Source organism: Sarcophilus harrisii, chromosome 1, assembly GCF_902635505.1.
Source record: "Sarcophilus harrisii chromosome 1, mSarHar1.11, whole genome shotgun sequence".
NCBI lineage: Eukaryota > Metazoa > Chordata > Mammalia > Dasyuromorphia > Dasyuridae > Sarcophilus > Sarcophilus harrisii.
In genome coordinates this window covers 713,251,924-713,322,802 of record NC_045426.1, presented here as the reverse complement: position 1 = coordinate 713,322,802, position 70,879 = coordinate 713,251,924, and the positions used below count along the sequence as shown (strand labels likewise).

Below are 70,879 nucleotides of genomic sequence, written 5' to 3'. Positions count from 1 at the left end.
TTTTTCTTTTTTTTTTCTTTGCCCTGAGAAGAGATTCTGCTACAAATATTTTTTATACATATATGGGATTTTCCTTTAAAAAAAAAAAAACTTTTGGTATTCATACCTAGGGTATTGTTAGGTCAAAGAATATGCATGAATTTACAATCCTTTGGGCATGGATCAAATATTTTGATCATTTACTAATTGGGGCTTATTTTTTGTAAATTTGACTCCGTTCCCTCTGTGTTTGAGAAATAAGACCTTATCAGAGAAATCTGCTTCAAAATTCTTTTTACAATTATTGTTGCTAACTGTATTTTCCCCCAATTATGCTACTCTCTCTCTCCTTTCCCCTGCCCATCCTCAAAAGTGTTTTGCCACTGACCAGTCTTCCCCTAATATGCCCTCTTTTTTTTTTTATCACCCTCCCTCCTTCCCATTCCCTTCCTATTTTTCTGCAGGGTAAGATAGATTTCTACACTCATATTGAGTGTGTGTTATTTACTAATGAGAATAAGGTTCACTCACTCTCCTCTAATCCCTTTCTTCCTCTCCACTATAAAAGCTTTTTTTGCCTCTTTTTATGGCAGATTATCTACACTATTCAAGTTCTCCTTTTCCCTTTCTCCCACAACATTCTTCTCCCGTCTCTTAATTTCATTATTGTTTTAGATATTACCCCTTCATATTCAACTCACATCCATGCCTCCTGTCTATATGTACTCCTTCAAACTGCCATAATAATGAAAAAGTTCTAATGAGTTACAAGTATTATCCTTCCAGGTAAGAATGTAAACAGATAAAAATCTTATGAAGTCCCTTATGATACCACTTTTCTGATTTGTTCTGTAGTACCCCGAATCCTGTGACCCCCCTGTGCTTCTGGGAGAAGGAGCACTTGAAACTTCTGGGGTCCCATGAAACTTACACCTGCAAACTGGAGCTCCTTTATCTCAAGGTTATGAAAGGCTGTCTCCTAAATAATTGGTAACTTGTAACAAATCAGTTCATTAGCCTTGAGGACACTGTGACATTTCCGCATGTCTCACCTCCATTAGCTAAAACTTGTGCTCACTGTGCCAGTCCTTTGTCTCCACTTAGTATTTAGAAATGGAACCTTCACTCTACTTCTTGCTTCTGTTAATCCTCTTGTGCCATATTCTCCTCTCCCCTTAGTGGTTTTAGCCTTTATAAACCCCCATCTCCTACCATGAGGGGCTGTCTGATTTGGTTATTATCCCCATCAGCTGCCAGTTTTCAATAAATTCTCCACTTCACTTATATTGGTCTCTACAGGCATCTGTATCTTGGGCATAACTACTTCCTTATGCTTCTCCTGAGTCCTAGATTTGAAAATGAAATTTTCCATTCAGTTCTGTTCTTTTCATCAGGAATGCTTTAAAATCCTCTATTTCATCGAATCTCCCCCTACACATACATATCCCTACATCTTCCCTCCCCTGTTAAAATAAAGAGGAAAAAAATAAAGCCTGAGAAAATCCCCTAGGGACAGGACCTTGGGACAGGGACCCACAGGAAGACTCCTGATTCAAGGAGTCTTCCCTTTAATTCACTTAAGAAGAGAGATGTTCCTCGAGTTTTGCTCCAATCCTGCCCTTTACTAGCTCATCCACCAGGTCCCTGGACAAAAAGGCTGAACCTCTTGGCTGCCTCATCTATTCTGAATCTAAATCTGTAAACCTAAATGCAGAAAATAAAAACACAATAACAGGAGGCAGAAAGTCATCCCGAAACAGATACACTTGTAACCAAATGCTTTGGAAAGTCTTTCCTTAACATTTAACTGACCATGATTCTGTCACTGACTGGCCCCCAATTTGGATGCCCTGAACTGTCAGAGGGACCCCTGCTAGGGATTTCTGAAACTTTCGTATATCCTGAACCCTTATTCAATCTGTGGCCTGAGCACCAGACCTATGATTAGTCTACTATGAGAAATATACCTCAGAAAGGGGTGAAGTTAAAAGTCGGTTTTATTACACATCTGCAGGAGTGGATGTGTCCCAATTCAGAATAAGCACACACCAGATAGAGGAGGCTCAAGCATTCTAGCCCTTTTCTGGGCCAACAAAACCCTTCCCTATTTGCTGGGTATTCCAGGAGTCACATATGCCTGTTACATACTTACACCTAGATATCTTCCCCTTCCCACCTTACATTGCCTGACCATTAAAATACACCCAAACTCCTCCTGGAAAAGAGGAGTTAATATTTTGGGGCTATTTGCACATGAGCACTTCAAGCAAAATTTAACCTTTACCAGACTTAAGTATCTCCTAACCTTGAACAGGACAGACAAGTTATATTCCATTTTATCTGGTCCTTCTGCTAAATGCTGCTCTGACTTTATGGAGACAAACTCTGTTATATCTCTGTTATTCAGCTAAACCATGTGGCCCTGGGGGTGGGACTCCTGCAAAATGATTTAAACCTTTTGAAGGGCATTCTGGGAGATTATCTATTAGCTCCCCCCCCCAAATAAGCCAACTCAAATGAGAAGAGGGGGGTGCCATTGTATGTTGTTCATTCTGAATCAAATAATGTAAAATTATCTTTTGTTATCCAGAATGCTATAGGGCTGTCGGATATGCAATTGGATAGAGTTTAAAACAAGTAATTTCTTACTTCAGTGCAGTCACATAAAATCTCATCATTTGTTAACTTCACAAATCAAGTTCGGAAGCTCTCACTTGGGCGTATAAAGGTGTGTCTGTGCAGAAAAGTGTGTTTGTGAAGATTTAGGAACAACTAGTATTTGATCATGATTTCTGCAAAGTAATAAAGTGTTGGCAATAACTGAGGTTGAACAGAAGCACAGAATAAAAGTTCCCCATAGCCATTGTGGTTTTCAATCATCCATTGGGAATTTTCTGTGTTTAAAAGTCTGTGGCGATTCATATGTGGCCACTTGGGAGAATGCACCCAAAATTGGTTCATTTGGAGTTTTGTCTTAAACTAAACTAAAACTAAAAAGTGTGATCTGAATTTAAAGGAGCTTTCTGATGGAGATAAAGTGCCTGGCTTGGATTCAGGGTGATCTGAGTGTAAATCCAGCCTCAGACCCTGACTAGCAAGTCACTTCACCCTGTTTGCCTCAGTCTCCTAATCTATAAAGTGAGTTGGAGAAGGAAAGGGCCAACCACTCCACAATGTTTGCCTAGAAAACCCCAAATGGGGTGGGGAAAAGTTAGACAGATAATCACCTAAATAACAACTGATACATTTGAGAAGTCTCGTTATAGAAGTTACACACTTGCAGTTGGAAACACTTTACACAGAGAATAAATTACATTGAAACATCCAGTTCTTGTTTTGGGGGATTTGTAATATGGACAATGTAGCAAAATCACATTAAAGCAGTGAAGCTGTATTAGGGCTCTTTAGCCACACCCTCTAAAAAGAGAATAAAAATTAACAAAGTATTTTAGCAATTCTTGCCCGAGCACCCCCACTTGAAGGGCAGTGTCCTAAAATGGAAGCATCTTCAGAGGGGCCACCAGTTTTACAACTAGAAGTCTAGGCCAGTGCCAGGCCAATAATTTTGCTCAGCATTTGGGGGCAGGGGCTGTGCCCATGGTCTGGTAGGATTGCTCTTTGATTGGTCATGAGGTGAGTGGTTGGGGCCCAGCCATGCAGCTCTGCACTGGACACAAGGCAACAAGCACTGACTACTCGCTTCCTTATATCCCCTGCTCACTATCTACACAGGTGACACTTCCCAGCGCCTGCTCCCTGTGGCTCAGTCCTCACCGTTTCCCAAGTTCATCCTGCCTGGGGCTCGTCCTGAGGCTGCTCCAATCTCCCTTGGGGCAGAGAGGCCTTCCCTCTGACCAATGTCTTCTTTCCTCACAGCTTTGGGGGCCTCCTATATGCTAACTCAGCCACCTTCAGTTCCCAAGACCCTGCGAGAGGGGGTCTCCATCTCCTGGGCTACACAGCCGTATACTGGTACCAGAAGGAAACTGGCTAGCCCCCTAGGCTTATGGTGTAGGATACTAATGCCAGGCCCCTGTGCTGGTGATTTCTAAAGATAGTAAGAGGCACTCAGAGATCCCTGCTCGAAATTCTGGGTACAACTCAAAAACCACGGCCACCCTGAGCATCACGGGCCTTCAGGCTGAGGATGAGGCTCATTATTGCTGTCTGGGATGGGATTATGATGCTCTGGCCCTGTCACTATTATGGGGCATGTTCTTCCTGTCCCCAAGTTAGCTGGTACCTGAAGCCAATGTCTCTTCATCAGCTGCTTCTAGCCTCAAACTTATAGTCCTGTGCTCCAGGATTAAGCCAGAGAGTTCAGGGCAGTCTCTGTCCTTTATGAGTTCCTGAAGCAGCTGGACAGAGACAGGACATCCACTCCCCAGGGCCTAGAGCACCTTCCTTGGCTTAGTGGATATGGAGCTTCCCCTTTTCTCACCTCCTCTCCCAGTCTCCCTGTCTCTTTTCAGGATGACTCAGCTAAAGCTTGACCCCCTCAGGCCATAATCTGGGATGAGATAAAGAGAACAGGAGGATTCCCCAGCTCACTGTGTGCCCAGTTTCCCTGGAGAAGGTCAGAGGAGATCAGAGGCCAGTGTGCCAGAAGCAGGAACCTGATCTGGATATTTCTGTAGTCCAGACCTGGGCCAAGCTGAGGCCTGTCCCTGTGCCCACCTGGCATGGCTTTGGTAGCTCTGGATTGCTCCCTCTCCTAGTCTATGACTCCCCTGACCATTTTGGGATCTCTGCCCCAGCTTCCCTGGGCTGGTCCCAGAAGATTTTTCTCTTCTTCCACTTTTTTGTGCTTCTCTCCCAGAAGACTGGGCACCCCAGATCTCTTCTAGTTTTATCCTTCCCCTTCCTTAGAGCCTTTTAGTCCCTGCTGGGTAAGCCCTTGTCCACTCTTGCCTAGAATTATGCCCCCATGTCACTCACCTCCCATCTCAGGTCCAAAACTGGACCCATCTGCTCATCCCCACAGCTCCCCTTTCTGCGATGTCTTCCTCCATAAAATGCCAGCCCCTGGAGGACAGAAGAGTCTTGTGCACCTTTACGTTTCCACCAGGGAGCAAAGTACTTAAATACAAAGTGCTTAATAAATGCTGCTTCTCTGTACTAAAGATGGTCCCAGAGTAGATACTATGTGTGAACCAATAAGTACAGTACTTGGCACATAGAGGATGCTTAATAAATGCTTATTTCTTTCTCCCTTATCCTTCCCTCCTACCCTCCCATCTGTTCCTCTGGCTGTCTGGACCTAATCTATTTCACTGATCCACCTCTCTATTTCTTATTCATAGTTACTGCTTTATAATATAGTTTGAGATCTGATATTGCTAGGCTACGTTCCTTTCTATTTTTTTTTCATTAATTCTCTTGATATTCTTGACCTTTTGTCCTTCCAGATGAATTTTGTGGTTGTTTTTTTCTAGCTCTATCAGATAGTTTTTTGATAATTTGATTGTGCTGAATAAACAAATTATTTTAGGCAGAATTGTCATTTTTATTATATTGCTTCAGCTTACCCCAAGCAACTGATATTTTTCCATTTGTTTAGATCTGACTTTATTTGTGTGAAAAGTGTATAATTCTGTTGATATAATTCCTGGGTTAAGAGATCATAAAGAAGGGAAAGGGGCCTGTATGTGCACGAATGTTTGTGGCAGCCCTCTTTGTAGTGGCTAGAAACTGGAAACTGAGTGGATGCCCATCAGTTGGAGAATGGCTGAATAAATTGTGGTATATGAATATTATGGAATATTACTGTTCTGTAAGAAATGACCAACAAGATGATTTCAGAAAGGCCTGGAGAGACTTACACGAACTGATGCTGAGTGAAATGAGCAGGACCAGGAGATCATTATATACTTCAACAACAATACTATATGATAACCAGTTCTGATGGACCTGGCCATCCTCAGCAAGATCAACCAAAGCATTTCCAATGGAGTAGTAATGAACTGAACCAGCTACACCCAGAGAAAGAACTCTGGGTGATGACTAAAAACCATTACATTGAACTCCCAATCCCTATATTCATGCCCACCTGCATTTTTTATTTCCTTCACAAGCTAATTGTACAATATTTCAGAGTCTTTTTGTACAGCAAAATAACGGTTTGGTCATGTATACTTATTGTGTATCTAATTTATATTTTAATATATTTAACATCTACTGGTCATCCTGCTATCTGGGGGAGGGAGTGGGGGGTAAGAGGTGAAAAATTGGAACAAGAGGTTTGACAATTGTTAATGCTGTAAAGTTACCCATGCATATAACCTGTAAATAAAAGACTATTAAATAAATTTTAAAAAAAAGATATAATTCCTGGGTTTATATTGTCAGGTAGACTTCTAAGTATTTTATATCATTTGCAATTATTTTAAGTGGAATTTCTCTCTCTTGTGTCTCAGCTTTATTGATCATATAAAAAATTGGTGATGATTTATGTGAGTTTGTCTTATACCCTACAACTTCGCTAAAGCTGTTCATTATTTCAAGTAATTTTTTAGATGATTCTCTAAGGTTCCCTAAGTATACCATCTTATCATTTGCAAACAGTGATCATTTTATTTCCTCATCGTCTATTCTATTTCCTTTTGTTTCTTTTTCTTTTCTTAATAACACTAACATTTCTAGTTCTATATTGAATTATAGTGGTGATAATGGGTACTCTTGCTTCACTCCAATCTTATTGGGAAGCTTTTAGCTTATCTTCATTATAGTTAATGCTTGCTGATGGTTTTAGATAAATAGTGCTTATCATTTAAAGGAATGCTCTTTTTTTTTTCCTATGATCTCTAGTATTTTTTAATAGGAATGGGTATTGTATTTTGTCAAAAGCTTTTTCAGCATGTATTGAGATAATCAGATAATTTCTGTTAATTTTCATTCACATGAATGTGATCAATTATATTGGTGCTTTTCCTAATATTGAATCAATCCTGCATTCCTGGTATAAAGTCCTCCTGGTGATGGTCCATAATCCTTCAGATTTATTGCCATAATCACTTTGTTAATATTTGATTCAAAATTTTTGCATCAATATTTATTAGTGAAATTGGTCTATAATTTTCTTTCTCTGTTTTGGCTCTTCCCAGTTGAAGTATCAGCACCATATCTATGTAATAAAAGAAGTTTGGTATGGTTTCTTCCTTGTTTATTTTTCCAAATGGCTTATACAGTATTGTAATTAATTGTTCTTTAAATGTTTGGTAAAATTCACTCATGAATCCATCTGGCCCTGGGGATTTTTTCCTAGAGAGTTTCTTAACAACTTGTTCGATTTCTTTTTCTAAGATGGGGTCATTAAGGTTTTCTATTTCCTGATCTGTTAATCTAAGTAATTTACATTTTTGTAAATATTCCTAAGCATTATTATTAGAACAAGGAAATGTCATAGTCTTGGTTATACTTTCTGTGGTTTTATGACAACTGTGTGATATATAATAGAAAAGAACATATTTATAGTAAAGTATAAAAGTTGCAAAGTTGCAAAGTTGCAAAAAAATAAGTAAGTTCTATGCTTCAAACTTGAACTCATCTGGCCCCACTCAATTCACTTACTACTTCATCCTACAGTCTTGTCAGTTACTGGCAATTGGTACCTGAAAAGAAGGAGATGAAACAAGGCAAAGTAGTATCTTACAAAACTCTGAAACATAAATTACAAGGGTAAGAATTTTATTACCAGGATTATGGGGGAAAGAATTTTTTAAACAGGAGATTTCTGTGTTTGTCTGTGTGTGGATGTCCCTTTGTACTCTATGTCCTGCATTAAAAGTTAGCAAGCTGTAAAACTGTGCATACCTTTTGACCCAGCAGTACCACTATTGATTCTGTTGCCCAAGGAAATAATAAAAGAGGGGAAAGGACCCATGTATGCAAAAATGTTTTTAACAGTTGTTTTTGTGGTGGCAAAGAATTGGAAAATGAATAGATGCCCATCAACTGGGGAATGACTGAACAAATTGTGGTATATGAAGGTAATGGATTATTATTGTTCTATAAAAATGATGAACAAGCTGATTTTAGAAAGGCCTGGAAAAAGTTATATAAACTGATGTTGAGTGAAACACATAGAGCCAGGAATAAATTGTACACAACAATAGCAAGAATGTGCAAGGATCATCTCTGAAAGACTTGTTTCTTTTCAATGGTTCAGGGATCCAAAGGAATCCCAAAAGACTTTGGACGGAAAATGCCATCTGTATCCAGAAAAGAATTAAGGAAAGTGGATGTAAATTAACACATTCTGTGATCACTTCTTTTTTCTTTTTTTTTTTTCTCTCCCATGGTTTTTGTCTTTTGCTCTGATTTTTTCTCTTCCAACATGATTACAATGTGTATTAGAATACATTAATTAAAAAAAAAAACAAAATACACAACAAAGTTATCAAGTAAAAAAAAGTTATCAAGCTTGTGAAAAATAAAAATTCACCTACTATGTTGCTGGCTTGGAGATATATCAGGCTGAATTGTTGAAAGTCATTCAGAGTAGTAATTCTTTCAGAGTAGCTCAAGGTGACATCTTTAGAAGTTTCAAACCATCCTGTTGAGCACTCTAGTGTCAGGGCTTCTGATCCTTGACTCATGGCTCTAAATTGCTTCACTTCAGATGTGATGTGTGATAAAGGAAGTGTCTTTCTACCTTCCCTTGAAATAGGAGAGTATCCTAGGTTTGGGACATATAGGACAACAAGGAAATGTAGAATAGATTGGAATGTCACAGAACTTTGGGAACAGGAGCCTGTATTTTTAGAAAAAAAAAAAAAAAGAACTAGCAGGTTCAGTATCTCTCCTGTCTCATGGAAGGAGAGGAAATCTATCCCATGGAGACAGTCTGAAGTTGTGGTTCATTCAAAATGGAAAATCAATCTGACTGTAGAATGCGTGAACTGAAGTCACTTTGGATGAGTGAATATGTTGGTCTTTGTTCTTGGTAAGGTAATGTGGAAGCTAATTTTCAGCTCCTTAGAGATTAGGATAGTGCAAGGGAAAAGAATCTTTTTCTTTTCCTATGACTCTGGCCAACTTCAGTAGCTTTGCAGGAGAAGGGGAGAAATGGGGAAAATATATTCAGTATAGTGAAGATGGTAAAAGCAAGTAGAAGAGGGTAGGATGTAATGTTCTGGTTAGCTTTCTGGAGGTTTTGGGGACCAGCCTTCGTTTCAGCAGAGCAATCACCATGAGAATAGCCAGAGATAAAGTCCAAATTCTTCATTATCTCTTTCATAGTCTGATTCCTTGACTTAGGGCTCAGCTAGCTTTCTGGAGGGCCTTCAGATGGGACTTGGTTTCAGTGGAGAAATGAAGGAGGACAGGCCAGCCACCACAAATGTGGGAGATGGAATAAATGTCTCTCGTCCAGTCCTTGTTGGCTCTTATATACTCTATTATAATTACATCATCATAGATGTCAAACTTGTAGAATAGGTGTCAATCTTGTAGAACTATATTAAGTACTAAGTACATGTACTGGCCATGTTAAACGAGATAAGCATTGTCTTATCAGTTCCACTGAGTTAACACCTTCTTTCAAGTATACTTCTCCAGAGTTCTGGCTCTCTACAGTAGGAGGGGAAAAGATTATCTTTTTCATAATTATGATATAATTGTACAAATCACATTCAGAGCAATGACCACCTGAATTCCCATTATTTTTCAAAACATTTATAAAAGGCAATAGAATATATATATATATATATATGTAATATATATATGTGTGTGTGTGTGTGTGTGTGTGTGTGTGTGTGTATGTAAAAGCCTGGATAGCACCACCACAAGCTTTTCTTGTACCTAATTACAATGGTCATTATGAAAATATAAAGGAAATGAACTGCCTTAACCTTACATCAGGAGACACTGAATATCAATGAAATATTACCTGTGCACATTATATATTTACTCAGCATATTGATGGAACAGCTAAATATGTCTTAATTGTAGAGCAACCTTCCTTTGCAATAACCCCCACAATGTTTCCCAGCTCTGGTTTCAATCAGCAGGACAACATTCATTGCACATAATTGCTGAAACAGTAGACTGATCAAAAAGATTGATAGGCTTGTTGATAACTGAGATTATTGCCCTTACTTCTTTAATAATTTCAACCACTGTTTCTGCTGTAGATTACAGTCTGAAATCGATGATGAGCTGGCCAGGAACATTGCTCTGGCATTCCAGATGTAAAAAAAAAATAACAATAAAGATTTCTCTTCTTAGAAGATGAGCTGGAAGTATTGAAAACAAGACTATTAATGAGATGTGATTATTGCTATTCATTTCTATTATTCCTTTAATATGCAATACCCCTGACCCGAATATATTATGAGAAAAGATACATGCACAACTCTTAGGAGCTTGGCATGACACCAATGTTCCCTTGGATACCAATAATTTCCATGTAATCACTTCTGATGTTGAAAATTCTCTCTTGCCTGGAATTGATTCAGAAGAATTGGCATATTCTATAATTGATGCTTTTCATAGACTTAATCCTTTTAAAAATCCTTCTCACACTCCTTCATGTCATATATATGTATTGTTTTTATTTTAATTTGCTTTTGTCTTCCTTGTTTTCTTAGAATAATGATGATCCTATTGAAATCAATTATGACTGATCTGCATGAATTGCGATTAAAAAAGGTATTTTATGATTTTTTCAGTTTTACTCTTTAAGGAGTTGTTTTCTACAGTAGGTTTTTGTAGCTCTTTTTCATTTGGCCAATTCTGCGTTTTAAGCAGTTTTGTAAGCTGTTAACTCTTTTTCATAATGCCTTTGTATCGCTCTCATTTCTTTACCCAAATTTTCTTCTACCTCTCTTATATGATTTTAACTACCTTTTGAATCTTCTATTGAGTTCTATCTACTGCAGTGGGGCTTACTGCCAGCTCTCTGGGAGCTTCCTGTTTTGGGCTAAAAAACCCACCCTTACTAAAGTGAGAGGGACCTCTTCTGCCTAGCCTCCAACTTACCTAGATTAAGATTGTTTCCCCTGTCTCCTTGCTTGTTGCAGGATCTTTTCTGGGATGTCATTTTATGCTTCTCCAGAGGTGAACATGAAAGGGTTACAGCAATTCACTGCTTATTTGCCATCTTGGCTTCCAAAAGTGAGAACTGGCATATTATTTTTTAAGACTTTGTTTTTGGCGGACAGCTGGTGATCCAGTGGCTAGAGCACCAGCCCTGAAGTCAGGAAGACCTGAGTTCAAATCTGGTCTCAGTTACTTACCACTTCCTAGCTGTGTGGGATCCTGGGTTAGTCACTGAACCTCAATTGCTTCAGAAAAAAAAAAAGTTTTTCTTTTTTTTCAATGGATAGGGAAACAAAGAAAACAGACTCTTGTACATTTTTCAATAGAAAAATGGTGGGTTCCATATCTTCTCCAGGAACTCTTTCCTGATTGCCTCAGGGGTTAGGGCTACTTACCTTGGCAGTATACTTACTTTCCAGGAAAGCCTGCCTTGATAATGGCATTGACACATGCATTACCAGAGCTAACTCACACTTGCCATGTGTGAGTTCTACCCAAAAGAGTCTTTGAAGGCAAGTGTGGGAGAGGAGAGATATTAGGTTGATTACCAAACTGAAGGTCTACAGAGCCGTGGTGTTGCTCTCATTCTTGTATGCCTGTGAAGCCCGGACGATCTACCAAGCACCATACCAGGAAATGGAATCACTTCCATCTGAATTGCCTTAGGAAGATATTAAAGATCACCTGGGGGGAGATAAGATACCGGACATTGAGGTTCTTTCTTGACCTAATCATTCCAACTCTCCTCTAAGCACAACTACAGTGGGTTGGCCACATTATTTCTGGATACCAAGTATACACTTGCCAAAAAGACTATTGTGGGTAGAATTCAGACATGGTGAGAACTCACGAGGTGAGTATACTTATATAATATATATGCCATATATATTATATGCAGTATACAGAAAAAGTAATACAAGGACACTCTCAAGGACTCTCTGAAGAACTTTGGGATTGATTGCATGACATGGAAGACCCTGGTATAGGACTGGCCAGCATGGCCTGCCCTCATCAGACAAGGGGCTGTGCTCTATGAATTAGCTCAGAAGAAATATGAGACGTGCAGTTAGAGAAGCTACCCCAAATGTTCATAGGAACTGTAGCTGAGCTGTGGCAGATTATTAGTCTGATCAGCCACAGCTGGACACACTGTAGCTCAACTTTGAGTGCTGCCATGGGTCTCACAAAGGACAGCAACCAACCAGGGCCCCGCCCGACGTTCCTCTGTCTTCTAGGTAAGTATTCTGCATTTCCGCTTTGGGGCACATTGCTTTTCTTCTGGTAGGATGCCGCCTTTGGTGGTTTTCCTCTGAAGAGATGTCGTCTTTGGCATCTCCATCATGAGAAAGCCAAGAGTCCTTGTTCTGGACTCTGACCAGATGCATCAGGCCTGGACAGCAGCAGGAGGGGTCAGTGAGGACAGATCTCCCAGAGTCTGAGGGAGTTGGTCTATCCAAGACTTGGAGGGAAAAGTCTGTCTTTGAGCAATGAGAGAGTTTTTTTGTAAAAGGAGAAGGTGGAAGTGCACAGCACAGCCCCCTGAAGTTTCTGCCCTGGTTCAGCAAAGGAAAGGGAAATGAAGGACAGAGGCTGAAAGCCCAGGGGACTCACAAGGGTTTATGTCTCACTTCCTCAGCTCTCTCAGTCATTGTGGGTTTGTCATTCTCATCAAAGGACAGACAGTAGTAATCAGCCTCATCCTCAGCCTGGACTCCAGAGATGGTTAAAGAAGCCACTTTGTTGCTGCTGGAGCCGGAGAATCGGTCTGAGACCTCCTGTGGGCGCTCCTTGTCCTTGTAAATAATGAGCATGGGACTCTCTCCCCATTTCTGCTGGTACCAGTAAGCATACTTTTTATCAAGTAGATCCCCTTCACAGGTGAGGGTGGCTGGCTTCCCCAGCGTCTCAGATATGGAGGGAGGCTGCTTCAGCACATAGGAGGCCAGAGAACCTGGAAGGAGAGAGAGAAAAGACTTTGTCCTGGAACTCACACCCTGGCACAGGATGGAGGGCAGAGACCTCCCACTGTAGCAGCCCTAAGGGAGTTCAAGGTCAGGGCTGGGGCCCTGGAGGGGCTGAGTCCCAGGAAAGGCACCGGACACCCACCTGTGAAGAGGGTAAAGAAGGGGAGGAGAGGAATCCAGGCCATGGTGGACATACCCCAAGAACCCAGCCTCCTTAGATCCCACTGCTGGGGCAGCCAGCCAAGTCTGTTTTATATACTCCCTTGGCACCAGGGGGTGTGACTTTCATAGGAACCCCTCCCCATCCATCCATTAACCTCTCAATCACTTCCTTCTGCCTCTGGTCAGAACTAACCTCAGGATGGGTGGGGTTTCTGACTACACAACTCTTGGTCTTCCCCATATAAAGGGCTGGGAAGGAAGCACCTGCAGGAGTTCACACAGACCACAGAGACCTAGGCAGTTCCTCAAGGACTGGGGGACCTGTGACTCAGTGCCGGAGATGCTTAGTCTCCATCCTCAGACCAACAGCCCCCTCTAATGACCTAAGGCCCCATGGTGGAAGCCAGAAGACAGGCTGCTGAACCCCTGCCCCAACCCTGGGAGTCCTTCCTTGCTCTCCTGCCCAGAGCCTGGACTTCTCTCTCTTGGGCGGGGAGGCCCCTCCTCATCTCTCTTTAGGATCCATTCCTTTTACTCAGTGGTTTCCCTCATTCCTGATTACTGCCACCTCCAGAGTCGAATCTGACAAATCCCAATCTGCTCCATTCATGGTTGTCTCCTTGAAGATCAATCCATTGTAAACATTTAGAAGGTGACCCTAGGTGCCAAGCTCTGTGCTAGAAGGCTGGATTGGGTCCCTGGGCAAAGCAGGGTAACCAGTGAGGCTACTGGTTCCTCTCCTCAACCGTCCCTGGCCTGTACTTTACATGCCCTGTGGTATCCTGATAGAGGCACAAAGCCTGGACACTGCCATGGTCCCCCTTCAGGGGCTTCTGCCACAGCCAGATGTTCTGTGTGCCAGCCGCTGAGAAATGTGAAGATCTTCTGGTGCCCTTAATCAAATCTTATTTCCAGGCATCCTTTCCTTCTCCCCCAGGTAGGGATAAGGGAGTCCCCCTGCCAGTGGCTGCTGGAGGTCTAACTCAGACCTGTAGAATGGATCTCTTCCTGTGAGACGATGGTAATGATACAAAGAGACTGAGAGCCAGTTGCTTTCTCTGACCTCTCTCCTCTCCCCTCTGCCTCCAATTGATTTCATTCCCAATCCACAAGGAACATCTGTGAAGGCTGCTTTGTTACGCCTTCTAGTGTTATGATTCACAGCTGTGCAGATCCTCGGAGAGTTGACCTGCCCCTTCACTTAGGCATGGTCCTTAACACCCCACTCTGTGAATCAGTCATCCTGGGCTACTCATTATTCCCTACCCCATGACCACAGCTCCCTTCTCTGCACCTGTGTATGACCTCTCCACCCCCCCACCCCCACCCCAGGTACCTCTCCTTCCTCACTGAGGATCTCCAGCCTTGCTCAGACTGAGCCAGGAGACCACTTTGTCAGGAAGTCTTAGCTGGTCCTAGAAGCATCTGGAACCTTCTTTTCGTGACTACTCTCTTGTCTCCTTTGGCCCCCTGATTTCCTTGTTTCCAGGCCAAAGGGAGGCCTCCCTTTCTTCAGACCATTCAAACCAGTTCTTTGGAACCAAAAGGGAAGGAATTGACAAAAAAGGTAATTTTTGGGGAAGCAACCACTGGGGAAAGGGGAACTTTAAAGGTGAAATGGAAACATTTAAAAAGAAACTTGGGGTCTCTGTGTGAAAAACATTGGGATCAAGGGAAAAGGGCCGAAGCGGTCTTCGGGTACCCGAGTTCTGGCCAGCTGGAAAATAAAATCTCCTGGGCTCAAACCCAGTCCCCCAGGAGGGAAAGGAAACCCCGCAGTGGGCGGGGCAATTCGGAGTTCCTGGTGAGACCGTGGGAAATACAAAAGCAGGCAGCCCCCTTCTTCCCCGGCAAGACAATTCTAACCCAAAACCCTGGAGGGCAGCCTCAGGGGTTAAAATGGGATGGGTTAAAGCCCCTAGAGGAAGGTTTAAATGCCCCGAGATCTGGGACCTTCTCTGGGCTTCACTTTTCCCTTCTAGGCCTTTCATTGACCAACTTTGATGTCCCCTGGACCATACAAATAACTGTCTCCACCATCTCCATAAAGGCAGTCCAAGGAAGAGCTTTCTTGGCGCTGAATTGGGTCTGCTCCCCTCCAAGTATTAGGTCTACAAACACGGCGGGCACTTAATGACCTGTCACTGAGGGAGCTGCAAAAGGGGATTCTGAGAGGGGTTACTGGCCATGGCTCACACAGGAGGGGAATGGGGGCCTGGAAATCTCCTACAGATCCTTTATTCCCAGATGGGGTGACCATCCCTGAGGTCCAAAAGCCCTGGCCTTCAAGATAGACCAAGCAGCCTGATCCCTCACTTTTCCACGGACCCAAGTCTCTAACATGGGAGGGTGTGGGTGAAAGAGGAACTGAAGGAGGGGGAATGAGAACCCACTTTTAGCCATTTCACCTAAACCCTGAACAGGCTCATCCAAGGAATCAATATGCCCTGAGCCCAGACAGCAGGCCCCCAACCTGTGTAGGGGAAGGGGTGGGAAGAGAGCATTCCAGCCCTCATTATTCTCCCTTCACCCGAGATCATCACACCATGCTGGTCAACTCCTGGAAACTGATCCCAGAACTTTTACTACCAATTAGGTGATCCAGGCCTAGATCCAAAGGGACAACTTGGGACTATAGGAAAGGACCCTAAAAACCACCTGACACATGTTCGGGTACAGGGGGATTCTAATAAAGCCTGTCATGGCAACTCATGTCCACTCGGAAATAGGTTTTTAAGTCTGGTGTGAGGCAAAGTGTTGAGGGGAGTGGGGACACCTGCCCAGCCTGTGAGAGGGGACCCTGGGCCCTATGACCCAGGTGGAGGGCCAGTGTTCCTGTCCTTTCGACTGCACAGAGGGAAGGGGTAGACAATCACTCGAGTTTTGTTAGGCTGTTCACTGTGTTTATCTTCAGTGGAGACCCATGTTAGGTCACTGGTGGTGAATCTTTTCTCTCTCCCTTTCTGGGATACGGGGGTGTGGAAGATTTCCCTTGGTCTACCTGGTCAGAAATTGTCCTATCCTAGGTCCCATTGCAGAGCTCTTCCAAAGATCCCAGCTGCTGGCCCTGATCTCTTTTTGCCCCCTCCTTTCTCTGATCCCTTCCTCTTGGGGTTGTCTCAGGACTTGTCTAATGGTTGTGACTCTTCCACCTAGCTCTGTCTCCCTCCATCCTTTCTCAATAGAATTAGAAATTCAGAAATCTAAGATGAAGATGGGCTGCCTCAAGGGCACTTGGGCCGGCACAGGGAGTCTGGGAAGGATGGTCAGACTGGGCTCCCTAGGAACAGAGACGATTGGAAGGCCTGGGGAGCTGCTTCTCCAGAAAGGACCCCTCATCCTGGGAGCAGTGCCCTCGGGACAAATAGGGGATCTGGACCCGGTAGGGAACTTTTAGAGATCTGCCTCAAGACGGAAGGGAGAACATGGAGGAAGTGCAGGGGCATTTAAAGAAGACTAGAATGGGCTTATAGAAGAACTACATCTGGAACAAGGAGTGCCAGAGGTCCCCAAAGACCCTGCCCAGCAGAAGACAGCTCCACTGCCGGCTCCCTCAGACAGGCAGCTGACCCAGGACCCTCCACACAAGGGGAACCCCAAGCCTTTCCTCCCAGCCTCAGGCCATTCTTCAAGGCAAAGGATGGCTCGGACAGACAGGCAGGAGCCCCAGGAGGCAGGACATGGTCAGAAGAAGTGGGGGAGGGCGGGAGGCGCCGTGAGCCATGCACTGGACCTCAGCGCATTGACTGATCTGTGGAGGGTTTACAAACTGAGCAGACAGTCTCTGAACCATAAGAACCGTCTGCCTGGAAGCTGAAGGCAAGATCAGCACCCTGACTGACCAAGGTGAAGGTTTACAGGCCAACGGCGGGAGAAGACTGAGCTCAGTCGAAAAGGCCAGAGTCACTCTACAAAACCAGAGCACCAGAAAAGGAGCCTACTGGGGTCAGAGGACATGGCTCAAATCGGCCTAACTTCTTCCCTATTCGGGATTGTACTTTCCTTGCACTCAGTTTCCATCTGTAGGATGGGTGGACTAATAGGAGAAAAGGCCTTCAACCCAAACCTCTTTGACACACTGAGCCAGGCCTTGCTCCTTCCTGCCAAGACCAGGCAAAGTTTGGGGGACTGGGGACATTAGGGGGGGAAGGGGTCTTCTGGCCCTTGCTTCTTCTCCCTACCCTAACTTTCCCTCCTTTTCCCCACACCCTCCCAAGTCAGCCAAGGAAATCCCCATGGTCAACTGCCTTTGCCCCATCAAACCTAGAGCTAGACACGGACCCTCAGTTATTGTGATTAATGCTTCTGCCCAAGCACTCGGACGGGCTTACCAGGATAGCCCTGACCCAGGGGTGACCACCGCCCCAGTCCCAGGTGAAAAGTCTGGCCAGCAGTTACCTCTCCTTCTCCTGACCAATGGCTTTCTGCAGCACCACGTGGAAGGTCACCATGAAGGCCAGACTTCGAAGGGTGCATTTCACCCTCCTTAGAATGCCCACAGTCCCTCCTCAGTCCCACATGGCCCTCACCTCCTCCCCAACTTTCAATAGTCTTTTTCTTTTCATTCAATTGTCCATTTTTCTAGTGTGATCTCCCCCGTTGTTCTCCTGCATGGGCCTGAAATCCTTAGGGAAAAAGCCAAACAGGCAACCCAGCTGGGGGAAGTCAAAGGTCCCTTCCAGCCAACGTGCTGACTTCCTCCAAAGGCCTTCTTTCATCCTAGCCCCAGGACGAATCTGAACTGTTTTGTTCAAGGAGACTCCAGAAAGGAATGGGAAAGGTATGAGGGAAAGGGGTCATGCAGCCATGGCAGGTCGGAAACCCATTCCAAATCCACCTCTAAGAGTTCCAATTACCCACCCACTCCCTGGCCTTTCGCAAAGAGTTGGCTCCACACAGACTTGGGGAGGTGACAAGTGGGTCCACCTGGTAGGCCTCTTTCCAAACTTAAAATTTTGAAGGACTAGCATTTTCATGTGGGGTTTGCCTGCTATTAAACTCCCTCAGGTGCTTGAGTCTAAAAATTCTTGGTGACATGCTTTGCACCATCTTATGGCCTGAAAATTCTTGCTGGGGTTTAGGTGACCAAATGCTAACCAGACCAGGCCAAATTGGTGGTGATCCTGGGAACCAGAATGAGAACGGACAAATTGGGAGGGCTGAATGGACAGGGAGGAGTGACAGTGAGGAGGACGGAAGAGGGGATCATACTGTGGCCCTGGGTGGATGGGGATTTGGCCACTCACTTCAATGGACGGACATCACCATGGGACAACCTCCCTTTGCTTTTTTTTGACAAACCAAATACTCACCTACATGTTTCCCCTCCAACCTTCTGGCTTCTGGATTTCCTTACATTCCAGGGTAGACCAAGACCCCGCCCTCAAACTATTAATTTCTTCCCAATCCTCACCCCAAGACCCCAGGTCTGCGGCATGCACCTCCACAGGCTCGGAGATCGATTAAGGATATTTCCGTCTCTCTTGCACGAGGCTTTCGGTGGCCCCATCCTCCCAAGACACAATGAAGAGCAGTGTCCATTCTGCTGACCAGCTGGCTAAGGCTGCCAAGGCCAGGAAAGGCGGGTTCCAGTGCCTAACCACTCGCCTTCCGAAGCCTGCCAAAGACACAGGGAATGGCCATCCAGAACCATTGACTAAATAAGATTCAGGCCCACTTGCTTCCTTTTTTGATGCTCTTTTGAGGTGGTCCCCTGATACATTTATCTATGGAAAGAAGAACCAGGCCAAACACTTCTCGCCATCCACTTCCGTTGTTGTATGTATTCCTGCCAGTTCAGGGGCTAATCTGCTGCTTCCTTGTTAACTAGGTTCAACCTCAAGGAAAGAGGGTGTACATAAAGTTCCAGGGTGACATAAATCTATCCAATATGGGAGGCTTACACAATAGTACTAGCACATAGCAATCCCTTACCGGCTAGTGGTAATGAACAACAACCCATGAATTAAACAATGAGAATTTACATATTACATGTTATAGTTTGTGCAAATCCAATGATTCCTGTAACTTAGGGAAACAGTTTTCAATCAACATTATACATGTCCTTAAGTCTAAAATAGTCCAAGGGAACCCATTGAATGATTCTAAGATTTAAATTATTCTTACATCATTATCGCATACTTTTCAGGGTCAGATGTTTGAATGGGACCTCTCCTTTGGTTTGGAAGAACTGACACTCCTCCTTATTTAATCTGCCTGTTGAATAAAAATTTCCCCAACTGTAATCTAGTTTCCTTTTCCTTTGGTTGATGACATCAATCCTGAATTTCTTAAAGATTTCTGGGTTCAAAGGCCCTCCCACCGCTTTGAGATCTTAGGGACTGGGCCTTGCCTTTCACTTCTTGGTCAACTTAAGTAGGCCGTGAACCTTATTCATTTGGACATGGAGGGGTTTCCCCTTCTTCTCGTTCCTATCTTTGCAATGGCTCCAAAGTTACTTAATTTCCACACTAAAATCTAGGACTACTTAGAATTCTTTCTTAAAGGCCCTTGTCTTTCCATATTCCATCAAGTTTGGGTTAAAGCTTGTGACTGTCATCTTAGATCTCCTCTAAGGAGCATCTTTGCTAGTCCCATTAATTCTTTGCAACCTCATTGGCATTTTCCTGGGCAATGTCTATCATTATTTCTGTAGCACATAAATCTCCAATGGTTTGATCACAGCTTTGAACTTCTAAAATTACAGGTTCATTGCCTCTTTGCTTATTTTAAAGCATCCATCTTTCTGTCAGGAACCAAGTTTTATTCGCTTATGTCTGCTCATACACTGGTAAAGGATAATAAAATCTGGTTCTAATTTCTCTCATTGACCCACCAGCTGGTTGGTCAATGGTTTAATTTTCTGTTTGACCTTTGCGTTGGGCTTGATTAATGAATTTACTGAAACTAGTTAAGAACATAAGTCCTTGGTTTCTCTCTGGAGAAAGAATTAAGATTAATGAATGGGAATTGTAAGGAGAGGATTTCCATTCTGGCCAATTAATGGCTAACTCAATTTTAAGCATTTTTACATATAAACCTATACAACCCTGGTTTATGTTATGTATGTTAAATGAAAGAAAAATGTCCAACTTTAATCAGTTAATAACGGAAAAATTCAGATAAGAATGGAGTTAAAGTCTATGTGATATTCACAGAGGAGGTATCATTCTTCACTGGGAATGCTCCTTCAAGGAGAAGAAGGGAGAGAGAACAGAAACACAGGTCACTTTTCTCCGTGTCAGATATGACAAGATTAAGGAAAGTATTAATTAAGGCCCAAAAAGAAGATATTATCTGATTTTTAAATGCATTTATCTGTAGGAAGATTTGACTCTTCAGGTTTCAAAAGGAAAATACAATCCTTATAATTTGGAAAAATTAAAGATTTAAAAGGGTTTTACTCCTTTTTTGTGGGTACAATCCTTATGCTAAATTTTACCTAGATAATTTGTCCTTGAATCTTAACCCGAATGATTAAATCAAGCGAGAACATGCTTGAACAGGACAAACTTTTGGCTTTTAATACATGATTTCACCATTCATGTTATGAAAAATAGTACTTCAAACTTACAAATTAAATTCCGCACATGAACTATGGAGTTAAATTGTAATTCTCTGTAAAATGTTATTTTTCATTCTACTTAGCCTTGTTATAGCTATGTGTATGTAACAATTAAGCCTCTTTGAGGATGTACATGTTCATACCTGTTTAATTAGCTTAGAAACTCCCTATCTATTTCAAACGATTTTCTATTTCCTTGGGTATTTTCATCTCCCTTTGAAAATTCAAGGAAGCATGTCTTTTTGGGTTCTTCCTCCCTGAGGGTCAAGGAAGGTCATGACAACTTGTTCTAAATCAAGAAAAATGTTGGAACTTACAAACTGTTGCCTTGGGTTTGAGACATAATTATTAATTTCATGGTTCAATTGATTGTTTATCTTAGAGAATTTTTGGCCAGAACTTGAAACGGTATTTAAGTCAACTGATAGAAACTATGCCTTGTGTTCAACTTTAGAAACTATAAGTATTAAGTACACAATGGATTAAACGTTTGGGAGTTTCAGGGCTTAGTTGAGTCAGATTCAAACTTTAGGGCCAGAAGACTTGGTGAAATCCCCTTCCCAGGAAAGAGGTTAACCTTGGAGATCTTATATATACAAGGAAGCAGAGTGAAAGGTTACCATGGAACATTCCCAGATCAGAGAAGCATTACTCTGGAGGAAGCTGAAGCCCTATCTTGAGAAAATCATTGATCTTCTACATTGACTGCTGGGTCAAGAACAAACATTTGATTGGAACATTCAGAGGAGTCTTGAAAAGCGAGATAGGCCTGAGCTAACCAAGCTATATTGAAGGACACAATAAAAGATCTGAACTTTTATCACCTGGCTGTGTTTTGGAAAAAGAACACCACACATAAGGGAAGAAGGACGTTGACAAAGAGAAGGTAATTTTTAGGAGGAAGCAGGACTCAGCTGGGGGAGAAATGGGAGAATCGTTTAAAGGAGGTGAAGGAATTGGAGAATTATTTAAAAGAAACATGGGGTCTGCTGTGTGAAGAAGCTAAGATTGGGATCAAGGAAAGGGCCAAGAGAGCAGTCTTCGGGTACCTAAAGGTCTGGCTCAGAATGAAAGAACAAGGCTCATGCTGCCAGGCTCCAGAACCCAGAATCAGAAGCAGCAGGAAAGGAAATACACAGCAGTGGGAACAAGGGCGCACATTCGGAGCTGTCCATGGTGAAGGACCTTGTTGGGACATCAGCAAGCAGAGCTGAGCACCCCCTTGCTCAGGCAGGAAGGCAATTCTGAACCCAAACGCCTTTGGAGGACCAGCCTCTGAGGGCTTAAAAATGGGATGGAGTCTAAAAGCCTAGAGAAGGGATAAATGCCGAGATCTGGGAGCCTTCTCTGAGCTTCACTTTCACCTTCTAGGCCGTTGTTCAGTTATGACCAACTTTTGATGGTCCCCTGGACCATAACAAGCCAGACCTTCAGTCTCCACCATCTCCTCAAGGCAGTCCAAGGGAAGAGCTTTCTTGGCTAACAATTGGGTCATGCTCCACACTGCCAAGTATTAGGGAAATGCTTAGCAGCATGGCGGGCACTTAATAACCTGTCACTGAGGGGCTTCCAGCTTGCTTGAAAAGGGCTGATTCTGAGAGTGTGTTACTGGCCGTGGCTCACACACAGGAGGGGAATGAGGGCTGAAATCTCTAGACAATTCTTTATTCCCACATGGGGTGACCATCCCTGAGTCAAAAAGCCCTAGTTCTAGAAACCAAAAAAAAAAAAAAAAAACAAAAAAAAAACAGACCCAGGCTTCAAAAGATAACTTAAGCAGCCCTGATCCCTCACCTGCCTTCCCTACACTAATGACCAGAGTCTCTAACTTGGGGTGGGGGTGAAAGGGAACTGAATGGAGGTGGGAAATGAAGAGAAAGGCCCCTTTCAAGTCCCATTTCCCCCTAAAACCCTCAAAAAGCCAGGACCTGAATCAAGGAATCAACCCCACCAGCCCCTACAGCTCATGGCACAACATGGCCCCACACTGTGTAAGGGGAAGGGAATGTAGGGAAAAGGAGAGCATTCCAGAACCCTGGACATTATTCTCCTCAGCCCGGGATCATCCACCCCATGTCTGTCACCTCCCTGGAAACACGATTCCCAGAAGTTTGCACCAAGAATTAGGTGATTTATGTTAAGTGCTATGAGATCCTAAGGTGACAATCTGTGGGGACTATATTGGAAAAGACCCTAAAAATCCCAACCTGACGTGTGTTCCCTACAGTTCACGTTTGGAATTCCTGAATAAGGCCCTGTCATGGCAACTCCTGTCCACTCAGGAAATGGGTTTTTGCTCAAGTCTACGGTGTGGAGGCAAGTGTTGACTGAGTGGGGACTTGGGGGACACCTGGCCCAGCTCTGTGATGAGGGGGAGAGAGGCCTCTGGATCAGCTGGAGGGGCCAGTGTTCCTGCCTCACAGCTGCACAGAGGGGAAGGGGAGGGGGTGAGACAAATCACTGGGAGGTTTTTGTGCGGGGCTGTGTCACTGTGTTGGGTGTTTGGCAGAGGGACCAGGCTAACCGTCACTGGTGAGTCACTCTTTTTCTCTCTCCCTTTCTGGGATACTGGGGGCTCTGGGAAAATTTCCACTGCTTTGCTCTGCTCACTGTGCGTACTATCTAGGGTCCCATTTGCCAGCTCCTCCCAAAGATCCTGAGTCTGCTGTGGCCCCTGACCTCTGCCTTGTTGCCTCCTCTTCTCTGAGCTCCCTTCCACTCTGGGGGTTGTCTCAGGGACTTGGATGATCTATGGAAATATCCTTGACTCTCCCAGCCTAGCTCTGTCTCCTTGCATCCTTTGGGCTCAATGAGAAACCTTTAGAAATCCAGGCACCTAAGATCTGAGCTCTGGGCTGCACTCAAAGTACACGTGGAGCCGGGCACAGGGAAGTCTGGGAGAGGATGGTCAGACCTGGGCTCCCTCAGGGAACTGTTAGTTATCCAAGAGAGGGTTTGGAAGGACCGGGGAGCTGTACTTCTCAGAAGGACCCCCTTATCCTGGGGGGCCCAGGGCCCTCAGAGGACAAATAGAGGGAGACCCCGGGGGAGGAGCACACAAGAGATCTGCTCCCACAAAACAGCAGGGAGGGAGATCATGGACTGGGACAGAGTGGGGCATTTTGGCCAAAGACAGACTCCCTGGAAGACCTTCATGAAGACTGAACACCTCTGAAACAGAGTCTATCCAGGTCTCCCCACACCTGACCCCCTGCCCAGCAGAGACAGCTCAGCACAGACTTCCTCAGACCAGGCAGGCTGACCCCCCAGGGCCTGCTCCACAAAGAGGAAGCCCCAAAGACACACTGACTCCCAGCCCTCAGGGCCGGATTGCTCAAGGCAAAGGGATGGCTCCGGAGAGAAAGTCACAGCCCGCCCAGGACAGGCAGGAGAGTGGCTCAGGGGAAGTGGGGGCAGGGCAGAGAGGACAGCCGTGGCCATGCACTGGACTTCCCAGCAGCATTGGCTAGGCTCTGCCTGAAGGGTTTAAGAGGAGCCTGAGCAGAACCAGACCTCTGACAGAACAGCAGGTCTGGCCTGGAAGGTGAGGGCAGAGATCAGCAACCCTGACTGACCAACAGGTGAAGAGTTTACAGGCTAGACAGGAGAAAGACTGAGTTCCTGGTGCCCAGAAATTAAGGCCAGAATCCACTCTACAAAACCCCAAGACCATGGGAGCACTACTGGGGCTCAGAGGACATGGCTCCAAATCTGAGCCCTACTTCTTCCTATTCGGGGACTTTTGTGGGACTTCCCATGGTTGGAGACTCAGTTTGTTCATCTGTATGATGGGTGGACTATAGGAGAAAAGAGCCTCCTAACCAAAGACCTCTGACACTGAGCCAGGCCTTGGTCCTTCCCGCCAAACACTTTCCAGTCTTAAGGTTCTGGTGGGATCTGGATTGGACATTCAGGGCTGGGGACCAGGGGGTCTCTCAGAACCTGACCTTTTACTCTTCTCTACCTAACTCTCCCTCTTTTTCCACACCTCCCAGGTCGTCCCAAGGCATCCCCCACGGTCACTGCCTTTGCTCCATCCAAACCTGAGCTAGACACACAAAAGGCCACACTTGTGTGCCTGGTAAATGGCTTCTACCCAAGCACTCTGGACGTGGCTTGGACCAAGAATGGCTCCCCCGTGACCCAGGGGGTGACGACCAGCCCCCCAGTCCACCAGGGTGACAAGTATACAGCCAGCAGTTACCTCTCACTCTCTGCTGACCAATGGCTTTCTGACAGCACTTACAGCTGCAAGGTCACCCATGAAGGCCAGGTCTTCCAGAAGCAGCTGTCCTCAACCCAGTGCACTTAGATGCCCACATGCTCCCTCCCTCATGTCCCACAATGGACTTCCCCACCTCTTCCCCCCTGCTCCCCTACTTTCAATAAAGATCTTCTCCTTTCTCATTCAATATCTCTCATGTTTTCTGGGTCTGATCTCCCCTCCCCTTGATGGTGACTCGCAACATGGGGGCCCCTGACATGTCTGTCCAAGGATCTCTAGGCAAAGAATGGACAGGCTCTCCTCCCCGTGCATGCTGGCTCACCCTGGGACATCCGACACCCCCTCTCCTTGGGATCTCCCAGCAGCCAGAACCAGGCATCCAAGGACAGCCCCCAGATTCCATAGTAGGACAGTCAGAGCTGTCATGACAATCACCCAAAGGAGGCCTCCGGGAATGACGGAAGCTGCCCAGGGAGCAGCACTGAGGAAAGGGCCCACTAGGGAAGGGCAAAGAAAGCCCCAGTAGGACCCAAATGGTCACCCAAAGGTGGGAGACCAGCCGGAACTAAGTCTCTGGAATCACTACAATGCAAAGATTATCAGTAGTGAGCCATCCACACAGGACTTGGCCCTGATCCCCAGGCATCCTTGGGACACGTGTCTGGGGAGTCTTCCCACTGCCCAGGAGCCCTGGCCCAAATATTGGGCGCTCACCCTCCTCAGCCCTTCCCAAGAGACAGAAGAAGGGTGGATGGTGTGGGAGGCAGGGCCAGGAGAGGGAAGCAGGCCCCATACCAGGAAAAGATGCTGAGGGAGCGACCACCAGCAGTGTTATTGGGGCCCAGCAGGTCCCTGGGCTCAATCTCGCCCCAGCCCACTCATTGACTCCTCTCCTATTTCATGGAAGAGCCGGGTCTTCCTGAGCAGCTCCTCAAAGCCCAGTTCTGGCCTCTGCTCTTTGGCAGGCATCATAACACACACGAGACTCAGCCCCTTCCTTCAGAGAGTCGGCTGTCTTCTTGGGACCACTGGCCTCGCACACAGACTGCCCATGGGACAGGCATCCATGTGGCCAGACCCCTAGCCCTGAGGTCTTGGGGAAGGAGAGGAGAAGACCCTGTTTCTGTGCACAACAGGGAGGACAGTGGGTTTCAGAGCACGCAGGTCACACTCATTACCTGCCACAGTCACAGGCACAAAAAACTGACTGAGTCCCTTGAGTGTTGAAGCTTGGTGGTCAAAGACATCCCAAAAGACATCCCAAAACCTCACAGGCTCCCATCCTTCTGGTCGATCTTGACTTTCATCTCTCCCTGCCCAGGACTGTCTCCAGCCCCTGCTCCCACATCCCCTCCCTGCGCATCTCCCTGAGAGTGCTCTGCCCACAACAGCCCTGAGAAAGATCTCAAAGTGGACAAACCTCATTTCAAATTAGGAGACAAGCATTCACAAGGGACTGCATGCCGGTTTGGGGGACTCGTGCAAGGGCATGGGGTTGGGATGGAACATGGCAGGGTTTCCGGCTCAGACCTTCTGCTCACTCTGCCCATCCTTTACTCAACAACACTCCATGATTTTGACCTTGTTGGGACATCAGCAAGCCGAGAGCCCCCTGATCAGGCAGGAAGGCAATTCTGAATCCAAACTCCTTTGGAGGACGAGCCTCTGAAGGCTTGTGAAATGGGATGGAATCTAGAAGCTTAGAGAAGGGATAAATGTCAGGGATCTGGGAGCCTTCTCGGAGCTTCACTTTCATCTTCCAGGCTGTTGTTCAGTTATAACCAACTTTTCATGATCCTGTGTGGAATACAGAGGAAAGGTGAAGAACTTACAGGAATGTATGAATTCTTTTCTGTATTTTATTTTCATTATTTCTGTGTTTCTCCTCTGATCTCTATAATATGTGCAGGCTCATATTTGCTTGAGCTTTGGCCAGCTACAAACACATTTACTTAACCAGAGATGATGACATTTATCCTTGTTCAATGTTATCATCATTTAGATTATTAAATGCCATCAGCTCTGTAATCTAGTTTGAAGGTCTGATGGATCATTCCTATAGGAATCAGGGAAAGTGAAAACGTTCAGTTCTAATCTACTTTTGGCACCTATTTCTCATTACTCCCCAAATTATGATGTAATCCTTCATAATAGAACCTATAAAAGCTGTAAATCTTTACTCCTATCACGAGCTTTCTCTTTCTTATCGCCTGATGGGACGGCTCATCCTCTGGAAGTTTTAATAAACAACTTTTCTGCTTTCTACTGAATGATCTCTGAGTAGTCATTTTGGGTGAGGGTATTTGACTTCCCTCACAATCCCCTACACCATAACAACCCACACCTTCGGTCTCCACCATCTCCCAAAGGAGGTCCAAGCTCAGACATGTTACTTTCATATCTCTTTCCATCTCTAGGCATCCTCAGCTGTCACTTTCTCCTTTTACCTTTAATTTCCATCAACATGAGTGTTTTCCCATAAGGGCTGTCTTCTCATTCTCTAGCCAAGAATTTAACTTTCAGGAATCCATCTTCAAAAGAATGGACTCAATTTATTGACATGTTGACTGCTTCCTCTCCTTCCTATTCGAGGGTCTCCCCAAAGACCTCTTCAACTTGACATTTCAAGACTGCAAATCGGCAGCATCCAGCTTAGCTTCTACTCCAACTCTCCTGCATATTCCTGCCAGTTCTTCTTAATGCTTCTGCTTCTGGAAATCCTGCCATTTGGGGCATTTCTCTTGCCCGTTCTCTTCTGCATTAATATCGTCAGGTCTGTTGCCAGGTCTCCTCTGAGGGAAGAGTTTTCTTTGCTAACAATTGAGCCATGTGCCTCACTGCCAAGTATTTGGGAAATGCTTAGCAGCACGGTGGGCACTAAGCTGTGACTGAGTGGCTTCCAGCTTGCTTGAGAAGGGCTGATGCTGAGAGTGTGTTACTGTCCATGGCTCACACACAGGAGGGAAATGGGGGCTGAAATCTCTAGATGATTCTTTATTCCCACATCGGGTAACCATCCTTGAGCCAAAAAGCCCAGTTTTAAAAACAAGAAAAAAACAGACTCAGCCTGCAAAAGAGAGCTAACTTAAGCAGCCCGAATCCCTAAACTGTCTTCCCTGCACTAATGGCCACAAGAAGAATGGAGGAAATACTGGAGCCAGGGCTCTAGCTCAGGGTGAGGGGTAAAAGGGGACTAAATGGAGGTGGGAAAAGAGGGCAAAGGTCTTTGTCAAGCCTCATTTCACTTTAAAATCGTCAAAAAGTCAGCACCTGCATCAAGAAATCAATCCCACCAGCTCCTGCAGCCCATGGCACAATATGGCCCCACACTGTGTAAGGGGAAGGGAATGTAGGGAAAAGGAGAGCATTCCAGAACCCTGGACATTATTCTCCTCAGCCTGGGATCATCCAGACCATGTCTGTCACCTCCCTGGAAACATGATTCCCAGAAGTTTGCACCAAGAATTAGGTGATTGATAATATTTGAATCAAATAAAAATGTTTCAGATCCTAAGTTAACAAGCTGTGGGGACTATATTGGAAAAGACCCTAAAAATCCCAACCTGACATATGTCCCCTTCAGTTCACTTGTGGAATTCCTGAATGAGCCTGGCATGGCAACTCCTGTCCACTCAGGAAAGGGGTTTTCTCTCAAGTCTACAGTGTGAGGGCAAGTGTTGACTGACTGGGGAACTGGGGGACAGCTGCCCCAGCTCTGTGATGAGGGGGAGAGGGGCCTCTGGGCCAGATGGAGGGGCCAGTGTTCCTGTCGCACAGCTGCACAGAGGGGAAGGGGAGGGGGTGAGACAAATCACTGGGAGGTTTTTGTTCAGGGCTGTGTCACTGTGTATTATTGTTTTCGGTGGAGGAACCCGGCTGACCGTCATTGGTGAGTCACACTTTTTCGTTCTCCTTTTCTGGGATACTGGGGGCTCTGGGAAAATTTCCCCTGCTTTGCTCTGCTCACTGTTCATCCTATCTAGGGTCCCATTTGCAACCTCTTCCTAAAGATCCGCAGTCTGCTGTGGCCCCTGACCTCTGCCTTGTTGCCCCCTCTTCTCTCAGCTCCCTTCCTCTCTGGGGGTTGTCTCAGGGGCTTGGATGACCTATGGAAATAGCCTCGACTCTTTCCCAGCCTAGCTCTGTCTCCCTCCACCCTTTGGGCTCAATGAGAAACCTTTAGAAATTCAGACACCTAAGATGTGAGCACTGGGCTACACTCAAGGGACACTTGGGGCTGGGCACAAGGAAGTCTGGGGGAGGATGATCAGACCTGGGCTCCTTCAGGGAACTGTTAGTTCCCCTAGAGAGGGTTTGGAGGGACTGGGGAGCTGTACTTCTCAGAAGGACCTCCTCATCCTGGGGGGCCCCTTGCCCTCAGGGGACAAATTGAGGGGGCATCCCTGAGACCCTGGGGGAGGAGCACACAAGAGATCTGCTCCCACAAGACAGCAGGGAGGGAGAACATGGACTGGGACAGAGGGGGGCATCTGGCCAAGGACAGACTCCCTGGAAGACCTGGGCTTCATGAAGACCGAGCACCTCTGGAACAGAGTCTCTGCAGGGCCCAGGGACTCCCCACAACAGACTCCCCTGCCCAGCAGAGACGGCTCAGCACAGATTTCCTCAGAGCAGGCAGGCTGACCCCTGGGGCCCGCTCCACAACAGAGAAAGCCCCAAAGACACAATGACTCCCAGCACTCAGGGCCGGATTGCTCAAGACAAAGGGATGGCTCCGGACAGACAGGCACAGCCCCCCAGGACAGGCAGGAGAGCGGCTCGGGGGAAGTGGGAGCCGGGCAGGGAGGACAGCCCTGGCCATGCACTGGACTTCCCAGCAGCACTGACTAGGCTCTGCCTGGAGGGTTTAAGAGGAGCCCAAGCAGAACCAGATCTCTGACAGAACAGCAGGTCTGGCCTGGAAGGTGAGGGCAGAGATCAGCGACCCTGACTGACCAGCGGGTGAAGAGTTTACAGGCCAGACAGGAGAAAGACTGAGCTCCTGGTGCTCAGAAATTAAGGCCAGAATCCACTCTACAAAACCCCGAGACCACGGGAGCACTACTGGGGGTCAGAGGACATGGCTCCAAATCTGAGCCCTACTTCTTCCTATTCGGGGACTTTTGTGGGACTTCCCATGGTTGGAGACTCAGTTTATTCATCTGTATGATGGGTGGACTATAGGAGAAAAGAGCCTTCTAACCAAAGACCTCTGACACACTGAGCCAGGCCTTGCTCCTTCCCGCCAAACACTTTCCAGTCTTAAGGTTCTGGTGGGATCTGGATTGGACATTCAGGGCTGGGGACCAGGGGGTCTCTCAGAACCTGACCTTTTACTCTTCTCTACCTAACTTTCCCTCTTTTTCCACACCTCTCAGGTCGTCCCAAGGCATCCCCCACGGTCACTGCCTTTGCTCCATCCAAACCTGAGCTAGACACACAAAAGGCCACACTTGTGTGCCTGGTAAATGGCTTCTACCCAAGCACTCTGGACGTGGCTTGGACCAAGAATGGCTCCCCTGTGAACGAAGGGGTGATGACCAGCCCTGCAGTCCGCCAGGGTGACAAGTATACAGCCAGCAGTTACCTCTCACTCTCTGCTGACCAATGGCTTTCTGACAGCACTTACAGCTGCAAGGTCACCCATGAAGGCCAGGTCTTCCAGAAGCAGCTGTCCTCAACCCAGTGCACTTAGATGCCCACATGCTCTCTCCCTCATGTCCCACAATGGACTTCCCCACCTCTTCCCCCCTGCTCCCCTACTTTCAATAAAGATCTTCTCCTTTCTCATTCAATATCTCTCATGTTTTCTGGGTCTGATCTCCCCTCCCCTTGATGGTGACTCGCAACATGGGGGCCCCTGACATGTCTGTCCAAGGATCTCTAGGCAAAGAATGGACAGGCTCTCCTCCCCGTGCATGCTGGCTCACCCTGGGACATCCGACACCCCCTCTCCTTGGGATCTCCCAGCAGCCAGAACCAGGCATCCAAGGACAGCCCCCAGATTCCATAGTAGGACAGTCAGAGCTGTCATGACAATCACCCAAAGGAGGCCTCCGGGAATGACGGAAGCTGCCCAGGGAGCAGCACCGAGGAAAGGGCCCACTAGGGAAGGGCAAAGAAAGCCCCAGTAGGACCCAAATGGTCACCCAAAGGTGGGAGACCAGCCGGAACTAAGTCTCTGGAATCACTACAATGCAAAGATTATCAGTAGTGAGCCATCCACACAGGACTTGGCCCTGATCCCCAGGCATCCTTGGGACACGTGTCTGGGGAGTCTTCCCACTGCCCAGGAGCCCTGGCCCAAATATTGGGCGCTCACCCTCCTCAGCCCTTCCCAAGAGACAGAAGAAGGGTGGATGGTGTGAGAGGCAGGGCCAGGAGAGGGAAGCAGGCCCCCATACCAGGAAAAGATGCTGAGGGAGCGACCACCAGCAGCGTTATGGGGCCCAGGAGGTCCCTGGGCTCAATCTTGCCCCAGCCCACTCATTGACTCCTCTCCTATTTCATGGAAGAGCCGGGTCTTCCTGAGCAGCTCCTCAAAGCCCAGTTCTGGCCTCTGCTCTTTGGCAGGCATCATAACACACACGAGACTCAGCCCCTTCCTTCAGTGAGTCGGCTGTCTTCTTGGGACCACTGGCCTTGCACACAGACTGCCCATGGGACAGGCATCCATCTGGCCAGATCCCTAGCCCTGAGGTCTTGGGGAAGGAGAGGAGAAGACCCTGTTTCTGTGCACAACAGTGAGGACAGTGGGTTTCAGAGCACGCAGGTCACACTCATTACCTGCCACAGTCACAAGCACAAAAACCTGAGTTCCCTTCAGCGTTGAAGCTTGACGGTCACTTGGACAATTGGTTCCCAAAGACATCCCAAAACCCCCGCGGGCTCCCATCCTTCTGGTCGATCTTGACTTTCATCTCTCCCTGCCCAGGACTGTTTCCAGCCCCTGCTCCCACATCCCCTCCCTGCACATCTCCCTGAGAGTGCTCTGCCCACAACAGCCCTGAGAAAGATCTCAAAGGGGATAAACCCCATTTCAAATTAGGAGACAAGAATTCACAAGGGACTGCATGCGGGTTTGTGGGACTCGTGCAAGGGCATGGGGTTGGGATGGAACATGGCAGGGTTTCCAGCTGAGAGCTTCTGCCCACTCTGCCCATCCTCTACTCAACAACACTCCATGATTTTGACATAGTTGGGACATCAGCAAGCTGAGCACCCCCTGATCAGGCAGGAAGGCAATTCTGAATCCAAACTCCTTTGGAGGACGAGCCTCTGAAGGCTTGTAAAATGGGATGGAATCTAGAAGCTTAGAGAAAGGATAAATGCAAGGGATCTGGGAGCCTTCTCAGAGCTTCACTTTCATCTTCCAGGCTGTTGTTCAGTTATAACCAACTTTTCATGATCCTGTGTGGAATACAGAGAAAAGGTGAAGAACTTACAGGAATGTATGAATTCTTTTCTGTATTTTATTTTCATTATTTCTGTGTTTCTCCTCTGATCTCTATAATATTTTCAGGCTCATATTTGCTTGAGCTTTGGCCAGTTAGAAACACATTTACTTAACCAGAGATGATGACATTTATCCTTGTTCAATGTTATCAATATTTAGATAATTAAATGCCGTCAGCTTGGTAATCTGAAGTTTGAAAGTCTGATGGATGATTCCTCTTGGAATCAGGGAAACTGAAAACATTCTATTCTAATCTGCTGTTGGCACCTATTTCTCAATGCTCCCCAAATTATGATGTAATCCTTCATAACAGAACCTATAAAAGCTGTAAGTCTTTGCTACTTCTTTAGCCCTCCTACCACGAGCTTTCTTTTTCTTATCGCGTGATGGGACGGCTCATCCTCCGGAAGTTTTAATAAAGAACTTTTCTGCTTTCTACTGAATGATCTCTGAGTAGTCATTTTGGGTGAGGATATTTGACTTCCCTCACAATCCCCTACACCATAACAACCCACACCTTCGGTCTCCACCATCTCCCAAAGGAGGTCCAAGCTCATACATGTTACTTTCATATCTCTTTCCATCTCATCCTCAACTGTCACTTTCTCTTCTTACCTTTAGTTTTCATCAACATGAGTGTTTTCCCATAAGGGCTGTCTTCTCATTCTCTAGCCAAGAATTTAACTTTCAGGAATCCATCTTCAAAAGAATGGACTCAATTTATTGACATGTTGACTGCTTGATCTCCTTCCTATTCGAGGGTCTCCCCAAAGACCTCTTCAACTTGACATTTCAAGATTACAAATCGGCAGCATCCAGCTTTGCTTCTACTCCAACTCTCCTGCGTATTCCTGCCAGCTCTTCTTAATGCTTCTGCTTCTGGAAATCCTGCCATTTGGGGCATTTCTCATGCCCCTTCTCTCCTGCGTTAATATCGTCGGGTCTGTTGCCAGGTCTCCTCTGAGGGAAGAGCTTTTTTGCTAACAAGTGAGTCATGCTCCTCACTGCCAAGTATTTGGGAAATGCGTAGCAGCACGGTGGGCACTAAGCTGTGACTGAGTGGCTTCCAGCTCGCTTGATAAGGGCTGATGCTGAGAGTGTGTTACTGTCCATGGATCACACACAGGAGGGGAATGGGGGCTGAAATCTCTAGGTGATTCTTTATTCCCACATGGGATGACCAATCTTGAGTCAAAAAGGCCTAGTTTTTTTTTATATATATTAACTTTTTTTTATTGACAGAATCCATGCCATGGTAATTTTTTTTTACAACATTATCCCTTGCACTCACTTCTGTTCTGATTTTTCCCTCCCACCCTCCACCTCCTCCCCTAGATGGCAAGCAGTTCTATATATGTTGAATATGTCCTAGTATATCCTAGATACAATGTATGTGTGCTAATCCAAACAGTTTTCTTGTTGCACAGGGAGAATTGGATTCAGAAGGTAGAAATAACCCGGGAAGAAAAACAAAAAATGCAAACAGTTTACATTCATTTCCCAGTGTTCTTTCTTTGGGTGTAGCTGCTTCTGTCCATCATTGATCAATTGAAACTGAATTAGGTCTCTTTGTCAAAGAAATCCACTTCCATCAGATTACATCTTCATACAGTATCATTGTTGATGTATATAATGATCTCTTGGTTCTGCTCATTTCACTTAGCATCAGTTCATGTAATTCTCTCCAAGCTTCTCTGTATTCATCTTGCTGGTCATTTTTTACAGAACAATAATATTCCATAACATTCATATACCTCAATTTACCCAAACATTCTCCAATTGAAAAATGGCCTAGTTTTAAAAACAAGAAAAAAAAACAGACTCAGCCTTCAAAAGTTAGCTAACTAAAGCAGCCCCAATCCCTCACCTGTCTTCCCTGCACTAATGGCCACAAGAAGAATGGAGGAAATACTGGAGCCAGTGCTCTAGTTCAGGGTGGGGGGGTAAAAGGGACTGAATGGAGGTGGGAAATAAGGGCAAAGGTCTTTGTCAAGTCCCATTTCACTTTAAAATCTTCAAAAAGCCACCAAATGCATCAAGGAATCAATCCCACCAGCTCCTGCAGCCCATGGCACAACATGGCCCCACACTGTGTAAGGGGAAGGTAATGTAGGGAAAAGGAGAGCATTCCAGAACCCTGGACATTATTCTCCTCAGCCCGGGATCATCCACCCCATGTCTGTCACCTCCCTGGAAACATGATTCCCAGAAGTTTGCAACAAGAATTAAGTGATTTATATTTGAATCAAATAAAAATGTTTGAGAACCTAAGGTAACAAGCTATGGGGACTATATTAGAAAAGACCCTAAAAATCCCAACCTGACATGTGTCCCCTACAGTTGACTTGTGGAATTCCTGAATGAGCCTGGCATGGCAACTCGTGTCCACTCAGGAAATGGGTTTTCTCTCAAGTCTACAGTGTGGAGGCAAGTGGTGACTGACTGGGGAACTGGGGGACAGCTGCCCCAGCTCTGTGATGAGGGGGAGAGGGGCCTCTGGGCCAGATGGAGGGGCCAGTATTCCTGTCGCACAGCTGCACAGAGGGGAAGGGGAGGGAGTCAGACAAATAACTCGGAGGTTTTTGTGTGGGACTGTGTCACTGTGTATTTTCTTCGGTGGAGGGACCCGGCTGACCGTCATTGGTGAGTCACACTTTTTCTCTCTCCCTTTCTGGGATACTGGGGGCTCTGGGAAAATTTCCCCTGCTTTGCTCTGCTCACTGTTCATCCTATCTAGGGTCCCATTTACAACCTCTTCCTAAAGATCCGCAGTCTGCTGTGGCCCCTGACCTCTGCCTTGTTGCCCCCTCTTCTCTCAGCTCCCTTCCTCTCTGGGGGTTGTCTCAGGGGCTTGGATGACCTATGGAAATAGCCTCGACTCTTTCCCAGCCTAGCTCTGTCTCCCTCCACCCTTTGGGCTCAATGAGAAACCTTTAGAAATTCAGACACCTAAGATGTGAGCACTGGGCTACACTCAAGGGACACTTGGGGCTGGGCACAAGGAAGTCTGGGGGAGGATGATCACGCCTGGGCTCCTTCAGGGAACTGTTAGTTCCCCTAGAGAGGGTTTGGAGGGACTGGGGAGCTGTACTTCTCAGAAGGACCTCCTCATCCTGGGGGGCCCCTTGCCCTCAGGGGACAAATTGAGGGGGCATCCCTGAGACCCTGGGGAAGGAGCACACAAGAGATCTGCTCCCACAAGACAGCAGGGAGGGAGAACATGGACTGGGACAGAGGGGGGCATCTGGCCAAGGACAAACTCCCTGGAAGACCTGGGCTTCATGAAGACCGAGCACCTCTGGAACAGAGTCTCTGCAGGGCCCAGGGACTCCCCACAACAGACTCCCCTGCCCAGCAGAGACGGCTCAGCACAGATTTCCTCAGAGCAGGCAGGCTGACCCCAGGGGCCTGCTCTGCAACAGAGGAAGCCCCAAAGACATACTGACTCCCAGCACTCAGGGCCGGGTTGTGCAAGGCAAAGGGATGGCTCCGGACAGACAGGCAGAGTTCCCCAGGAAAAGCAGGAGAGCGGCTCGGGGGAAGTGGGGGCAGGGCATGGAGGACAGCCCTGGCCATGCACTGGACTTCCCAGCAGCACTGGCTAGGCTCTGCCTGGAGGGTTTAACAGGAGCCTGAGCAGAACCAGACCTCTGACAGAACAGAAGGTCTGGCCTGGAAGGTGAGGGCAGAGATCAGCGACCCTGACTGACCAGTGGATGAAGAGTTTGCAGGCCAGACAGGAGAAAGACTGAACTCCTGGTGCCCAGAAATTCAGGCCAGAGTCCACTCTACAAAACCCCGAGACCACGGGAGCACTACTGGGGACAGAGGACATGGCTCCAAATCTGAGCCCTACTTCTTCCTATTCAGGGACTTTTGTGAGACTTTCCATTGTTGGGGACTCAGTTTTTCCATCTGTATGATGGGTGGGCTATAGGACAAAAGAGCCTTCTAACCCAAGACCTCTGACAAACTTAGCCAGGCCTTGCTCCTTCCCACCAAGCACTTTCCAGCCCTAAGGCTCTGGTAGGATCTGGACTGGACATTCAGGGCTGGGGACCAGGGGGGTCTCTCAGAACCTGATCTTTTACTCTTCTCTACCTAACTCTCCCTCTTTTTCCACACCTCCCAGGTCAGCCCAAGGCATCCCCCATGGTCACTGCCTTTGCTCCATCCAAATCTGAGCTAGACACCAAAAAGGCCACCCTCGTGTGTCTGAGGCTTCTACCCAAGCACTATGAACGTGGCTTGGACCAAGAATGGCTCCCCCGTGACCCAGGGGGTGACGACCAGCCCCCCAGTCCGCCAGGGTGACAACAAGTATACAGCCAGCAGTTACCTCTCTCTCTCTGCTGACCAATGGCTTTCTGACAGCACTTACAGCTGCAAGGTCACCCATGAAGGCCAGGTCTTCCAGAAGGAGCTGTCCTCAACCCAGTGCACTTAGATGCCCACATGCTCCCTCCCTCATGTCTCACAATGGACTTCCCCCTCTTCCCCCCTCCTCCCCTACTTTCAATAAAGATCTTCTCCTTTCTCATTCAATTGTCTCTCATGTTTTCTGAGTGTGATCTCCCCTCCCCTTGATGGTGGCTCGCAACATGGGGACACCTGAAAATCTTCATGGGAAAAAGCCAACACAGGCCAAACCCTGGCTTGGTGGAAGATGAAAGGTCCCTTCCAGCCAATGTGCTGACTTCCTCCCAAAGCTCTTCTTTCCATTCTGAGCCCTGACCTGAATCTGAAACTGTTTTTGTTCAAAGGGGAGACTCTCTAGAATGGAATGAGATGAGGAGTATGAGGGAAATGTAGGTCCAGTGCATGAATCTCACGGCCTGAAGTCAGGAAAACCTGAATTCAAATCCAGCTGTAGAGCCTTCCTAATTATGCCCCCTGATCTTCCTTTACTTCCTGTGTCCTTATCTATAAAATGTGAGAATGACAACATCCACCCACCTGCACTGTGGGGAGTAGACAAGTAGGTCGCACCTGTAAGGCTCTTTGCCAAACTTAAAATGTTATAGAAAAATTAGCTTTTATTATTATCATTATTATTAGTTTTGCTGCTATTAATACTCCCTTTCACCCAGGGTGTTGTGAGGATCTAATCAAATAGCTTAGTGAGCATGCTTTGCACATCTTAATGGCCTGAAAAAATTCTTGCTGAGTGATTAGATTGAACCAAATGCAGCCAGGAGCCAGGCCCAGGGTGGTGAGGGAGTGATCTTGGGAGCACAAGAATGAGAGGAAAACCAGGCCTTTGTAATGGGGGATGTGAAGGCAGGCAGAACAAAATTGGAAGGGGGCTGAATAGACGGGGAGAGTGACAGACAGTGAGGAGTTGGGAAAGAGGGGATCTATGCTATGGACCTGGTTAATGGGAAGTTTGGCCACTCACTTGGAAATGGACAGGACATCATCATGACAACCTCCCTTCTGCTTTTTCTCCCTTGACAATCATCCGAATACTCGCCTATATGTTTCCCCCTCACCTTCTGGCTTCTGAATTTCCTTACATGAGCAAATCCTAGTATGTAACACAAGCCCCCACACCCTCAAACTAACTAGATTTCTTTCATAAAAAATATCCTCCCCCCCCCCAAGCCAGGGTCTGGGCAAGGGCCTCCTCCCACCAGGACTCTAAGATCTTTAGGAAAATTTGGTCTCTTTGCATCAGGTCTTCTAGTGGCTCCATCCCTCCCAGGACACATGTAAGAGACCAGTGATTCTGCTATGTCCGTAACAGCTGGTCACAGAAGGCTGCCAGGCTAAAGTAACAAGGGCAGGGGTTCCATGGTGCCCCTGGCATCTCACCTTCCCTGGGAGGCTGCCAAGAACAGGCAGGGTTTAATGGCCATCAAAGAACACATCCCCATGACTAAATATAGATCCTGGCCACATCGCTTCCTTTTCTTGATGCTCTTTCATGCAGGTGCTCCCACTGCATACATTTACTCACTGGCTTCAATTCCACAGAAGAACCCAGGCCACACTTCTCTGAGCACATCCACTTCTGTTGTTGTATGTATTCTGCCATGTTCAGGAGCTAATCCATTAGCTGCTCCTTTTCCTTCTATTCCATTTCCCAGGTCATCCCCAGGCCTGCCCCCCTCACTCTCCTTGTTTGGAAGGAGTTCTCTCAGCTGGCTAATAAAGATTTTGATAAGGCCTCATGAGCCATGGAAGGATACAGAGACACAGAGTATCTTGAACCTGGTGTAGCCAGTAGCTGGGGAACTGCCCTGTGCCTTGGACTTGGGGACATGGTCCCAGGTGAAACACGTGAATTAATCACAGGAGGCTCCTTGAGAGAGAGCAATTGAGAGAACTCACACAAATAACCTCAGATTTTCCACCGCATAAAACAGTGGACCATGTTCTCACCAAAGATCATGAAGGAGAACATCCACTGCATTATCCATTGGAGAAAGGAGCCCCCATCAGTGGCAGGTTCTCCAGGGACTCTGATTACAGTTTACCATACATTGACTGTCTCAAAACCTTGATCCTTGTGCAGCCTTCCCTAACTCTCCATCTCTTTCCAGTCTCCTCCATCACTGCTCTCCAATTAAGTGAATAGAACAGCAGCCCTAGAGCCAGGAAATGTTCAAATATGGCCTCAGACACTTGCTCACTGTGTGGTCCTGGCCAAGTTACCACCTCTGTCTGTTTCCTTGTTTGCAAAACACAGATTTGAATAGCACCTAACCAGCGCAGACTCGTTATGGATAGCACTTTGTCAAGTCCTTAGCCCAGTGTCCACCACATAGTGGGCACTTAATCAAATCTTTCTTCCAGTCATCCTATCCTTCTCCCCCCACTCTGTGAATCCGACATCCTGGGCTACTCATTGTTCCCTCCCCTATCACCAAGTCTCCCATGTCTGCATTTTTGTATGACCTTCTCCATCCCCCAGGTACCCCTCCTTCCTCACTGTCAAGTGGATCTTTGGCCTTGCTCAGACAGAGCCAAGAGATCACTTTTTCAGAAAGTCTTTCCTGGTCCTAGAAGCATCTAGAACCTTCTTTTCATGGATATTCTCTGTCTCCTTTGTAGGAATACTGGAAGTCCTGGAGGTCCTTAACTACATACATAGAACAGAAGAGAGGAGAGAAAACTGGATGAGACCAGATGAGATGGGACGACAGGAGATGACAGGAGACGAGAAGAGAGAAAGACTAAGGAGAGGAGAGACTGAAGATAGATTCTTTTTGTACAGCAAAATAACTGTTATGACATGTATACTTATATTGTATTTAATTTATACTTTAATATATTTAACATGTACTGGTCAACCTGCCATCTTGAGGAGGGAGTGGGGGGAAGGAGGGGAAAAGTTGTACCAAAAGGTTTTGCATTTGTCAATGCTGTAAAATTACTCACGCATATAACTTGTAAATTAAAAGTTATAATTAAAAAAATAATAATAATAATAGATGGCTTACATATTAACTTATGGGATAGGGATATATTACATCAATTAGGGATGAAAAAGACCACAGATTTTTAGGAGAGCTCATTGCTGCTGTGGCTTCCACAGCTCCAAAAATAACTTGGACTACCAACACACCCATATGGGTGGAGCAATGGCCTCTGACCAAAGGGGAAAAAAATTAAAAATAGTCACTTTACATCAATTAGTACAAGAACAATTAGAATTAGAACATACTGAGGAAATTAATAGCCCGTGGAACTCCCCTGTATGGATATTTCCCATAAAAACAAAAATACATCCACTTAAAGGCCCTAATGTGTTCACTGATACCACCAAGCAAAATAAAGCGGCCATCTATTCCCCACAATTGGGCATCTCTAATATATTTACTACACCTTACACCTCAACACAGCAAAATGAATTATAAGCCATTACACAAGCATTGAAAAGATGTGTAGCTTGGGAACCATATTCTCAGAGACCTGTAGGGCTATAGACTAATCCAAGAGGTAACATTGATATTGTCATGATAATTTATATCAATGACAATAATATATTAATCAAATGGATATTACACATATGGGAAAAACATGCATTCATGTTATAGTTGACACGTATTGAGGTTTTGTATCTGCATCTTCTCAACAAGGGGAAGGTGCTTCACATGTAATAAATCACTTATTTCACTGTTTTGCCTCTATGGGTATCCCACACACCATGAAGACTGATAATGGACCCTCATATACCTCAAAAATATTAAAACAGGTTCTTACATGAGTTCTCCATACATAGAACAGTAAGAGGATTCCTTACAACCCTACAGGACAGGCCATTGTAGAAAGGATTAATCAGACCCTCAAGAGATTTATCAAAAAAACAAAAAGAGTGAGGTGGAGATAGGGCCACTCAGCAAGATATAGATAAAGCAGTGTACATAATAAATTACCTAAAATTTGATTAAAATGATTTAAATCTAGCTATGAAATACTCTCTGGTGAAATAGACAGAGAGAATCACTCAAAGATAACAGCCCATCTTCATTAAGAAGGCCCCCAAAGAAGGAGCCATGGTAATGAAAAAGGTCTGAAGGATGGGAGGGACCTTATAGGGTTCTAATGAGGGGGCCAGGATATACTTGTATCTCCACAGGAGAAAATCTTCAGCAGTGGATTCCCATCAGACATCTCAAGGAAAAGAAGGAAGAAGAGGCAACCATCCAAAAGGAGGAGAAGACATGCCCCCAAGGCCACTAGCAAGATGGTTTCCCTATATGTGGGTTTGTGTTACACGCACTCAAGTCTAGCAACAGACGCCAAACGATGGGCTGGAGCCGCCACAGATTAGGATTGTTTCATGGGAGGTGGGGTATCATGTGACATGTGACATGCTGGGTATGCAGAGGACGCCCTGTCATAGCGACACCCTCATCCTCGCGGGAGGGTTGCAGCGGTGTCTACATAAGGGATCATCAGGTTGGCCCCTTAGAAAGCACAAACCTCCATTGGACACATTCTGGTCACTCAAGAACTGGGCCGGCAGTTTGGCACATGAAAAATCACCTTGGGCCCAGGTTCTTGGACAAGTGACACGAGAATTAGATACCAGTTCTCTACTAAGGCCTGTCTGGGAGGAAAATATGCATTTATGGGAGACTGTAACTATTACCAAAGAAACATTAGATTTTTACAATGTTACTTGTTGGAATTGTACAGTTAATGACTGCTTGGATACTGAAATTGAAATCCGACTGTATTTGTGATCATCAGAGCTCATGTACCAATGCTTCCTGTCAAAAGGGAGAAATTGTATCATACTAAGACTGATCATATATACAATATCACAGTAGAAAAGAAGGAAACAGACCTTAATCCCATTAGAAAAAAGAGAGAAGTATCATTGGAAATAGGAGCAGAAATAGAGTTATTGAAACTCCAGGCTCAAGTACAATGTGATTACAGATATACCCCTTTGTATATGTGTAACCCCTTTGCTGTATAATCATAGAGGTGAAGATTATGATTGGGAAAGTATCAAGAGTAAGTTGAATGGTTTATTTCTCAATAACACAATTGAAGGGGACATAGAAAGTTTATATAAATTAGCATCTGACATAGAGAACAGAGCTTCTCATGAAGATTTGAATCCAGATAAAACTGGTGAAAAAATCAAACATTGGTTTAATAATACTTTTTCACGTTGGTTAAAATTGGAACCATGTATTCCCCTGTGTGTTGTTATGTTGTTACTGCTTTATTGTTGCCCTGTAATATTAGGATGCTTTTATAGATCTTTCTCCACCATCCTTGCAGCTCAAGAAAGGACTTTTTATCTAAAAGACAAAAAGGAGGAATTGCTGAGATATGGGACCCTGCTGAGAGGGACTACAGAGGCCACTTCGACCTTTGGTGCACAATAAGTTTTCTGCCATGTTACAGAAACGCCCTTGTTGAGCAAGGAGCAATGATTTGTGATCATGGGAACCAGTAAACCAAGGGTCACAGTCAATGGCTACATAAGCAAGGATACCTGAACGTAGGACCTCTCTCCTGAGTGAGTTGCGGAATTGCTGGATTGGCTCTCCTCCATTTGGCAGATGCCATGCATATGCAAAGCCAATGAGCTGCTTCTCTGAATGGTGATTGGGGATTGTTTACTGTTTACATGCTGATCAGGCTTGCAAAAATGTAGATCAACAAGGCTGTATGTATGGCATAATAAACTGGAGCTCTTTTCACATTCTATGAGTCTCCCGTCTCATTCATCTCACCTCTGAGATCAAAGGGCTCACAAGTTTTGAGCTCTTAAAAGATTGCTGCAAAAATCCAAGATAAGGTCAAAATGGGTTCATGACCTAGGCATAAAGAATGAAATCATTAATAAATTAGAGGAACATAGGATAGTTTACCTCTCAGACCTGTAGGGAAGTCTTATGCCAAAGCAGAACTAGAGATCATTACCGATCACAAAATGAAAATTTTGATTATACCAACTGAAAAGTTTTGTACAAACAAAACTAATGCAGACAAGATTAGAGGGAAGCAATAACTGGGAAAATATTTTTACAGTCAAAAGGTTCTGATAAAGGCCTCATTTCCAAAATATATAGAAATTAACTCTAATTTATAAAAAATCAAGCATTCTCCAATTGAAAAATGGTCAAGGATATGAACAGACAATTCTCAGATGAAGAAATTGAAACTATTTCTAGTCATATGAAAAGATGCCCAAGCATTATTAAATCAGAGAAATGCAAATTAAGACAACCTAAGATACCCTACACACCGTCAGACTCTAAAGATGACAGGAAAAAATAATTGATTGTTGGAGGGATGGGAAAACTGGGACATTGATTCATTGTTGGTGGAGTGTGAATGAATCCAACCATTTTGAGAGTAGTTTGGAACTATGCTCAAAAAGTTATCAAACTGTGCATACCCTTTGATCCAGCAGTGTTACTACTGGGATTATATCCCAAAGAGATTATAAAGAAGGAAGGACCGATGTGCACGAATGTTTGTGCGCCTTTTTGTAAGTGGCTAGAAACTGAAACTGAATGGATGTCCATCAGTTGGAGAATGGCTGAATAAATTGTGGTATATGAAAATTTGGAATATTACTGTTCTGTAAGAAATTACCAACAGGATGATTTCAGAAAGGCCTGAGAGACTTACGAACTGATGCTGAGTGAAATGAGCGGACCAGGAGATATTATATCTTCAACAATACTAGATGATGACCAGTTCTGATGGATCAGGCCATCCTCAGCAACGAGATCAACCAAATCATTTCTAATGGAGCAGTAATGAACTGAACTAGCTATACCCAGAAAGAACTCTGGGAGATGACTAAAACCATTACATTGAATTCCAATCCATATTTATGCACACCTGCATTTTTATTTCCTTCCAAGCTAATTGTCAATAATTCAGAGTCTGATTCTTTTGACAGCAAAATAATGTTTTAGTCATGTATACTTATTGTGTATCTAAGTATATTTTAATATATTTAACATCTACTACGGTCATCCTGCCATTTTAGGGAGGTTAAGAGGTGAAAAATTGGAACAAGAGGTTTGGCAATTGTTAATGCTGTAAAGTTACCCATGTATATATATATCCTGTAAATAAAAGGCTATTAAATAAAAATAAATAAATAAATAAATAAAAGTCAAAAGAGAGATCAAAAAAAAAAAAAAAATCCATGATGGTAAGGTCATCCAAGATGAGCTATCTCATTACTCAGACACTTACAACTGTGTCCCCAGACACATGACTACTGGCCCCCTCCATCTTTCCCCACACATGGGCTTCCCCAGTCCATCCTCTCTTCTTCCTTCCCTTCAATAAAGACCTTGTCCTTTCTCATTCAATTTCTCTCATGTCTTCTGGGTCTGATCTCCCCTCCCCTTGATGGCAATTACAACATGGGAGGCCCCATATCAAAGCCAAACCCCTGGACAGATAGAAGATGAAACCCTCTGATCCTACAATCCAAGGCCTGCAGTGGGTCCCCTAATCCCAGTCACACAAGATAGGGATGAAAAAGAAATGACAGAAAAGATCCAGGAAGTAGCCCAACATGCAGAAAACATGACAGAGGGTTCAGAGCAGAGCCCAGGACCACTCCAGATCGGCTTCAGCCACTGGAATGGAAAAAGATCCTGCCATCCATCCTCCAAAGCCCAGAGCTCAGGACTAGACCAGACAAACCCTCTTCCTGAAAGTCCTGCCACAAAGGAGGGTACATACTGAGGGATGGGGGCTCACACTGAGTATATGTCTCTACCCTGGAAACCCCGGTCACAGCCTCCCAGGACTCAGTTGCCTCTGAAAGGTCAGCTTAGATAAGGTAGTGCTCAGTTCTATTCAGTTCATCTGACCTGGAAGACGAAATTCAAACCAGTCGGGAGGGGCGTGATACCTCCCTTTGGTGTTCTACCTCCCTTCCTGAGAAAATCAGGAGGCTAGACCACCTGTGTTCTAGAACAAAAGAAAGGGAATATAAAGGGTGAACTTGGAAAAGTATCCTTAACAAGGATACTTACAAAAGGGTGTTTACTGTGTGATTATAAGATAATGAAGGTTCTCTAGTTACATTCTTAATGATGGTATTTCTCAATTGGCATATGCTCAGGTTTAAATTTCAAGAATTTAAGGGCTGAAGAACAGAGAGAGAGAGAGAGAGAGAGAAGGAGAAGGGAGAGAGAAGGGAGAGAAGGGAGAGAGAGAGGAGAGAGAGAGAGAGAGAAGAGGAGAAGAAGAAGAAGAAGAAGAAGAAAAGAGGAGGGGAGGAGGAGGAGGGGAGGAGGAGGAGGAGGGGAGGAGGAGGGGGGTGTATGTCTGACCTCGTCTCAATTCCAAGATTCAGACTCAGATTTCAAACTCCATCCTTGACCATCCTCTTTGGCTCTTCTGCCTTTCACTTCACCTAAGATCAAAGGAATCCAATCCTCCAGAAAACAGTCCAGACAACACTTTAATATGACATAGCTAGTGACTCTGGAAAAAGGATTTGACTTCTTTGGCCTCGTTTTTTGAACTATCAAACAGGTATAAGAAGAGCATCTTGTTGGGAGGATTTATGAGAACTTTAAAGTGTTAGACAGAATTTGGCACATAGAAGCATTCTAAAATATTAGCTGCTGTCGTTACCATCATCATCACACCTCACCACCATCATACTTGCTGAAGAAAGCAGACTGGATTCCTGGACTTTAAAAGGTTGAGTTCAAATATTACTTTGAACATTTAATTAGCCACATTACCTTTGGAATAAGATTCCTCCCTGGGACCAGCTTCCTCCACTGTAAAATGACAGGAGGACCAGAAAAAAAGGACCTTTCTAGGTTTCTATCCTCGGCCATAATAATGAGGATTGTGTTGTTCCAGATCTTTCGTTTGCTCAAGGGAAGGAATTGCCAGGTGGAATGACCATCTCTGCCAGATGAACACTTCTCTCAAACATAGTCCGTTGAGGACACTGAAAGGCTCCTGATGGCCGGTCACAACATGTTGTGGTCCAAGATAGAGTTGAAACTCAGGTTTTCTGATTCCAAGAGGACCTCAGCTAAGTACAAGAACAGATGATGATGAGAGGACCCAGGACAGCTGGACTGGAATAGAAGATCTTTAGGACTGAAGGAGGCAGGACCAAGAATGAGCCTTTAAAAGCCAGAAAGACCCTAGGTAAAGCAATGGAAAATGGACTGCTTGGGACCCACCCAGTATGAGATTCAATTCCAGCACTGCCAGTCCTAACTGGGTGACCAGGACAAGGAATTGTGTTTCCTGGGGCTCAGATTCTTCATCCCATCATTCATGAAAAGATACTTGGACTATCTGGTCCCTGAGTCCCTTCTGATTATCACAGACGCTTTCATCCTTTGATATGAGTTTGTGGTCACTAATCCAAGGATAGAGAACAATATCCACTGTTCAATTGCAAGGAGCAAGTTCAGGGTGAAAGACTCTAGGATGGACTTTGTGAAGAATCTGCATTCTTAAGGATTGCTCATGAGATGAAGAAACAGGGAGCCAACCAGGAAAAAGTTCTCTAGGGTCACAGATTTGTGAATCAAAGGGGACTACCTAGAAGAGCATCTAGTTTAATCCCTTCCTGAATGACGCATCTCTATCTTTGTCTCTGATTATCTCTATCCCTGTGTTTCTCATTCTCTCTGTCTCTCTCTTTCTTTGTCCAATTTCTGTCTTTCTCTCTGTCTCTGTCATTGTTTCTCTCTCTGTCTCTGTATGTCTCTCTGTCTCTGAATCTCCATCTCTATATCTCTGTCTCTCTGTCTCTGTCTCTCTCTGTCTCTGTCTGCCTCTCTCTCTCTTTTTCCTCCCCATCACTTTCTTAGGCTGAGATCTTCTTTTATAACATAAGTATGTGGATTGGGATCCTTTGTCCTTCCTGGACCTGCTAAAAGAGGAGGGACTATGGGTTTAATCTGGTTACTGTCCTCAGAAGACACCTGTCTATATTATCAGATGAAAGAAATAGACTATCAGGGTGAGGATGAGGCAGGGGCCAGACTGCCCTCAGACCATGATGCCCAGGGCAAGAAAGCTGTCCCCTGTTCTGCTCAGACACCATATCAAAAAGCAGTTCTACTTCTGCACTCCATAACTGAGAAAGATAGTTACAAAATAGATGATAATTTTTAAAGAGGAAAGGACCCACCTAGGGAAGGAATGAGAAAGTAAGGACCATATAGAAACACTTTTTTATTATTATTATAGCTTTTTATTGACAGAACATATGCATGGGTAATTTTTCAACAGTGACCCTTTCAAATACTTTTGTTCCAACATTTCTCTTCCTTCCCTCCACCCCCTCCCCTAGATGGCAGGCAGTCTCATACATGTTAAATTTGTTAAAAATAGATATTAAATACAATATATGTGTACATATTTGTACAGTTCTCTTGTTGTACAAGAAACATCAGCTTTAGAAAGGTAAAAATAACCTGGGAAGAAAAACATAAATGCAAGCAGTCCACATTCATTTCCCAGTGTTCTTACTGGACTTGCAGAAACACTTCACGAAACTGGGGGTCTTCTGTGTGAAAAAGATAAAATTGGGATCAGGGAAAGAGCCAAAATTCATACATCTAAATGGTTAGCTCAGGATGGATGAATGAGACTCATCCCAGAGCCCAGAATGAGAAGCAACTGACAAAGAAAACTGATTGCATTGCCGCTCATTGTAAGGGAAAGTAGCTAACATTTGGAGCTGTCCATGGTGGAACGATCTTCCTGGGACATCAGTAAGTGGAACTAAATGCACCTTGGATCAGATGGGAATGCAGTGATGGGAATTGTGAATACAGAATCCTTTGGAAAAGAAATCTTTGAGGGCTCGTAAGAACTGAGACACTGGGAGCCTAGAAGCTGGCTTCCCAGCTTCCCAGAAGAAGGAATTAGAGCCAGAGATCTGAGAGCCTTCTCTGAAGCTCACTTTCATTTTCTTGGGTGTTATTCAATTATGTTCAAACCCTCAAGATCCTGTGCACCATAACAAGCTAGAGCCTTCAGTATTCACCATGTCCCCAAGACTGTCCAAGCGCATACACATTGCTTCCATATCACTTCCTCCATCGCGTTTTAGGCAGCTCCATTCTCATTTTATCTTTAAGCTTTCCCAACATCTGGTCCTTTTCCAATAGGTGCTCTCTTCTTGTTCTCTGGCCAAAGAAGCTTTGGCTTCAATAACTCATCTTCTAAAGAATACACTGAATTTATTCTTGATGTGTTGACTGCTTGCTCTCCTTCTTATCCCAGAAGCTCTCCAAAGGCCTCTTCAACTTGACATTTCAAGATTGCAATTCGGCAGCATCCAGCTTGGCTTAGACTCCAACTCTCCTGCGTATTCCTGTCAGCTCTTCTTAATGCTTCTGGTTCTGGAAATCCTGCCATTTGGGGCATTTCTCATGTCCCTTCTCTTCTGCGTTAATATCCTCAGGTCTGTTCCAGGTCTCCTCTGTGGGAAGAGCTTTCTTTGCTACAATTGAGACATGCTCCACACTGCCAAGTATTTGGGAAATGCTTAGCAGCACGGCAGGCACTTAATGACCTGTCACTGAGGGGCTTCCAGCTTGCTTGAGAAGGGCTGATTCTGAGAGTGTGTTACTGGCCGTGGCTCACACACAGGAGGGGAATGGGGGGCTAAAATCTCTAAATAATTCTTTATTCCCACATGGGGTGACCATCCTTGAGTCAAAAAGCCCTAGTTTTAGAAACAAGAAAAAAACAGACTCAGCCTTCAAAAGATAACTAACTTAAGCAGTCCGGATCCCTCACCTGTCTTCCCCGCACTAATGACCACAAGAATAATGGAGGAAATACTGGAGCCAGTCCTCTAGCTCAGGATGAGGGGTAAAAGGGAACTGAATGCAGGGGGGAAATGAGGGCAAAGGTCTTTGTCAAATCCCATTTCACTTTAAAACCTTCAAAAAGTCAGCACCTGCATCAAGAAATCAATCCCACCAGCCCCTGCAGCCCAGACAACATGGCTTCACACTGTGACAGGGGAAGGGAATGTAGGGAAAAGGAGAGCATTCCAGAACCCTGGACATTATTCTCCTCAGCCCGGGATCATCCACCCCATGTCTGTCACCTCCCTGGAAACATGATTCCCAGAAGTTTGCACCAAGAATTAGGTGATTTATGTTAAGTGCTTTGAGATCCTAAGGTGACAATTTCTGGGGACAATATTGGAAAAGACCCTAAAAATCCCAACCTGACGTGTCCCCAACAGTTCACTAATGAAATTCCTGAATAAGGCCCTGGAATGGCAACTCCTGTCCACTCAGGAAATGGATTTTCTTCTCAAGTCTTGACTGTGGGGGCAAGTGTTGACTGACTGGGGAATTGGGGGACACCTGGCCCAGCTCTGTGATAAGGGGGAGAGGGGCCTCTGGGCCCTGATGATGCAGGTGGAGGGGCCAGTGTTCCTGTTGCACAGCTGCGCAGAGGGGAAGGGGAGGGGGTGAGACAAATCACTGGGAGGTTTTTGTTCAGAGCTGTATCATGGTGTTATGTGTTCGGAGAAGGGACCCGGCTGACCGTCACTGGTGAGTCACACTTTTGCTCTCTCCCTTTCTGGGATACTGGGGGCTCTGGGAAAATTTCCCCTGCTTTGCTCTGCTCAGCAGTGGGTTCTATCTAGGGTCCCATTTGCCAGCTCCTCCTAAAGATCCTCAGTCTGCTGTGGCCCCTGACCTCTGCCTTGTTGCCCCCTCTTCTCAAAGGCTCCCTTCCTCTCTGGGGTTTATCTCAGAGACTTGGATGATCTATGGAAATAGCCTTGACTCTTTCCCAGCCTAGCTCTGTCTCCCTCCACCCTTTGGGCTCAATGAGAAACCTTTAGAAATTCAGACACCTAAGATCTGAGCACTGGGCTGAACTCAAGGGACACTTGGGGACGGGCACAGCGAAGTCTGGGGGAGAATGGTCAAACCTGGGCTCCTTTAGGGTTAGTGTTCCAAAAGAGAATTTGGAGGGACCAGGGAGCTGTACTTCTCAGAAGGACCCCCTCATCCTGGGGGGGCCCATGGCCCTCAGGGGACAAATAAAGGGGGCATCCCTGAGACACAGGGGAGGAGCACACAAGAGATCTGCTCCCACAAGACAGCAGGGAGGGAGAACATGGACTGGGACGGGGGGGGGGGCGGGCATCTGGCCAAAGACAGACTCCCGGGAAGACCTGGGCTTCATGAAGACTGAGCACCTCTGGAATAGAGTCTGCCCAAGGCCCAAGGCCTCCCCATACCAGACCCCCTGCCCAGCAGAGACGGCTCAGCACAGACTTCCTCAGAGCAGGCAGGCTGACCCCAGGGGCCCGCTCCACAAAGAGGAAGCCCCAAAGACACACTGACTCCCAGCACTCAGGGCCGGATTGTTCAAGGCAAAGGGATGGCTCTGGGCAGACAAGTAGAGCCCCCCAGGACAGGCAAGAGAGCAGCACGGGGGAAGTGGGGGCAGGGCAGAGAGGACAGCCGTGGCCATGCACTGGACTTCCCAGCAGCATTGGCTAGGCTCTGCCTGAAGGGTTTAAGAGGAGCCTGAGCAGAACCAGACCTCTGACAGAACAGCAGGTCTGGCCTGGAAGGTGAGGGCAGAGATCAGCAACCCTGACTGACCAACGGGTGAAGAGTTTACAGGCCAGACAGGAGAAAGACTGAGTTCCTGGTGCCCAGAAATTCAGGCCAGAGTCCACTCTACAAAACCCAGAGAACACTGGAGCACTACTGGGGGTCAGAGGACATGGCTCCAAATCTGAGCCCTACTTCTTCCTATTCAGGGACTTTTGTGGGACTTTCCATCGTTGGGGACTCAGTTTTTCCATCTGTATGAGGGTGGACTATAGCAGAATGGAGCCTTCTAACCCAAAACCTCTGACAAACTGAGCCAGGCCTTGCCTTACTCCTTCCCACCAAGCACTTTCCAGTCTTAAGGCTCTGGTGGGATCTGGACTAGACATTCAGGGCTGGGGACCAGGGGGTCTCTCTGGCCCTGACCTTTTACTCTTCTCTACCTAACTTTCCCTCTTTTTCCACACCTCCCAGGTCTTCCCAAGGCATCCCCCATGGTCACTGCCTTTGCTCCATCCAAACCTGAGCTAGAAACAAAAAAGGCCACCCTCGTGTGCGTGATAAATGGCTTCTACCCAAGCACTATGGACGTGGCTTGGACCAAGAATGGCTCCCCCGTGACCCAGGGGGTGATGACCAGCCCCCCAGTCCGCCAAAGTGACAACAAGTATACAGCCAGCAGTTACCTCTCACTCTCTGCTGATCAGTGGCTTTCTGACAGCCTCTACAGCTGCAAGGTCACCCATGAAGGCCAGGTCTTCCAGAAAGAGCTGTCCTCAACCCAGTGCATTTAAATGCCCACATGCTTCCTCCCTCATGTCCCACAATGGACTTCCCCACCTCTTCCCCCCTCCTCCCCTACTTTCAATAAAGATCTTCTTCTTTCTCATTCAATTGTCTCTCATGTTTTCTGAGTGTGATCTCCCCTCCCCTTGATGGTGGCTCGCAACATGGGGACCCCTGACAATCCTCATGGGAAAACCCAAGCCCCCCGCTGAGTGGACGATAAAAGGTCCCTTCCCGTCAATGTGTTACCTTCTTCCCAAAGTCCTTCTCTCCATTCTGAGCCCTGACCTGAATCTGAAACTGTTTTTGTTCAAAGGGGAGACTCTCTAGAATGGAATGAGATGAGGAGTATGAGGGAAATGTAGGTCCAGTGCATGAATCTCATGGCCTGAAGTCAGGAAAACCTGAATTCAAATCCAGCTGTAGAGCCTTCCTAATTATGCCCCCTGATCTTCCTTTACTTCCTGTGTCCTTATCTGTAAAATGTGAGAATGACAACATCCACCCACCTGCACTGTGGGGAGTAGACAAGTAGGTCGCACCTGTAAGGCTCTTTGCCAAACTTAAAATGTTATAGAAAGACTAGCTTTTATTATTATCATTATTATTAGTTTTGCTGCTATTAATACTCCCTTTCACCCAGGGTGCTGTGAGGATCTAATCAAATATCTTAGTGAGCATGCTTTGCACATCTTAATGGCCTGAAAAAATTCTTGCTGAGTGATTAGATTGAACCAAATGCAGCCAGGAGCCAGGCCCAGGGTGGTGAGGGAGTGATCCTGGGAGCACAAGAATGAGAGGCAGGACAAAATTGGGAGGGGGCTGAATAGACAGGGAGAGTGACAGACAGTGAGGAGTTGGGAAAGAGGGGATCTATGCTGTGGACCTGGTTAATGGGAAGTTTGGCCACTCACTTGGCAATGGACAGGACATCACCATGACAACCTCCCTTCTGCTTTTTCTCCCTTGACAATCATCCAAATACTCACCTACATGTTTCCCCCTCACCTTCTGGCTTCTGGATTTCCTTACATGAGCACATCTTAGTATGTAGCACAAGCCCCCACACCCTCAAACTGATTAGATTTCTTTCACAAAAATTATCCCCCCCCAAGCCAGGTTCTGGGCAAGGACCTCCTCCCACCAGGACTCTGAGATCGTTAGGAAAATTTGGTCTCCTTGCATCAGGCCTTCTGGTGGCTCCATCACTCCCAAGACACATGTAAGAGACCAGTGATTCCGTTCTGTCCCCGACAGCTGGTCACAGAAGGCTGCCAGGCCAGAGTAACAAGGGCAGGGGTTCCATGGTGCCCCTGACATCTCACCTTCCCTGGAAGGCTGCCAAGAACAGGCAGGGTTTAATGGCCATCAAAGAACACATCCCCATGACTAAATATAGATCCTGGCCACATGGCTTCCTTTTCTTGATGCTCTTTCATGCAGGTGGTCCCACTGCATACATTTATTCACTGGTTTCCCCTCCACAGAAGAACCCAGGCCACACTTCTCTGAGCACATCCACTTCTGTTGTTGTATGTATTCTGCCATGTTCAGGAGCTAATCCATTAGCTGCTCCTCTTCCTTCTATTCCATTTCCCAGGTCATCCCCAGGCCTCCCCCCCTCACTCTCCTTGTTTGGAAGGAGTTCTCTCAGCTGGCTAATAAAGATTTTGATAAGGCCTCATGAGCCATGGAAGGATACAGAGACACAGAGTATCTTGAACCTGGTGTAGCCAGTAGCTGGGGAACTGCCCTGTGCCTTGGACTTGGGGATATGGCCCCAAGTGAAACATGTGAATCATGTGAATTTACAGGAGGCTCCTTGAGAAAGAGAGCAATTGAGAGAACTTGAACAAGAAACCTCAGATTTTCTACTCCATAAAACAATGGACCGCGTCCTCACCAGAGATCATAGAGGAGAACATCCACTGCATAATCCATGGGAGAAAGAAGCCCCCATCAGTGGGAGTTTCTTCAGGGACTCTGCTTACAAGTTACCATACAGTGACTGTATCAAAACCTTGATCCTTGTGCAGCCTTCCCTAACTCTCCATCTCTTTCCAGTCTCCTCCATCACTGCTCTCCAGTTAAGTGGATAGAACAGCAGCCCTAGAGCCAGGAAATGTTTAAATATGGCCTCAGACACTTGCTCACTGTGGGGACCTGGCCAAGTCACAATCTCTGTCTGTTTCTTTGTTTGGGATTTTAATAGTATCTAATCAGCGCAGACTCGTTATGGATATCATTTTGTCAAGCCCATAACCCAGTGTTTGCCACTCAATGGGCACTTAATTAAATCTTATTTCTAGGCATTCTTTCCTTCTCCCCCCAGGTAGGGATAAGGGAGCCACTCTGCCACTTGCTGCTGGAGGTCTAACTCAGACCTGTAGAATGGATCTCTTCCTGTGAGAGGATGGTAATGATACAAAGAGACTGAGAGCCGGTTGCTTTCTCTGACCTCTCTCCTCTTCCCTCTGCTTCCAATTGATTTCATTCCCAATCCACAAGGAACATCTGTGAAGGCTGCTTTGTAACCCCTTCTAGTGTTACGATTCACAGTGGTGGAGACTCTTGGAGAGTTGACTTGCCCTTTCACTTAGGCATGGTCCTTAACACCCCATTCTGTGAATCAGTCATCCTGGGCTGTTCCCTCCCCCATGACCACGGCTCCCATCTCTGCACCTGTGTATGACCTCTCCACCCCCCAGGGACCTCTCCTTCCTCACTGAGGATCTTCAAGAAGTCTTTGCTGGTCCTAGAAGCACCTAATACCTTCTTTTCGTGACTACTCTCTGTCTCCTTTGGAGAAAGCCCAGAGGTCCTTAACTACATACACAGCGTAGAGGAAAGGAGAGAAGACTAGAAAAGACCAGATGACATGAGAGAAAGATTAAGGAGAGGAGAGACTGAAGATGGGGAAAGAAAGGCAGACAGAGGGAGCAAGAGAAAGACAAGAATGGAGTCTGCAGGCCATAGAGGAGCACACTGTTCCACAATCCTGTGAAAATGCCATAAGCTATTGGGAAGAGAATGGTTAGTGAGGATCCAGAAGAGGAAGCCGAGAGTCCCAGAGTCAGTGGGGCAGACCATGGCAGACACACCCACTGCCTTTAAGGGACCCAAGCACTAACTAGGCAGTGGGGGGAGGGGACATGGGGCCTCTGAGCCTGCCTTCTCAGGATCCTCCAGCAGAGGTAGGAGGGTCTCTTTCCTCAGCCACTGACTCTGAGCCCCCATTTTAGGGGCCTAGGGATTCACACCCCACTTCCATTGAGCATCAATTTGGTTCTACAAAGAGATATTGGCTTTGAAGCTATATAACAAACAAGCACACGGATAATTCCCTCAGCCCTGGTGCAGAGTGAGGGGTGACAGCAGATGGGTTCAGCTCCTATGTACTTTTAATCCCAATAAGGTAAAGTACAAAACCAGCCTGGTCAAAAATTGCATCTGGTTAGCTTCTCTGCACCAGAACTCTAAAGTCATTTATACTGAGGTGGCAACATCCCAGCCAGATACCTGGACTCCGGATCCTGTCAGCTTGGCTGCTGACTCAAACCAGAATCCACTCCCTTGCTCAAATGGAGTTTCTTTTTTATATATATGCTTTTTATTTACAAAACACATGCATGGGTAATTTTTCAACATTGACTCTTGCAAATCCTATTGTTCCAAATTTTCACCTCCTTTCCCTCACCCCCTTCCCTGAATGTAGTCCAATACATGCTAAATATGTCAAAATAAATGTTAAATACAATATATGTACACATATGTATACAGTTTTCTTGCTACACAAGAAAAATCAGATTAAGAAGGAAAAAACTAGGAAACAAAACAAAAGGCAAGCGATCGACAACAGAAAGCACGAAAATGCTATGTTGTGGTCCACACTTAGATCTTACAGTCCTCTCTCTGGATGTAGATGGCTCTCCTTATGACTGAACAAGTGGAACTGGTTTGAGTCATCTCATCGTTGAAAAGAGCCACATCCATCAGAACTGATTGTCGTATACTTCTGTTGTTGCTGTGTACAATGATCTCCTGGTTCTGCTCATTTCACTCAGCATTAGTTCATGTAAGTCTCTCCAGGCCTTTCTGAAATCATCCTGCTGGTCATTTCTTACAGAACAATAATATTCCATAACATTCATATACCACAATTTATTCAGCCATTCTCCAATTGATGGGCATCCACTCAGTTTCCAGTTTCTTGCCACTACGAAAAAGGCTGCCACAAACATTTTTGCACATGTGGATCCCTTTCCCTCCTTTAAGATCTCTTGGGATTAGGCCAAGTAGAAACACTGCTGAGTCAAAGAGTATGAGCTTTTATCATTATCATCATACTCATCACCATTACCATCGTCTGCGTCATTGCTATACCAAGAAATGAGACTTAGAAAAGAAAGATTGTTGAACTTGGTGACCAAAGGCTTGAGTTCAAATACTATCTTGAGCATTTAATTAGCCACATTACCTTGGAATAAGCACTTCCTCTTCCTGGGACTCAGCTTTCTCCAATGTAAAAATGACAGGTTGGACCAGAAGACACACAAAGACCTTTCTAGGTCTCTATCCTCTGGCCATAATAATGAGGATTGTGCTGTTCCAGATCTTTCACTTGGTCAGGGGAAGACAATTGCCAAATAGACATGACCATCTCTCCTGCCTATGGGCACTTCTCTCAAACACAGTCTTGTTGGGGACACTGAAAGGTTCCTGACTGGCCCAAGGTCACAACTACGCTGTGTCTGAGATAGAGTTGAAACTGAGGTTTTCTGGATTCCAAGAGTGACCCTCAGTCATAAGAACAAGAAGAAATGATGATGGAGAATGACTTCAGGATAGCTGGAGAGGAATGGGACCAGAGAGATCTTAGGATTGGAGGAGTGTAAAGGACCAGAATTTTAGAGAAGTATACTTGAAACAAGGATACTTACAACAAGGTGTTAATTCAGAGAAATTGATGAGAGGATGGTTCTTTAGTATACATATAGTTAGTACTTAGCATGATCATGTAATGGTTCTCTAGTTCTCATATATACTTAGTACTTAGCATGGTGATGTCATGGTTCCCTAGTTCCCATAGATACTTAGTGCTCACCATGGTGATGTCATGGTTCTCTAGTTCCCATACACTTAGTGCTCAGCATGGTGATGTCATGGTTCCCTAGTTCCCACATATATTCAGTACTTAGCATGGTGATGTCATGGTTCTCTAGTTCACACATGCTCAGTATGCTGTAATGATGTAATCATACTGAGGTATTTAAGGGCTGAGAGGACTGGAAATGATTCCATCTTTGACAAGCCTCATGGTGGCTCTCCTGCCTCCTTTACTCCTCCACTAAGAACAAGGACTCTGGCTGCTCCCGAGGTCCTCCAGAGCACTAGTCCAGACATTATAAAGGAGGTGGGATCAAGAATGAGCCTTTAAAATCCAGGAAAACCCTGAGTGAAGCAATGGAAAATGGGCTGCTTGGGACTCACCCAATAGGAGATTCAATTCCAGCATTGCCAGTCCTAACTGCCAGGAGAAGGAATTGTGTTTCCTGGGGCTCAGATTCTTCATCCCTAAGGCTAAAAAAAATACTTGGACTATCTGGTCTCTAAATCCCTTCTGATCATCACAGCTGCTTTCATCCTTTGATATGAGTTTGTGGTCACTAATCCAAGGATAGAGATCAATGCCCACTGTTCAGGTGCAAGAAGCAAGTTCAGGGTGGACTTAGGTAAGGATGATTTTTGTGAAGATCTGCACTCTTAAGGATTGTTAGGGAGACGGGGAGATAGTTCCAGGGAGCTAACCAGGAAGTTCTTTGGATCATAGATTTGTGGATAGAAGGAATTACCTAAAAGAATATCTAGGGCATTCCCTTCCTATATGAGGCAGCTCTTTCTATCTCTATCTCTGTATCTAGGCATCTCTGATTCTAATGTGTCTCAGTCCATCTCTTTTTATCTCTCTCCCATCTCTGTCTAACTCTCTCTGTCTCTGTCTCTCTCTCTCTCTCTCTCTCTCTCTCTCTCTCTCTCTCTCTGTCTGTGTGTGTGTGTATGTTTCTATCTATCTCTACATCTCTCTGTCTCTCTTCTCTATCTCTCTTTCTCCTTCTCTTTCTTTCCTCCCCATCATTTTTTAGCCTGAGGCACCCATTTGTAACATAAGAATGTCTATTGGGTTCTTTGTCCTTTCTGGCCCTGCTGAAACAGGACAGACTGGGTATAACCCGGCTACTGTCCACAGAAGAGATCTGTCTCCAGTATCAGATGGAGGCAATAGACAAACAGGTGAGGATGAGACAGGGCCCGGGCTGCATTCAGGCTGTGTGGTGTCCAGGCCAAGAGGAAGCTGCCTCCTGTTCTGCTCAGACCCATCTCAAGAACCAGATCTGCTTCTGGACACCATAAGGGAAGAAGAACGTTGACAAAGAGAAGGTAATTTTTAGGAGGAAGCAGGACTCAGCTGGGGGAGAAATGGGAGAATCATTTAAAGGAGGTGAAGGAATTGGAGAATCATTTAAAAGAAACTTGGGGTCTGCTGTGTGAAGAAGCTAACATTGGGATCAAGGAAAGGGCCAAGAGAGCGGTCTTCGGGTACCTAAAGTTCTGGCTCAGCATGGAAGAATAAGACTCATCCTGCCAGGCTCCAGAACCCAGAATCAGAAGCAGCAGGAAAGGAAATACACAGCAGTGGGAACAAGGGCGCACATTCGGAGCTGTCCATGGTGAAGGACCTTGTTGGGACATCAGCAAGCAGAGCTGAGCACCCCCTTGCTCAGGCAGGAAGGCAATTCTGAACCCAAACGCCTTTGGAGGACGAGCCTCTGAGGGCTTAAAAATGGGATGGAGTTTAAAAGCCTAGAGAAGGGATAAATGCCGAGATCTGGGAGCCTTCTCTGAGCTTCACTTTCACCTTCTAGGCCGTTGTTCAGTTATGACCAACTTTTGATGGTCCCCTGGACCATAACAAGCCAGACCTTCAGTCTCCACCATCTCCTCAAGGCAGTCCAAGGGAAGAGCTTTCTTGGCTAACAATTGGGTCATGCTCCACACTGCCAAGTATTAGGGAAATGCTTAGCAGCACGGCGGGCACTTAATGACCTGTCACTGAGGGGCTTCCAGCTTGCTTGAAAAGGGCTGATTCTGAGAGTGTGTTACTGGCCGTGGCTCACACACAGGAGGGGAATGGGGGCTGAAATCTCTAGACGATTCTTTATTCCCACATGGGGTGACCATCCCTGAGTCAAAAAGCCCTGGCTTCAAAAGATAACTTAAGCAGCCCTGATCCCTCACCTGTCTTCCCTACACTAATGACCAGAGTCTCTAACGTGGGGTGTGGGTGAAAGGGAACTGAATGGAGGTGGGAAATGAAGAGAAAGGCCCCTTTCAAGTCCCATTTCCCCCTAAAACCCTCAAAAAGCCAGGACCTGAATCAAGGAATCAATCCCACCAGCCCCTGCAGCCCAGACAACATGGCCCCACACTGTGATAGGGGAAGGGAATGTAGGGGAAAGGAGAGCATTCCAGAACCCTGGACATTATTCTCCTCAGCCCGGGATCATCCACCCCATGTCTGTCACCTCCCTGGAAACATGATTCCCAGAAGTTTATACCAAGAATTAGGTGATTTATATTAAGTGCTATGAGATCCTAAGGTGACAATCTGTGGGGACTATATTGGAAAAGACCCTAAAAATCCCAACCTGACACGTGTTCCCTACAGGTTACTTGTGGAATTCCTGAATAAGGCCCTGTCATGGCAACTCATGTCCACTCAGGAAATAGGTTTTCTCTCAAGTCTAGAGTGTGGAGGCAAGTGTTGACTGACTGGGGAATTGGGGGACACCTGGCCCAGCTCTGTGATGAGGGGGAGAGGGGCCTCTGGGCCCTGATGACCCAGGTGGAGGGGCCAGTGTTCCTGTCTCACAGCTGCACAGAGGGGAAGGGGAGGGGGTGAGACAAATCACTGGGAGGTTTTTGTTCAGGGCTGTGTCACTGTGTTGGGTGTTCGGCAGAGGGACCCACCTGACCGTCACTGGTGAGTCGCTCTTTTTCTCTCTCCCTTTCTGGGATACTGGGGGCTGTGGGAAAGTTTCCCCTTGTTTGCTCTGGTCAGCAATTGTCCTATCTAGGGTCCCATTTGCAAGCTCTTCCTAAAGATCCTCAGTCTGCTGTGGCCCCTGACCTCTGCTTTTTTGCCCCCTCTTCTCTGAGCTCCCTTCCTCTCTGGGGGTTGTCTCAGGGACTTGGATGATCTATGGAAATAGCCTTGACTCTCCCAGCCTAGCTCTGTCTCCCTCCATCCTTTGGGCTCAATGAGAAACCTTTAGAAATTCAGACACCTAAGATCTGAGCACTGGGCTGCACTCAAGGGACACTTGGAGCCGGGCACAGGGAAGTCTGGGGGAGGATGGTCAGACCTGGGCTCCCTCAGGGAACTGTTAGTTCTCCAAGAGAGGGTTTGGAGGGACCGGGGAGCTGTACTTCTCAGAAGGACCCCCTCATCCTGGGGGGCCCAGTGTCCTGGGAGGACAAATAGAGGAGGCATCCCTGAGACTCAGGAGAGGAGCACACAAGAGATCTGCTCCCACAAGACAGCAGGGAGGGAGACCATGGACTGGGACAGAGGGGGGCATCTGGCCAAAGACAGACTCCCAGGAAGACCTGGGCTTCATGAAGACTGAGCACCTCTGGAACAGAGTCTGCCCAGGGCCCAGGGACTCCCCACACCGGACCTCCTGCCCAGCAGAGACGGCTCAGCGCAGACTTCCTCAGAGCAGGCAGGCTGACCCCAGGGGCCCGCTCCACAACAGAGAAAGCCCCAAAGACACACTGGGCCGGATTGTTCAAGGCAAAGGGATGGCTCCGGACAGACAGGCAGAGCCCCCCAGGACAGGCAGGAGAGCGGCTCGGGGGAAGTGGGGACAGGGCAGGAAGGACAGCCCTGGCCATGCACTGGACTTCCCAGCAGCACTGGCTAGGTTCTGCCTGGAGGGTTTAAGAGGAGCCCGAGCAGAACCAGATCTGACAGAACAGAAGGTCTGGCCTGGAATGTGAGGGCAGAGATCAGTGACCCTGACTGACCAGCGGGTGAAGAGTTTACAGGCCAGACAGGAGAAAGACTGATCTCCTGGTGCCCAGAAATTCAGGCCAGAGTCCACTTTACAAAACCCAGAGAACACGGGAGCACTACTGGGGGTCAGAGGACATGGCTCCAAATCTGAGCCCTACTTCTTCCTATTCGGGGACTTTTGTGGGACTTCCCATGGCTGGAGACTCAGTTTGTTCATCTATATGACTATATAGATTATATATAGTTTTTCTCTAGTCTATAGGAGAAAAGAGGCTTCTAACCCAAGACTTCTGACACACTGAGCCAGGCCTTGCTCCTTCCCACCAAGCACTTTCCAGCCCTAAGGCTCTGGTGGGATCTGGACTGGACATTCAGGGCTGGGGACCAGGGGGTCTCTCTGGCCCTTTTCTCTTCTCTACCTAACTCTCCCTCTTTTTCCACATCTCCCAGGTCAGCCCAAGGCATCCCCCATCATCAGTGCCTTTGCTCCATCCAAACCTGAGCTAGACACAAAAAAGGTCACCCTCGTGTGCCTGGTAAATGGCTTCTACCCAAGGAATTTGGACATGGCTTGGACCAAGAATGGCTCCCCCGTGACCGACGGGGTGATGACCAGCCCCCCAGTCCGCCAGAGTGACAACAAGTATACAGCCAGCAGTTACCTCTCACTCTCTGCTGACCAATGGCTTTCTGACAGCACTTACAGCTGCAAGGTCACCCATGAAGGCCAGGTCTTCCAGAAGCAGCTGTCCTCAACCCAGTGTACTTAGAAGCCCACATGCTTCCTCCCTCACGTCCCACAATGGACTTCCCCACCTCTTCCCCCTCCTCCCCTACTTTCAATAAAGATCTTCTCCTTTCTCATTCAATTGTCTCTCATGTTTTCTGGGTCTGATCTCCCCTCCCCTTGATGGTGGCTCGCAACATGGGGTCCCCTGACATGTCTGTCCAAGGCTCTCTAGGCAAAGAATGGACAGCCTCTCCTCCCCGTGCATGCTGGCTCACCCTGGGACATCCGACACCCCCTCTCCCTGGGATCTCCCAGCAGCCAGAACCAGGCATCCAAGGACAGCCCCCAGATTCCATAGTAGGACAGTCAGATCTGTCATTACAATCACCCAAAGGAGGCCTCCGGGAATGATGGAAGCTGCCCAGGGAACAGCACTGAGGAAAGGGCCCACTAGGGAAGGGCAAAGAAAGCCCCAGTAGGACCCGAATGGTCACCCAAAGGTGGGAGACCAGCCGGAACCAAGTCTCTGGAATCACTACAATGCAAAAATCATTGGTAGTGAGCCATCCACACAGGACTCGGCCCTGATCCCCAGGCATCCTTGGGACACGTGGCTGAGGAGTCTTCCCCCTGCCCAGGAGCCCTGGCCCAAATACTGGGCGCTCACCCTCCTCAGCCCTTCCCAAGAGACAGAAGAAGGATGGATGGTGTGGGAAGCAGAGGCCAGGAGAGGGAAGCGGGCCCCCCCAAAGCAGGAAAAGGTGCTGAGGGTGCGACCACCAGCAGCGTTACTGAGCCCAGGAGGTCCCTGGGCTCAATCTCACCCCAGCCCGCTCATTGCCCCCTCTCCTACTTCATGGAAGAGCCGGGTCTTCCTGAGCAGCTCCTCCAAGCCCAGTTCTGGTCTCTGCTCTTTGGCAGGCACATAACATACAGGAGACTCAGCCCCTTCCTTCAGAGAGTTGGCTGTCTTCTTGGGACCACCGGCCTCACACACAGAGTGCCCAGGGCACAGGCATCCATCTGGCCAGTCCCCTGGCCCTGAAGTCTTGGGGAAAGAGAGGAGAAGACCCCATTTCTGTGCACAACAGGGAGGACAGTGGGTTTCAGAGCACGCAGGTCACACTCATTACCTGCCACAGTCACAAGCACAAAAACCTGAGTTCCCTTCAGCGTTGAAGCTTGACGGTCACTTGGACAATTGGTTCCCAAAGACATCCCAAAACCCCCGCGGGCTCCCATCCTTCTGGTCGATCTTGACTTTCATCTCTCCCTGGGCAGGACTGTCTCTAGCCCCTGCTCCCACATCCCCTCCCTGCACATCTCCCAGAGAGTGCTCTGCCCACAACAACCCCAAAAGATCTCAAAGAGGATAAACCCCATTTCAAATTAGAAGATAAGCATTCAGAATGGACTGCATGCCAGTTTGGGGGACTCGTGCTAGGGCATGGGGTTGGGATGGAACATGGCAGGGTTTCAGGCTCAAACCTTCTGCCCACTCTGCCCATCCTTTACTCAACAACACTCCATGATTTCCCATAGCCTCCAGGACAAGGAGGGCAAACTTGGTCTTCCCAGCCCCACACAAACTTGCATCTCCTCCACTCCTCTCACTCTTCAACTCTTTCCTGTCCCTCCTCCCACCTTGACCGTGGTTTGCTCCCCTCTTCCCTTTCCTGCATCGATCCTACTTCTTCCAAGAAGCCTTCCATGACTACCATAGCCCCTGGATCATCCAGAGGTCACTCAGTTCTTCTCTGCCTTCCTCTTGGGATCTGCTTCTTGAATCCCATACACTCACAATGTCTCCTGAGCCATCTCCTCCCAGAGGGCATGAGGAGCTGGCCTACTATGTAGGTTTTATCTCCTCTTGGCTAAACAGACCGTGAGCCCCTCTAAGAACCAGGATGCTGTTTTCTCCTTTCTCTCCCTCCCTTCTCCAGCCCAACTCAGATCCCACCTCTCATTGAAACTAGTTGGACAATCTTGCACTAGTTGGAGTTTCGTGAGCCCCCGAGGACCAGGATGCTGTTTTCTCCTTCTTCTCCCTCCCTTCTCCAACCTAACTCAGAGACCACCTCTCATAGTAACTAGTTGGAGGATCTTAGACCACTCCTTTCCCTTCTCTCAGGCTTCAGCACTTCCTTTGTAAAAAAGCTTTTCATACCAATGGTCCCCTGGTGTTGTGAGGATCAAATGAGGTCATGAAAGGGAAAGGCCATGGGAAAATACTGAGAAGCATCAGCCCTGACTGTGGTCCTGAGCTCCCAGCATCAGACCCCAGGTGCCTCCATGATTATTCCCACCCTGCCCAAAGGAGGGAACAGCCTTTCAGGAAGAGCCAGTCTCCTGGATGATGACTTTCTCACAATTCACACCTTTGCCCTCTTTCGTGGCCGAGGTTTTGGGGAGCGTAGTGGGGGGCATGGAGGGGCACCTACCCCTGCTTTCTAAAAGGAGGGCAGTAAAGCCTGCCCCTGAGGAGAGCTCCTTGATCACAGTGTCTGGATTCCCCGTTGCAGATGGGGGTCCACAGTGTCTGGGCCAAGTCACACAGTGGGACTTATGAATGGGTGGGCTGTGTCCGGTGGAGGCACCCAGCTGATTGTTCTTGGTGAGTTACTCTCTTTCTCATCTCCCCTTTGGGGGGGTTCCAAGGGCTCTGGGAAATCTGCTATAGATTTTTTGTCCTTTATTCTGGACACTAACTGGGGTCAAACATCCCAGCTCCAACCAGAGATTCCCATTCCCATGAGGAAAAAGTTGCCATCCCAACTTGAGCTAGACACCCAAAAGGCCACCCTCGTGGGTAGTGTTCTGGTTGGTTTTCTGGAGATCTTTGGACCAGCCTTCCTTTCAGCAGATTAATCACCAGAGAATAGGCAGGTGTTAAGTCCAAATCCTTTATTATCTCCTTCAAAGTCTAGTTTCCTTGCCTGAGGCCAGGGCCAGCTTTCTTGGAGGTCTTCCAGAGTCTTGGTTTCAGTGGAGAAGTGAAGGAGGAGAGTCCTGCCACCATGGTGGTATGAGATGGAATGAATCTGTCTGGCTGAGTTTGTCCCGGCTTATACATAATTACATAATCTTAGGTGTGAATCTTGTAGAATAGGTGTCAATCTTGTAGAACTATATTAAGTACTAAGTACAAGTACTGAACTAGAGAACTTATTAAGCACCATGCTAAACAACCATTGTCTTATTAATTCCACTTAGCACCTTGTAAGAATCCTTGTTTCAAGTACAGAGTTCTGGCCCATAACATCTCCCCCTTTCTTTTATTTTAGAACATAGGTGGTCATGCCCTCCCTGACTTCTCAGGGAGGAGAGAACCCCCCAAAGGAGGTGATCATGCCCTCCCTGACATCTCAGAAAAAGGGGGTGAAAACACAAAAAAGGAGGTGAACACGCCCTCCCTGAAGTCTCAGGAAGGGAGATGAAAACCAAAGGAAAATTGAGAATCAAACCAGATTAGCCAGTTTCTGAAGGGTCTTACTTGAAACAGGTATACATAAATCCATTAACATGGGAGGTATTACAAACAAACAACATGAATCAACATGAGGAATTATACATGTCAATAAGTCCTAGAAATAGTCCAAAAGAATTCTATTGTCCATTACTTCATGTGTCAGAGAATCCAATGATTTCTGCAGATTTTGAAGTCCTGTATCAGTCTTATCATGTCTCAGGAAAGCCAATGATTCCTGCTGGTTTTAAAGTCCTGCAATGGTCTCATTATCAGCCATGCTCTTTCAGTGTCAGATATTTTTAGGTCTTCTTTGTTTCGAGGTTTTCTCTTTTTCTGTCTCTCTCTGATGAACAAGGCAAATACCGCTTGTTGGCAACCATTTGATTCCTTCTCCATCTGTAGAGACACAAACACTCTTCCCAAGCAGTTAACCTATCTAGTTCCTTCCATTCACCACTTTCTGGATCTCTTCACATAACCAGGCAATTACATTGGAGCTGCTCACACTGGACACTGCCCTTCTGTTGAGTTAAAAAGCCTGTATTCTCTGCCAATTGTAGTTCCTTTCTCCCATCTTATTGCTTCTCTGCTGATTGATCATATCAGAGTCCTCAACTTCTAAAGACTCTCTGGGTGTAACCTTGGCTGCCATCATGCCCCACCTGATTTTTGTTTGAGGTCTGGGAACTGGGCCCCACCTCTCATTTCTCTGGATCAATCTACATTCTAAGGCCCAGTGGAGGCCTTTATTTCATTTTGTACATAGGGTTTTGGGTCTTGTTCTCTCATACTGTCTTCTCAGTCTATCTCTATGCCTACATTGAGCTTTCAGATGCCCAACTTTACCACACTGAAAGCATTGATGAGTCTCTCTGGAAGTCCCTTGCCAAGAAGAACCCTGTCTTCCCATGTTCTACATCATAACCTGGGTATAAAAGGCATTTGTGCCCACTGTGGCACAGTGTCTTATGATCTCTTCTAAAGGAGCATCGTTGTGTATTCCCAGAATAATTCTTCTACAGACCTCATTAGCATTTTCTCTAGCAAGTTGTTTGATCGTTATTCCTGTTGCTGCATTTTCTCCAATTGTTCGTATGACAGCTGTCTACAGACACCCCACAAAATCAGCAAAAGGTTCGTTGGGACCTTGCTCTATTTTCATGAAGGCTTCCCCTCTATCTTTTCCTGGGAGGGAGCTCCATGCTTTGATAGCAGCAGCAGCAATTTGCTCATATGCTATCAAAGGGTAATTAATCTGTTCTAAAGTGTCTGCATACTGACCTTTACCTGCTAGTTGGTCAAAGGTGATTTGTATATTAACTCCAGTTTGCCTCTTTCGTTGGACTTGTATTCTGCATAGTTCACTATAATCTAAAAGCCAGAACAAGTTTTGTCCTGGTTCTAAACATGTCCTTGCTATAGATTTCCAATCACTAGGGGTTAAAATTTCATAAGCTAAAATTCTCTAGTAACATTTTAACATAAGACGATGTAGCCCCATAAAGAGTGTGTCCCTTTTTCAAATCTTTGATAATTTCCAGATCAAAAGGAGTGTATCTTCTCCTTTCTTGATCTGAAGAATCAAACTGTTGAATAATAGGGTATGCTTCTATTAAATCAAATAAATCCTGTCCTTTTTTAGCTTTAACTAGTGCCTTTTGTAATCATGTCATAGGCTGCATCAAAGGTGGTGCTGATTCTGTCACTGCCCCTTCCCCTCCTCCTTCTTCCTCCACGCATGAAGTGTTAATTGAGGGGGGTATGTCAGGGGATGGGGAATGCCCTAATGGCTCCTGCTGTGAAGCACCACACTCCTTAATTTCATCAGAATTGTACTTAACTCCTTTCTTGTCTAATTCTTCATGCTTTTCACCTAGTTTTTCAGTATCTTCCCCCTCCTGCACTTTCTTCTTTTTCCTTATTTTCTAACTTATGTAATTTCCTAAAGCCAGTTGTATTAAGTTGTATGTATAGAGTGTTTCTTTAGGAATTGAATCAGGACCATTATCATTGTAACATTCACTTAGTTGCTCTCCTACTAGTTTCCACTTGTCTGCCTCTAATTCTTCTTCCTTAGAGAAACAAGGAGACGAGTACTGTACTGTTTCTAAAATCCAATGATCTGCTCCCAATTTACAATCAATCCTTGGTTTTTTATTAGTCTATGCTTTCTACACATTTTCCTTGAGGTCGAGAATGTAGGTCCTTAGCCCCACGTTCGGACGCCAAAATGTAGTGTTCTGATTGGTGTTCTGGAAGTCTCTGGACCGGTCTTCGTTTCAGCAGAGTAATCACCACAACAATAGCCATTTTTATTATCTCCTACACAATCTAAGGGCCTGGGGCCCCGGGCCAGCTTTCTTGGAGGCCTTCCAGAATCTTGATTTCAGTAAAATGCCACCATGGTGGTGTGAGATGGAGTGAATCTGTCTGGCTGAGTTGTCCCAGCTCATATGCTGTATTATAATTACATTATTCTAGGTGTCAATCTTGTAGAACTTGATTAAGTACTAAGTACATGTACTGAACTAGAGAACTATTAATCACTCTGCTAAACTAGACAACCATTGTCTTATCAATTCCACTGACATAGCACCTTGTAAGAATCCTTGTTTCAAGTACAGAGTTCTGGCCCATTACACTCGTGTGCCTGGTAAATGGCTTCTACCTAGGAACTGTGGACATGGCTTGGACCAAGGATGGTTCCCCTGTGACTGAGGGGGTGATGACAGCCAGCTCACCAGACTGACAAGTACTCATTCAGCAATTACCTCTTGCTCCCTGCTGACCAGTGGCTTTCTGGCAGCCTCTATAGCTGCAAGGTCACCCATGAAGACCAGGTCTTCCAGAAGGAGCTGTCCTCAACCCAGTGCACTTAGATGCCCACATGCTTCCTCCCTCAAGCCCCACAATGGACTTCCCAACCTCTTCCCCCCTCCTCCTCTACTTTCAATAAACATCTGCTTTATCATTCAATTGTCTCTCACGTCTTCTAGGTCTGATCTCCCCTCCCCTTGATGGTGGCTCACAACATGGGGGCCCCTGACAATCCTCATGGGAAAAAGCCAAAGGGGCCAAGCCCCGGCTGAGTGGAAGATCAAAGGTCCCTTCCATCCAACGTGCTGACTTCTTCCCAAAGTTCTTCTCTCCATTCTGAGCCCTGACCTGAATCTGAAACTGTTTTTTGTTCAAAGGGGAGACTCTCGAATGGAAAGAAATGAAGAGTATGAGGGAAATACAGGTCCAGTGCATGAATCACATAGCCAGGAGTCAGGAAAACCTGAATCAAATGCAGCCTTAGATGCTCCCAAGCCATACTATTCTGAGACTAGAAAAAGGAGGTTATTGTCAGGAATCAGCCCTGGGATGGTGAGGAAGTGACCCAAAGAGAAAGTGTGAGTGAAAAAAACAGGCCTCAGGAGGGAGCATGAAAGGGCAGAAAGGACAGGACTTGGAGGTGCTGAATAAGTAGGGAGAGTGACAGGGAGAAGGAGGGGAAGAGGGGACCCAGACTATGGACCTGAGCAACAGGGAGCTTGGCCACTCACTTGGCAATGGGCAGGATGTCACCATGACAACCTCCCTTCTGCTTTTTCCTCCCTTGATGCTCATCCAAATACTCTCCACTGTGCTCCTCCCCACCCCCATTTCTGGTTCCTGGATTTCCTTACATGAGCATGTCTTAGTACGCAGCACCAGCCCCCACACCTTTATACTGATCTGCTTTCTTTCACATAAAATATCCTCCCTCCAAGCCAGGGCCTGGGTAAGGACCTCCTCTCACCAGGTCTCTGAGACCCTTAGGAAAAATTGGTCTCCTTGCATCAAGCCTTCTGGTGATTCCATCACTCCCCCAGCACAGAGGCACACCAGAGCAACAAGAGATCCATTCCATGGATCCATGGTGCCCCCAACAGCTGGCTACGGAAGGCTGCCAAGCCGAGTCACAAGGGCAGGGGTTCCATGGTCCCCCGATAGATGACGTGGAAGGCTGCTATGTCTGGGGTTTAATGGCCTTCATAGAACATATTGTTTCTAAACATGGATCCTGGCCACTAGTGTTCCTTGTAGCAGTACTACTTCACGCATATGTTCCAACTGCATGCATTTACTCCCTGTCTTCCTCTCCACACGTGCACTCAGGCCACCTTCTTGAAGTACATTCATTCTTCCCACTGATGTTGTATGTAAGTTCCAGGTTTGGGGGCCCTTTCTTTAGCTGTTACTTTTTTATTTTTCCATTTCATTAAAATACCTTTTTTGAAGTTGTCTCCACTGGCTAATTAGTCAAAATAAACACTTCAATGGGACTTCTGGTCCATGGAAGGATATAGACACACAGAGTGTCTTGAATCTGATGTAGCCAAGAGTTGGGGACATGCCCCAAGGTGAAACATATGACTCCCTTAAAATCATAGGAGGCTCCTTTAGAGATATATCAATAGAGAGAACCTAATCAAGCACCTTCTGATTATCTGCTTTAAGCACTGCACAAAACAGTAGACCGCGTCCTCACCAGAGATCATGGAGGAGAACATCCACTGCACAGTCCATGTGAAAAATGAGCCCCCATCAGCAGGGAGGTCCTTCAGAGACCACTATTTGCAGGTCACAATCACAGATTGCGTCAAAACCTTGATCCTTGTGCAGCCTTCCCTAGTTCTCCCTCCCTTTCTGGGCTCCTCCATCACTGCTCTCCAGTTAAGGGGATAGAGCAGCAGCCCTAGAGCCAGGAAAGGTTCAAATTTGGCCTCAGACACTTGCTCACTGTGGGGTCCTGGCCAAGTCGCCACCTCTGTCTGTTTGCTTGTTTGTAAAACAGGGATTTTAATAGCACCTAACCAGCGCAGCAGCAGCATAGACTAAGGAGATCGCTTTGTCAAGCCCTTAGCCCAATGTCCGCCCCACAGTGGACACGTGATACTTATTTCCTGAAGTCCTTTCCTTCTCCCTCCACTCTGTGAATCCATCATCCTGGGCTGCTCATTGTTCCTCTCGCCCATCACCGTGTCTGCCATCACTGCACCTTCGTATGACCCTCTCCACCCCACCCCGGTGACTCTCCTTCCTCACGGCCAAGTCTCAGGATCTCGGGCTTCCCTCAAGACTCGGCATGAAGCCAAGTGAAGCACACAGAGCCTAGTCTCCTTGGCGACAATCAACTATGGTGGACTTGGCTCTTTTCCTCCTCCACTGGATCCCCGCCATCACGTTCATGTTCCTTCTAGCAAATACCACAGAGCCTGCTACTGGGGGCCAGCAGCTGATCCCTGGGTGTCTCTGGGCCCAGGGACAGCGAGGTGGTCCCTGGGAGTAGGGGCTGATGGCTGCCTCAGGATGATATTTTATGTAAAAGAAAGCAGATCAGTATAAAGGTGTGGGGGCTGGTGCTGTGTACTAAGACATGCTCATGTAAGGAAATCCAGGAACCAGAAATGGGGGTGGGGAGGAGCACAGTGGAGAGTATTTGGATGAGCATCAAGGGAGGAAAAAGCAGAAGGGAGGTTGTCATGGTGACATCCTGCCCATTGCCAAGTGAGTGGCCAAGCTCTCTGTTGCTCAGATCCATAGTCTGGGTCCCCTCTTCCCCTCCTCCTCCCTGTCACTCTCCCTGCTTATTCAAAAGCAGCCGTGCAGAAAAATGGGGCGAGTCAAAGTTCACGGGGCAGCGATGCTAGAAGCGAGTGCTTGTAGCTGGTGCACCAGAAAGGACGAGACGGACGAGAGGGCGTCTCTGACCCTTGTGATGCTCAGAACTGGATGTGATGCCCCGGCGTGGACGCGGTCCCCACGAGGCAGCCCGGAACATCGGAGCACAGAAGGCAGCACTGGGAGGAGTTAGAACAAGCAATCATGCTGTCAAATGAGCTGCCACTTCCTGGGCTAGAGCCTCGGGAACATGATCCTCCTTGGGGAGGATGGCTTGGGGCACACTTGGCATCCTGTCCAGTGGCCAAAGGGTCTCCCGAGGGGGGGGGCCTCCTGCCCTGGACACTGAGGTTCTCTCTGTTTACCCTGAACCTCTCAGGAAGTCTTCCTGCTCTTTCTAGTCTCTCCTGGTCCTATCCTAGTCCTGGCAGACACTTTTTCACTCTCCCTATAAACAGGAGGTGAACTTAGAAGAGATGGTCTTGGGGATCCCCCCCACACCTCTACTCCGTTATTCTATAATTCTACAATGCTCATGTCCTAAACTGGAGACATTGGGCTCTGCAACGCCCTGTGCTCCAATAACTGCCCACATTCTGAACACCTTGGACCCCAGCCTGAAACACCCAGGAGGGCCAAGCGTGGCCCAGGACCCCGGCCCCGGCTTCTGACCTCCTCCTACAGCTGCTCAGGCTGAGCTCACAACAACCTGAAGTCTCATCTCTAAGAACCCGGTGAGATAACAGGGAA

At 46.5% G+C, this 70,879-nt stretch overlaps 2 protein-coding genes and 4 gene segments (V, D, J or C); 5 read left to right on the top strand and 1 right to left on the bottom strand.

Annotated features, from left to right (window-relative positions):
- Positions 1-10,255: 10,255 nt before the first annotated feature.
- LOC100935655 lies at positions 10,256-13,236 on the bottom strand. The segment is given in 3 exon segments: positions 10,256-11,703; positions 12,631-12,970; positions 13,126-13,236. Coding segments are annotated over 3 exon segments (396 nt in total).
- A 9,809-nt stretch (positions 13,237-23,045) lies between these two features.
- LOC111719298 lies at positions 23,046-25,121 on the top strand. The segment is given in 2 exon segments: positions 23,046-23,241; positions 24,705-25,121. Coding segments are annotated over 2 exon segments (483 nt in total).
- Positions 25,122-25,176: 55 nt separating this feature from the next.
- LOC100914964 (immunoglobulin lambda-like polypeptide 5) lies at positions 25,177-30,729 on the top strand. The gene is made up of 3 exons (XM_031949163.1): positions 25,177-25,346; positions 28,639-28,823; positions 30,313-30,729. The coding sequence occupies exons 1-3, from the start codon at positions 25,177-25,179 to the stop codon at positions 30,627-30,629; spliced, it is 672 nt and encodes a 223-aa protein (XP_031805023.1). The 3' UTR covers positions 30,630-30,729.
- A 55-nt stretch (positions 30,730-30,784) lies between these two features.
- Positions 30,785-36,935, top strand: LOC100935594. The gene is made up of 3 exons (XM_031949156.1): positions 30,785-30,954; positions 34,852-35,033; positions 36,523-36,935. Exons 1-3 carry the CDS (start codon positions 30,785-30,787, stop codon positions 36,702-36,704), a joined length of 534 nt encoding a protein of 177 aa, XP_031805016.1. The 3' UTR covers positions 36,705-36,935.
- Positions 36,936-36,991: 56 nt separating this feature from the next.
- Positions 36,992-51,313, top strand: LOC116419029. The segment is given in 3 exon segments: positions 36,992-37,049; positions 49,262-49,399; positions 50,894-51,313. Coding segments are annotated over 3 exon segments (516 nt in total).
- A 2,782-nt stretch (positions 51,314-54,095) lies between these two features.
- Positions 54,096-61,150, top strand: LOC116420888. The segment is given in 2 exon segments: positions 54,096-54,238; positions 60,732-61,150. Coding segments are annotated over 2 exon segments (441 nt in total).
- Positions 61,151-70,879: the final 9,729 nt, after the last annotated feature.

Excerpts from the sequence above, each read along its gene's own strand:
- LOC100914964 (XM_031949163.1), top strand. The coding sequence starts at position 25,177 with ATGGGGGCCCCTGACATGTCTGTCCAAGGATCTCTAGGCAAAGAATGG. Across the intron at positions 25,347-28,638 it reads CCAGATTCCATAGTAGGACA|CTGCCCCAGCTCTGTGATGA; the intron begins GTCAGAGCTGTC and ends ACTGGGGGACAG. Across the intron at positions 28,824-30,312 it reads AACCCGGCTGACCGTCATTG|GTCGTCCCAAGGCATCCCCC; the intron begins GTGAGTCACACT and ends CACACCTCTCAG.
- LOC100935594 (XM_031949156.1), top strand. The coding sequence starts at position 30,785 with ATGGGGGCCCCTGACATGTCTGTCCAAGGATCTCTAGGCAAAGAATGG. Across the intron at positions 30,955-34,851 it reads CCAGATTCCATAGTAGGACA|CTGCCCCAGCTCTGTGATGA; the intron begins GTCAGAGCTGTC and ends ACTGGGGGACAG. Across the intron at positions 35,034-36,522 it reads GACCCGGCTGACCGTCATTG|GTCAGCCCAAGGCATCCCCC; the intron begins GTGAGTCACACT and ends CACACCTCCCAG.